The sequence below is a fragment of the Harpia harpyja genome, chromosome 5, assembly GCF_026419915.1.
Source record: "Harpia harpyja isolate bHarHar1 chromosome 5, bHarHar1 primary haplotype, whole genome shotgun sequence".
Taxonomy (NCBI): Eukaryota; Metazoa; Chordata; class Aves; order Accipitriformes; family Accipitridae; genus Harpia; species Harpia harpyja.
In genome coordinates, this window is record NC_068944.1 from 30,739,187 (window position 1) to 30,811,275 (window position 72,089).

The 72,089-nt window shown below is 39.9% G+C and overlaps 1 protein-coding gene across 2 annotated transcripts; it reads right to left on the reverse strand.

Annotated features, from left to right (window-relative positions):
• Nucleotides 1-30,531: 30,531 nt before the first annotated feature.
• Nucleotides 30,532-57,534, reverse strand: LOC128141730 (desmocollin-2-like). Of its 2 annotated transcripts, XM_052786807.1 has the most exons (17): nt 57,304-57,534; nt 54,608-54,692; nt 51,809-52,011; nt 51,211-51,336; nt 49,795-49,950; nt 48,715-48,859; nt 47,307-47,473; nt 45,506-45,640; nt 44,061-44,246; nt 42,350-42,609; nt 41,988-42,130; nt 40,014-40,229; nt 38,127-38,360; nt 35,966-36,087; nt 34,426-34,662; nt 33,750-33,795; nt 30,532-33,665 (listed from the first exon to the last, which is right to left on the reverse strand). In XM_052786807.1, the coding sequence occupies exons 1-16, from the start codon at nt 57,340-57,342 to the stop codon at nt 33,760-33,762; spliced, it is 2,490 nt and encodes an 829-aa protein (XP_052642767.1). In that variant the 5' UTR covers nt 57,343-57,534; the 3' UTR covers nt 30,532-33,665; nt 33,750-33,759. The 2 variants fall into 2 exon arrangements, with proteins under 2 accessions (XP_052642767.1, XP_052642766.1); XM_052786806.1 differs by lacking the exon at nt 33,750-33,795 and having other exon boundaries at nt 30,537-33,665; nt 57,304-57,527.
• Between the last annotated feature and the right edge of the window lie 14,555 nt (nt 57,535-72,089).

The following is a 72,089-nucleotide window of genomic DNA, read 5'->3' on the forward strand; positions in this document are numbered from 1 at the left end:
TCTAAATTCCATCAATATAATGAACATTCTCTGGGTTTGTTTTTTTAAAACTATAAATGCTCTTACAATGGATACCAGTAAAGAAGTACTCCAGAAATTCTATTTTTCCAGGAAGTATTTCTTCAAGTAACCCATAAGTCCAATCCTGATGAGGTGCTGTAAGACAACTGTAAAATTCTATTGAAAAGTAGAACATGGCCAAGCATTTTGTTCTCCTGTGTTTGAGAGGGTGGAAGGAAGAGGCTAGCCATAAAAAAAAAATCACATATTTCAACTGCTTTTTGAGAAAAGGCATGATTATTTTCTAGTGCTGTTATTGCTGCTGTTTAACTCCACCAGCAGCAGTGGGACAGGAGCTGCAAAACAGGGAGGCACAGAGAATCCTATGCATTTTGTGTCAGGTAGGTAACTGAGGGATGAATATGTGCTGGTGTGCTCCAAGTGATGTACTTTCTCAGTTATGCAGCAAAATGCAGAGTTTTTGAGTGACTCAACAGATTTCTATATTCCCACTGAGCTAAAAGCTGAAAAACAGGATTATCCTTCAGTGTGGTTTACTTTGCTCTATGAAGAGCAACAAGTTCAAGTAAAGTCCTAGTAGTAAATGGGAGTACCATAGTGGGTTTGCCACAGTTGAAACACTTGTCACCACCAAAACAGGTTCAGTGATTCACCACAGCTTGAGTCTGGATGCTGACTCTAGTCAGTAAATGCAGTGCAGGAGACTTCAGACTTCCTGCTGATTAGCACTTGTTTCCACCTGTACCTTGTTCTTTAATTAAGCCAATCTTCTTAAATGTAATGTTAGCAATGGTATATTTTCAAATGGAGTGGATGGAGAGAAGTCCAGGTGGCCATTTGTTTAATGGGAATGGAAACTCTGAAAGGGAGTGTGCTACAGGATTCAGTGTTAATAGCATGTGATAAGAGGGAGAAGTATCCTGAAATACGACACTAACACTTTTATTGGAATCACAGAAAAAGTTAGGTTGCAAGGGACCTTCAGTCAAAGCAGAGGCAACTTTTAAGTTACATCAGGCTGCTCATTCCAAACACAATTCAAAGTACATCCTGGCAAGACAGTGAAGAACATTCGCACAAGGATGGGGTTTTTTTGTTTCTTCCATGCCCTGAGGAATCAGTCTGTTGCATTCACAAACTCCTTGAGGGTTTTGATCAACTGCTGCTTTAAAATACAGGAGTAAAATACAAGACACAGCTGCAAAATGTTTACATGCTGTTTCTGCTCTCACTCTTCCCTAGGTCTTCTTTCCTTGGTGTGCTTCTGCATAGCACAGGGTAGGTCACAAGAAAAGGTAGCAGTATGCACACAGGGAAACTACAGGTATCTGAAGTTAAACTGAGCTCTTATGTTCTCCATGAAGAGAGAGGCTTATGCAGAGCACCAGAGTTGAAATCCTGCCCTGAGTTGTCCTCTGGAACTCTGTGTCTCTACTGAGTAGAAGATTAATTTCCAAATCTAGGCCACTGTCAAAAGTGTGAATGCCTCCCAGGGTAGAAGCTGGTGTCAAATCTTAACCCCAAAAGGCCTCGGCAGCCTTACCATTCAGGAGGTCACATATTCATAGCCAACTCTTTGCATGTTGTCAGTATCTAACTGTTTACTTGTGTCTTACCTGGGTAATGTAAAGATTATTCAGGTGAATATAACCAATCTGGCCTAGTACTATAAAGACAAGTGGAAATATAAGTGGAAATATCTGATTAACAAATCTTTCTTAGTTGTATTTTCCTCGTTTTAGGAAAGCATTCTCTTACTCAATTTTGAAACACATATTGCAGCTCCTGATATGATTTGGTTCTTGTATAAACTTGTCCCTCATGTAAGAAGTGATGTCCAAACTGGCTGCAAACTGAGAGCTTCACATCTAGGGGGAATGGCAAACATTGCTTTGGAAAGACTGAGACCTTATTGTGTGATCCCCTCTGTGCTTTTGCAACCTCTCTAAAAGGAGGTTCCCAAAGTAATTGCTCTTTGATGCAATGATACAAGGAAACTTCTTTTGTTTACTTATACTTCCTCAACACTTCCTATTCTTCATTTGGCTTGGATCCCCACACACACACACTATGAAGGAATAGTAACTACTTTGAATTCAAATTATATTTTCCTCATTGTTCTTAGACATTTTCATGATGACTCAGCTCTTCCCTGGACCTGCATTGACTTGCTGAGATTGAGATTAACTGTTTCTTATTCACGTAGCTTCGTGGACTGTTGGTTTGGGAAGCAAGCAAGAAGCCTGGTTTCTTTGTTCTCTACTCCGAGCATTGCTTTCATAAGCATACAAATAGTCATCTTTCCCATCCTTATAGTTGCAATGCAAATCTGTGTATAGATTTAAATTCCATTCATTTATTGCTTTTTTTCCTGTACCGTTACCTTCACGTAAAGGGAGATTTTTCTAGCTATCAGTAAATTCTGTAAAGAGTTTTGAGTAAAGCTCTTCTTGCAGTTTGAATAGCAAGTGATCACTTGTCAGATTTGATGCACATTGGCAATGGATAAAGCTAGGAATTATACTCACTGCCTTACAAATTTGATCTACTCTTCCCACTCTTGCAGCAACAGTAGAGTAACACGAGTGACTAACTACTGTTTCTTTCCAGTGTAATAAGGATCTGAATGTCTCTGTTCACAGTTTCAAACACAACACCTTTCCACAATACTAATTACTCTTCCACTAGGATTAGAGAACTACAGTCATGCAATTTAACAAAAAAGGTGCTTAAATATCTAGATCTGTTGTTTACGAACAGGGAAGGATTGGTGGGAGGTGTGATGGTCGGAGGCTGTCTTGGGCTTAGAGACCATGAAATGATAGGATTTTCAATTCTTGGTGAGGCAAAGAAGGTGGTCAGCAAAACCAGCACTATGGACTTCCGGAGGGCTAACTTTGGCCTCTTCAAGGCACTGGTTGAGAGATTCCCTTGGGAGACGGTCCTGAAGGGCAAAGGGGTCCAGGAGGGATGGACATTCTTTAAGAAGGAAATCTTAATGGCTCAGGACCAGGCTATTCCCATGTGCCGCAAGTCGAACTGCCAAGGAAAACAACCGGCCTGGCTGAATGGGGAGCTTTTGCTAGGACTTAAGAAAAAAAGGAGAGTTTATCATCTCTGGAGGAAAGGGCAGGCAACTTGGGAGGAGTACAGGGATCTTGTTAGATCATACAGAGAGAAAATTAGAAAGGCGAAAGCTCAGCTAGAACTAAATCTGGCCACTATCATAAGGGACAACAAAAAATGTTTTTACAAATATGTTAACAGTAAAAAGAATCCCAAGGAGAATATCTTTCCTTTAATGGATACAGAAGGGAACGTAGCAACCAGTGATGAGGAAAAGGCCGAGGTACTTAATGCCTTCTTTGCCTCAGTCTTTAATAGTGAGTCCAGTCATCCTCAGGGTACTCCACCCCATGAGCTGGAAGGTAAGGATGGGGAGCATAACATACCCCCCTTAATCCAGGAGGAATTAGTTAGGGACCTGCTACGCCATCTGGACACTCACAAATCTATGGGACCTGATGGGATCCATCCAAGAGTACTGAGGGAACTGGCAGAGGTCCTTGCCAAGCCACTCTTTATCATCTATCAGCGTTCCTGGTCAACAGGGGAGGTCCCAGAGGACTGGAGGCTTGCCAATGTGACTCCCATTTATAAGAAGGGTCGGAGGGAGGATCCGGGGAACTACAGGTCTGTCAGCCTGACCTCGGTACCAGGGAAGATTATGGAACGGTTTGGCTTGAGAGCACTCACATGGCAACTCCAGGAAAAGAGGGGGATCAGGCCCAGTCAGCATGGGTTTACGAAAGGCAGGTCCTGCTTGACCAACCTGATCTCCTTCTATGACCAGGTGACCCGCCTAGTGGATGAGGGAAAGGCTGTCAATGTTATTTTCCTAGACTTCAGCAAGGCCTTTGACACTGTCTCTCATGGCATACTCCTTGAGAAGCTGGCGTCTCGTGGCCTGGATAAGTGCACTATTCACTGGGTGAAAAACTGGCTGGATGGCCGAGCCCAGAGGGTTGTGGTGAATGGGGTGAAATCCAGCTGGTGGCAGGTCACAAGTGTTGTTCCCCAGGGCTCAGTGTTGGGCCCTGTTCTGTTTAATATCTTTATTGATGATTTGGATGAGGGGATTGAGTGCACCCTCAGCAAGTTTGCAGACGATACCAAGTTGGGAGGCAGGGTCAATCTGCTTGAGGGTAGGGAGGCTCTACAGAGAGATCTGGACAGGCTGGATCGATGGGCTGAGGCCAATCGTATGAAGTTCAACAAGGCCAAGTGCTGGGTCCTGCACTTCAGTCACGGCAATCCCATGCAGTGCTACAGGCTTGGGGAAGAGTGGCTGGAAAGCTGCCCAGCAGAGAAAGACCTGGGGGTGCTGGTTGACAGCCGGCTGAATATGAGCCAGCAGTGTGCCCAGGTGGCCAAGAAGGCCAACGGCATCCTAGCCTGTATCAGAAACAGTGTGGCCAGCAGGAACAGGGAGGTTGTTGTTCCCCTGTACTCGGCACTGGTGAGGCCGCACCTCGAGTACTGTGTTCAGTTTCAGGCCCCTCACTACAGGAAAGACATTGAGGTGCTGGAGCGTGTTCAGAGGAGAGCAACCAAGTTGGTGAGGGGCCTGGAGCACAAGTCTTATGAGGAGCGGCTGAGGGATCTGGGGTTGTTCAGTCTAGAGAAGAGGAGGCTGAGGGGAGACCTTATCGCTCTCTACAACTACCTGAAAGGGGGTTGTAGTGAGGTGGGTGTTGGTCTCTTCTGTCAGGTGGCTGGAGATAGGACAAGAGGAAATGGCCTCAAGTTGAGGCAAGGGAGATTTAGGTTAGATATTAGGAAAAATTTTTTTACTGAGAGGGTTGTCAAACATTGGAATGGGCTGCCCAGGGAAGTGGTTGAGTCACCATCCCTGGAGATATTCAAAAAGCGAGTGGACAGGGTACTCCAGGGCATGGTTTAGGGGGCATGGTTAATGGTTGGACTCAATGATCTTGAAGGTCTTTTCCAACCGAAATGATTCTATGATTCTATAATTCTACGATTCTAGAGAACTACAGTCATGCAATTTAACAAAAAAGGTGCTTAAATATGGCATCTTTTGACTTCTATCTGATCACGAGTGAAAGAAATGTCCACAAAAGGTCCTTGACACAGGCAAAAAAGAAAAGGAAATATGTTCAGCTTACTCTAGGGCTGGCTGGAAGTGGGCAAACTGTAGACATTGAAAGGGACCCTGCCTACAGGTTTAGTAATGGAGTTCCTGCTGTCAGATGAAGGGAATTCAAACCGCTTTATTTCTCAAGGGGCTGCTTTCCCACCTAAGGGCAAGAAAGGAATCCAGTTTGAACACAGAAACTACACTTAAGTGTTATATGCTAGCATACAGGACTGACCTGGGGGAGAAACGTTTTTGTTTGAACTTAAACTAATTTTGCATGTGGTGAGATTTATAATCTCTTTGTGCATTGTATTTCATCCAAAGCTTTTGTTAATGCTTGAATGTATTCCAGAGATGGATCAGCAGGAGCAATGGAGGTTTTTCTCTAGTTTTGCACTGACAGGTTTGCCAGACCCTGGGCAGTGTAGACTGCCTTGAAAATCCACTGAAGTTTATGGGCCTTTGTTGGTCAGTCTCTATCTCCAAAAGGAAGAAATTCAAGTTTCGGATTATGGCACTGGTTCACTTCATTATGATCACTGTCTATTAATCATCCACAAACATATGCCAAAGGATATTTTAATAGAAAACCTAATTTTCCCTATCACTGTTTATCATTAGAACTAACTTTAAACTGTGATATAACTATTACCAATGGATACTATAGGATAATATCTGGCATTTATAGTCACATTTATACAACAGTAAATGCAATAATATTATTTGATTAGGTCAAACTATGTGAAGTAACTGAAAAAAAGCTTATTAACATACAGCTTGGTTTAAGGTAAAATCACTTAAGGGATCTTAAATTATAAACCGTTTTCTTCATATTAACTTTTTAATAGCATACAATGCTGAAACATGGTTTTAGAACATTAAGCAAATTCAGGAAAAAGGGATGTTATTTATAGTGTTCTTCAGTGCAGCTATTTCTGTTCTCAGGGTTTTTTTAATTTTCTCATTTGCCAGTCTGCAGTAAATCTGTAAAGCACTGCTGTATATAATCGTTTTCTCCCTTCCAAGACATAGATACAATCAATTGTTTAGGTTCTGCTCACAACACCAGGGAAAAGAAATTTGATGCTTTATCCTTCTGAGTGCCATAAAATAAATAGCATCAGATGGTGAAAAAGAGAACACCAATATTTTCGGACATAGAAAAGAATTGAGAAAGCATATGCTATTACTTTCATTTTTACCATGTTCACTATCCTTTCCCTTTAACCTGATTATGCCTGGGATTGTTATAGGAAGCTAAGTATCTGACTATGTTTGGTTCTCGCTGATAGCCAATAGTCTCTGTAAAAGCCTGCAAACAGTAACAGTACTCTGAAGCACTGCAGCAATTCTGAAACAGGAATTTCTCTTCCTGTCTTCATACATATTCCAAAGAATTGTGCAGGGTCTCTTCAAAAGCTGTTTTAAGAGATGTCTGCAAAGACCTTTGTCACAGCTTTCCAGAACAGTCCAATATAGCCAGTGAAGGAATGCTATACTGCATTAACAGTATAATATTTTACTCTCACATACTATTTGACAATAGTTGTGATTAACATTTTTTGGTTAATTCCTTTGAGATTTATTATCATATTTCTTACCAATAAGGACAGGATGAAGTCAGAAACAGTTTTAGTTAGAGAAGATCTTTTTTAAAAGGAAAAGCACACATGCAATTTTTTCTACTCAATTATTTATCAAGTATGCTTGCGTGGTTTTGTAAGTAAACATACCTGCAGTACAGTGAACCATCTAACAAAGTATACTGGAAATCTTTTTACAGAACCAGCATGACTGTGACAAGCTTGTTCAAATGATGTTTGATAGGAACATAAACTTTCTTTAAAACTAAGTTTTAGAGGTGTGACTGAAGACCTCAGATAGACTCCTATTAGGAATTTTGGTCACAAGAACATGTAGAGAAAGTCTGTGATTATTTTTTTTTTCCCTCAGTTGTCATTATGAGGATGTCCATAAGTCAAAAATGTAGTATGACTACTTTTGAGAAGATTTTTTGTCTTTTTTCAGAGATGTCTTACAATGTCATATTTCTCTTTATTTATAGGTGTCTCTTTGGTACCTTAAGTCTAAGGTACCTCAGAAGAGGTAATGATGCAAAGTTCAGATACGTCTATGCTTTTGCCAACTTCTAGTCTGTAGAGTTGTCAAAATAGCTTATTTTTAACAAAGACATGCCTACAGTATCAATATTATCAGTTCCACCTTGTTTATATTAGATTACTGGTGGATACATATTTGTTTAAACAACTTTTATAATCCCAGAGTAATTAGGTTGGAAGGGATTGCTGAAGGCCATCAATTCCAACCCCAGTCAAATCAGGTAAGGTTGCTTAGGGTGGTGTCCAGTTGCACCTTAAACATCTCTAAGATTCCCAACCTCTCTGGGCACCCTCATGTTTGACCACCCTCATGAGTTGGGGGGGGAGGGCGTTGTATGTTTTTAATAATAATAATAAAAAATAATCAGAATTTCCTGTTTTGCAATTTGTGTCCGTGTATTGGGTTTGCATGGCAAGGTTTTGGTAGTGGGGGGGGTACAGGGGTGGCTTCTGTAAGAAGCTGCTGGAAGCTTCCCCCATGACCGATAGAGCCAATGCCAGCCAGCTCCAAGACGTACCCGTCGGTGGCCAAGGCCGAGCCCATCAGCGACAGAGGTAGTGCCTCTGGGATAACAGACTTAAAAAGAGGAAAAAAGTTACTGCGCAACAGCAATTGCAGCCGGAGAGAGGAGTGAGAATATGTGAGAGCAACAGCCCTGCAGACACCAAGGTCAGTGAAGAAGGAGGGGGAGGAGGTGCTCCAGGCACTGGAGCAGAGATTCCCCTGCAGCCCGTGGGGAAGACCATGGTGAGGCAGGCTGTCCCCCTGCAGCCCATGGAGGTCCACGGTGGAGCAGATATCCACCTGCAGCCCATGGAGGACCCCATGCCAGAGCAGGTGGATGCCCCAAGGAGGCTGTGACCCCCAGGGAACCCACACTGGAGGAGTCTGTGCCTGCAGGACTGCAGCCTGTGGGAAGGACGCACGTTGGAGAAGTTCATGGAGGACTGTCTCCCATGGGAGGGACCCTACACTGGAGCAGGGGAAGAGTGTGATGAGTCCTGCCCCTGAGGAGGATGAAGCGGCAGAAATAACGTGTGATGAACTGACCGTAAACCCCATTCTCCATCCCCCTGCGCCGCTGTGGGGGGTAGGTAGAGAATCCAGGAGTGAAGTTGTGCCTGGGAAGGAGGGAGGAATTGGGGGAAGGTGTTTTAAGATTTGGTTTTATTTCTCATTATCCTACTCTGGTTTGATTGCTAATAAATTAAATTAATTTTCCCCAAGTCAAGTCTGTTTTGCCCACGATGGTAATTGGTGAGTGATCTCTCCCTGTCCTTATCTCAACCCATGAGCTTTTTCATTATATTTTCTCTCCCCTGTCCAGCTGAGGAGGGGAGTGAGAGATTGGCTTTGGTGGGCACCTGGCGTCCAGCCAGGGTCAACCCACCACAGTCCATTACATCTTGTTTTATTACTCTGCACCTCCAATAAAAGTCTGAAAGCATCTTCTCTGTATCCTCTGATCAGGTAATTATAATATCACTCCTTAGAACCCCATGAAGAAAGCCATTCATGAAAATTGCCAGTAATAATAATATGCACTGGTCATTGTTGATCAATTTTTAAATGAATTGGTCATCCCTGAAAACAATACTGTGTAGGCAAAAATATAAAGGCTGCATAAGTTCCAGTTATTTCATCAGCTGATTTATTCACTCTCTGCTACTTTGTGAGAAAAAAAAAAAAAAAAAGAAAGAAATCAGCTAGAATTCATAAAGCTTTCAAAGCTTTATGAAATCTAAATTCATTAGATGATTTCTTCCTAGGAAATAATTTAGCCACTATGACTTATAATGGAGCTTGAAGTGGGGACAGTATCCTTCTACCAAAAATCAGACAGATTCATTTCTAATTACAACGTTATACATTCCAGAGCCATGTAGTCTTTTGGGTTTTGTCTGTATTTTTCTCTGAGAAGAGACATCCATATAAAACAGCTGCAGCTCCAAAAGGACTTTCAGTGGTAAATTGATTTGATTGATTCAAATTTGATTACATACTGGAAACACATTTAGTTCAAGTTAAGCACATTAGCACACATCAGCTAGAATAAAATTCCAATTGCTTCTTTGTTATTCATTAATGGAACTTAATGACTCCAACAAAACATTAATGAAGAAAAAATATTGGCTTGCATAATTCATTTGGAAAAATTAATTAATTGTTGTATTAAGGGCAGCTTAGTCCATATAGTAATTACTGAAGCTTTGGTGGGGAATTACTTCATGATATTTATTTTGCAAGCTGTTGTTTACTCCTTTCATTTCACATTGATTTTGTTATGCAGATAGTACGTTTTTCTTGCAGAAGGAAATTAAACACACTTTGAAATGATGATCGTAGCTAAGTATTTACAGTTGATAGGGTGACTCCATTTTTACACTTAAGCTGTTAACATGATGTTTACTACATTCGGCATCTATTTGAAAGATGAGAAAATTTGTCTAGACATGATATATGAAGTCAGGAAAGACCTTTGCAAGAGCTAATTTACCAATTCCAGTGGACAACAGAAATAGTCACTTCGGCTCAGCTGTACCTTTCTAACAAGTAGAAAATAACTTCTGGGGCTATATTTTCTTCTTGCTAAGTTCCATTAAGAAATGTGTGAGAACTTCCCATAAGATCTTAATATTAAGACAATGAAGGCATCTTCTAGAAACAATTTTTTTTTGCTTTTGTTCACATACTACTTGACAGGTACAAACAGAAATTTTCTATCAACAGACCTAAAACTTTAGGTAGAGCTAGACCTAAATTATGACAGAAGCCCCTGCAAGAGTCATGTAGTAAGAGCTGTAGTCCAACCCCCTTTCCCTCACACATGTTTTAATCCTGTGGATTTGTTGGGTCTGATGGAAAACTAAATCCAATGCAGGCATTTACAGGTGAGGCATTGCAGTGCTTATTTTTTTTGGCTCCTAGCATCCAGAACTAGGGACCAATTAAGGTCTTGGTGTGCCACTTACCCAGATCAGGATTTGGTCAAAAAGTACTCTGCAGCTCTCACATGTCATAGGTCAAAGTTTCCTTAGCATGGAAATCAGATCATCATGGAAAGAAAGAGAAGGAGGAGACTGGTGTGTCCAGGGGACTGGGGCTTGCCCTAAACCCCAGAAGAGGGAAGTGTTGTGAGGTTCCCATATCCATCTATGGATGGTTCCAGCATCCATCCCAACCATTGTTGTATGTAAACAAAACACCCCATAAGGGGGTCCAAAAATGCAAGCTAGACCAAGCCAACAAAAACGCTACACAGAAATTTTTTTTCTCTCCTTTTTGTTCTAGGCTCATGGTTAGGCATGCTGCTCCTTTTATTTTATGTTCATGGCAGATCAGTTTCAATGGAAGGAAAGCATGAGCCAAGAAACCATTCAGTAGGGCACTTGTCAGTGGAAGATGTGCACTGAACTGATGAGGGCACTCTTGCTCCCCAGGTGGGCATTCTGTGCTATTTCTTCATGCAACAACAAGGGGGTTTTGGAGTGGTAGACACTTACGCAGGGAGCATACATGCTTGTCTCAGGATCCTGGCCCTATACTGTAAATAAGGCAAATAGAAGCTCAGTATGTAATTCCTACTTTTAAAGGAGTCTTAGTTCTTTGCTGAACCTAACCCTTAGCTGATAAAATTAATTTTAATTGAAATCTGACATGAAAGTGATTTTAGGTTAAATAGCTGCTGGTGTCATTCAGTAGTCTTGTTGACAGCAAAAACAAAGTTTGTCTGGAGGGATACAGTTGACTGGAGCCAAGTGTCACTTACCTAATAATGGACAGCCAAGAAGAAAAAAAAATAAAAAATAGCAACACAACACTTCCTTTAAGTGTTTCCCCAAGGGCAGTAGGATTTTTGTTGATTTCTAACCAGACTCCCAGAAGAGCAAGTTCATTGAGCACTTGGAAGACTCTGCCGGCTCTAGATGTAAAGCGGAACCATATGTCATCATATTGATAAAACTGTACAAAATAAGTCAGTTTTGTTTTATAGTTAGCTTTTCATTGCTGCTTAGAAATTTGGGGGTTTTAATGACCAGTGCTTGGCTATTTAATTATTGCTTTAATAGAAAAGCAAAAGCTGCTTATATGACTTTAGGCATTTCGATCACAGCCCATGCACCATGTATGGTTTGGGTTTTCTTTTTTTCCACTTAAGAAATTAATTTTAGCAACTCCTGTTGTCTAACCAGCAAAGAAACTCCCTGACCACAGGAGATATGATCCAAAACTTACTGTGATTTATGTGATCTTCTCACTGCATTTAGTAGGATTTGCATTAAATTTTGTACTTAGCAATATGCATGAAATATATTAGGATAGAAAACAAATACTGGAGATGGGTTAGTTTAGTTAGTCACAGTTGGAATGAATTGCTAAAAATCCTCTAAAAATGGTTTTCTCAGGTGGTTATTTTTCTACAAATATGAAGTCCTCATTTTACTACAGAGGCATGAGACAAAACACTGTAGACAATTCTCTTTTGCGGTTTGGGGGGGGGAAGAGAGGACTTCTTTCCAATTTCTCCTATGATAAAAGTGAAAAGGACATACTGTTTATGTAAACTGACATAGGAAGTGAAACTATGCTATGAAATAAAGACAGAAGTTTCCTTCATCATAGGTGAAAAAAGGGTGATTAGTAGAAGACTTAAGCTTTCTTTTCATTACCTTTTGGTCACTAGTATGTAAGGCTTTCCAGTGAAGCTGAGAACGACTCAATATCAAAGGCTCAGAAGCTTCTGTGGCTTTTACCAGTTAGCAAGCATTGACTGGCATGACAGGCTGGATTTTCTGCTGATTTTGCAAGCAAAGGACAGAACCAGGAAAGAATCTGAAGAAAACTCCAAGGCACTACAGGGATTCAAGGCGCTACAGACTCTCTCCTGACAGGCAGTGCTGAGCCAGCAGCAAATGGAAGGGGAAGAAAGAAATGGTGGAAAACACATGATTTTTTTTTTTTTTTTTTTTTCATGACTGAACACCTAACAAGCCACATGATGGCAGCACAGGCTGCAAAATGCAAAGGAATTGCTGTACACAGTAACCGGGACAAACAGAGAAGATAAACTAATGTTGACTCTCCTGCCTTGCAAATGCTTCGGAGGGATAGGGTATGGCTGAACGCAACCGGCTGCAAAGTGCAAACTTGAGCTTTTCCTCTACACTGCTCACATCTATGGAGAGTCCTTTTCCAGTAAAGACCCTCTTCTTAAGATCGTATAGGTAGTTCTGCTCAGAATTATAAGGAGTTACCATCTCCAGTGACCTTCTTTTACTTTCCCACTGCCCCAGATTTTCTGTGCTTTCTTTAAACAGTGATTTCTTCAACTCAAGATGCACTTGCTGCACTCTGGGACCTGCTCCAGCCACACAAGCCTAAGGTTACAGCTTAGCAGGGCATGGCATGCTTGAAGGCAGAGACTGGTTCTAGCAGAAATCTTTGCTTTCCACGTACAGCTGTGTCTGGCACCATTTCAAAAATTTCAGGTTTCAAAAGGAAAAGCAGAATGGGCCACAAGAAGGAAAATAGGCTGTAATTTTGCTACCTGATTGAAGGCAGGCTTGGGAGCTGTGATGGATAAGGGATGAGTTTCAAAGCTGAGCAAGGTGCCCTTGTCTGCTGTCTTTTTAACCTCCCTTTTCTTTTTTTGGCTTCCTTTCTGTCCAAGGTTAATCCTGACCAACTGACTCTGTGCTCCTTTTTCATCTGCCAACGATTAAGTATATAGTAGACAAACATGCAATAAATGAAACTATGAAAACCAGAACACTTAGAAACTGAAATAGCGGTCTAGAAACAAAAATGGATAAATCACTTTATCTGGATATGGTAGTGCCTTTTAATTCTATTTCATCCTAAAAGGATTTGTGGAAGATTTTTGTAGTTTAAGAGTTACTGCAGTGTTTAGTCTGCATTTTACTTGTTTGCAGTAGCCCAGGATGCAGTTTTGGGTTGGAACAGGTATTTTAAACTCTCTTTACTGCCATCGTATGGTGCCATCCTGAGGCCAACTCTTGCAGCGCATATCAAACCGTGCAAACCACGGGCTGGCTGTGCCGGACTGCACATACTCTGTGCTTCACTGCTTAGTGAAATATAACTCCAGATCACCATTTGAGTCTATTTAAAATCATTGCGATTTCAGAGGTAGCTCAAGATAATTTTTTATTTTCATTCCAAGCAGGCAAATTAAATTTCATTTTTAATAAGCACATGAGCTTCTATTGTACTTTTGGTTTGTATTTTTGGTTTGAAACCATGCTAATTACTATTTTTATGATTGAAGCCTCATTTGATGTTCTCCTTCACTAGATGCATATAATTCTGCCTGACACAATTATTCTTTGCCTTTTGTGACTCAGAGATTATCTGTCTGCAAGTGGTGTATAACTTATAACCTGTTATATTTGAGTCCTGAATGCTGTCCTAGAATTTGAGGGATAAGTATGTTATCTTCATAGCTGCATGCTATTTCTAATGTATGTTTTGGTCATAAGAAAAAAGCCCTGAAATGAAACTTAATATTAAAGTTAACCAATGAAATATGGAAGGAGGGAAACCGGAAAGATATATTTTTATGATTACTCAAAAAGCTTAAATAGTTAATGGAACTAGTAAGAACCTTTATAGGTTCTTTCCTTTGTGAATCCACATGCAATATCTTCCTCATCTCCTCTCATCCATGTCATTTCAGTCATGGAGAGTGCTGAACCTATTTTATTACATAATTTTCCTGGAAATGGTGATCTAGGTAGTAATTCTTGCACCTGTTCTCCTTCCGGTTTTTTTTCCCCTGTTTCTCAAGGAAGGCAATTAAGAATGTCTCTGGGTACAGTCCGAGTCCCACAAGTTTCTATTACAACTCACCATGGCAGAATCAGTGAAAGATTGGGTGTAAGGTGAGATTTACTCCTCTGTTCAACCATGGACTCCTGTGTGGCAGCAAGATCCTCTGCTTTGGCCCTATAGGCAGAATCGGAGTCAAAATGTTAACTGAGTCATGTTATAGACTGGACTAGTAGTTAATGTAGTCCTGTATTGTGTTTCTAAAATCGACTGCAAACATTTTAAAAGATGAAGCATAAAACTCATTATTATTAGCAATGAAATTGCTTGTTTTCAACTAGTGTTGGTCTTATAGTTTGAAACATGATAGCTTTAACTGTTGTCTCTGCCATCCTCCCTAATGTAACTGCAGTGTTTTCTTCTTTGTGTAAAACATTAAATGCTTTAGAACTAATTGCATAAGGGAGAGCCTGTCTTCATGTGGCCTACTACAATATTTAAGAACAGCGGATACGTTCAGGATGGAGCTCTACTGACAAGAGGCACAGGATGGAGCTTCAGGACATGCACTTTCTGCAGGAGGACTCAAGTTTTCCAGGCTCTCTCAATGATTCTGAAATAGCTGCTGTTAGGATCTTCAAGAAATACTGAAAAAGCTCAGCTAAACTTCTTCCCAGGGGTTTGACAGCTGGGGAGAGGGAAATGTAGGAGTAGAAAGTTGTGGGGCAGGAGAAAGAAAACTTCCAAGCTCTCCATACTTACTGTTGTGGAGTACATTGAGCTGTAAGACTAATTCAGTATCTTTATGCTGTGATTTTAAGTTAGGCCAAGAATACATACAGCCTGTAGCTAGATACCCTTTTTAGCGCTTCTATAAACACAAATGCATTAAATATGGAATTCTAATGGTTTTCTGCAGGGTTTTGGGGGAGAAAACTTGAAGGGCTAGATCCAGTGGAAGTCAGTTCTGGAAATACTACATACTCTTTAAGCATTAATTCATATGAGTTTTTTTATGCCTGTAAGTATATGCAGCTAGATTTGCATTAATTATTTTTTTTTTTCTTTAAAGCAAATTTGTGATTTAATCCAGTTCTTACCTATAGAAGATTTCTTAGGTAATCAATTGAGAAGTGAGCTTGGAGAAAAACAACTTGCAACAGATTTGTGAGAATATTATAATTAAAATATTAATGGTTTGTTGAAACTTGTATAATTATGAAAATCAATGCAGTAAAGACACTCAGTTATCACATATGAATATTAGGAAAAGAGGAGAAGTACAGATGAACTCAGCTGAAATACAGAAAAATTCCATCCCTTTACAGTAACATGAAACAAATTAAAAGAAACATGAAGTTTGTGAATGTGTTTTACAAAAACTATAATTATCATTCTGAGAAAAAAAGTCATGCTTTCCATTGTAAGATGAATGCAAATATTTATACTTTTATGAGTACACAAGAGAAACAGCATAAAAAATAGCATCATATGATAAAAGTCAGGTGGAATACTGCGGTGCTATTACATCTGTTGACTGGAGAAGCAGCCAACTGTGTTAGGCAGTGTTGTACATCTGATAATGCTGTCCTTCACTGTCCTAGTTTCAGCTGGGATAGAGTTAACTGTCTTCCTAGTAGCTGGTACAGTGCTATGTTTTGAGTTCAGTATGCGAAGAATGTTGACAACACTGATGTTTTCAGTTGTTGCTCAGTAGTGTTTAGGCTAAAGTCAAGGATTTTTCAGCTTCTCATGCCCAGCCAGCGAGAAAGCTGGAGAGGTACAAGAAGTTGGCACAGGACACAGCCAGGGCACCTGACCCAAACTGGCCAACGGTGTATTCCATACCATGTGACGTCACATCTAGTATAGGAACTGGGGAGTGGGGGCAGGGAATCACTGCTTGGGGACTAGCTGGGTGTCAGTCGGCGGGTGGTGAGCAATTGCACTGCGCATCATTTGTACATTCCAATCCTTTCATTATTGCTGTTGTCATTTTATTAGTGTTATCATTATCATTATTAGTTTCTTCTTTTCTGTTCTATTAAACCGTTCTTATCTCAACCCACGGGTTTTGCTTCTTTTCCCGATTTTCTCCCCCATCCCACTGGGTGCGGGGGAAGTGAGTGAGCAGCTGCGTGGTGCTTAGTTGCTGGCTGGGGTTAAACCACAACATTCACCTTCCAATCAAACGCTTCTTTGGTTCACTTCTGTCATGGTTTAACCCCAGTAGGCAGCTAACACAGCTGCTCACTCACTCCTGCAGCAGGATGGGGGAAGAGAATCAGAAGGGTAGAAGTGCAAAAACTCATGAGTTGAGATAAGGGCAGTTTAACAGGGAAAGCAAAAGCTGCATGTACAAGCAAAGCAAAACAAGGACTTCATTCACTGCTTCCCATCAGCAGGCAGTTCAGCCATCTCCAGGAAAGCAGGGCTCCATCACACCTAACAGTTACTTGGGAAGACAAACACCATCACTCCAAACGTCCCCCCTTCCTTTTTCTTCCCCCAGCTTTATGTGCTGAGCATGAGGTCATACGGTCTGGAATATCCCTCTGGTTAGTTGGGGTCAGCTGTCCCAGCTGTGTCCCCTCCCAGCTTCTTGTGCACCCCCAGCCTCCTCACTGGTGGGGTGGGATGAGAAGGAGAAAAGGCCCTGACGCTGTGTAAGCACTGCTCAGCAATAACTAAAACACCCAAGTTGCCAACACTGTTTTCATCACAAATACTAACCATAGCACCATACAAGCTACTATGAAGAAAATTAACTCTACCCCAGCCAAAACCAGTACAACTTCTTTAGAATATACACTTTGTAGTATAGGCTCTTCTCATTTGGTATCTGCTTGTATTGGTCAGGCACAGTGAACATCTGACCTATGACTCTTACTGTTAACTGGAGCAACTTAAGACACTGAAGTCTTTGGCTACAAGGCTGGTACCAGCCCTTTTACAGGAATAAAAGATTGAGGTAAAAAAAAACATCTGCTGCAATCTAAAGAGCACAAACACTGTTTCTCCAGCATGTAGCACCATTATACTTTTTTACTCCAACCTTCATTTCAGTGGTGTCAGTTCCTTTCCTAATGTTTTTCATGCAACTAGAATAGTTTAGACTAGCACCTTGGCAAAAGACTTCTCAGCCAGAAAAAAATAATAAAACCAGTTATTGAATAGACTGTAGAAAAGTTACTCTATGTTAAAATGGGGAATTGGACAAAGGTCTCCTTCTGTCTGTATTAAAGTACTTCACTGTGTTATCAGCCACATATTTAACTAAAGGTGAGCAACCTAGGTGGCTGAAGGAATATATAAAGAAATTAGTATTTGTTGCCAGCTAAGCAAATGGGTTTAAAAGTAGGGAGCAGGATGTAAGAGTCACCTAAATTATTATAAGAAATGAACTCCAAAATCCCAAACCACCAAGGAGAACAATCTGTCCAGAGGTACGACTGATTATACTAGGGTGACTATGACAGTGTTTCTCCAATGTAAGCCCCTGGGTTTCTCTCCATCTAAGTTCTCTGCCTTGACAGAAAAGCTACCAACTGGTTTATCCCTGAGAATGAAATGAGAATTTGAATATTGAGGGTATCAATGCAGACTGGGGGATTTCAAGAGAACTTGATACGTCTTGCAGAGTGCAACTCTCTCAGTAAGACCTGTGTAGTATGTGTATATTTCGCATTACAATAGTAGCACTCCTACTTATAACACTAATTCTGTTTTATATAGAGACAGTCAGTGCATTGGACTGAAATGACAACCAATACAAAGCTGCCTTTGGCTTTAGCTAAAATCTTGCCCCCTTTGCACAGTGTAAATGTTTTTCGTGCCTTTGCAAAGTGTTTCCATTTCTTCCTTTCAGAAGGTTTAACTGTTTGTACCCCCAAAAAATCTGCTCCTGAGACACTGCTGTTTAAGATGGGCATGTGTCTCTGAAAAGGTGACTGGCCACTGTAAAACTCAACATTGCTTACCATTAAATCCGTGAAGCAGGTGACATTCCAGCAATTTTAGGACAAAACAGCCCATGTTGTTTTGTCCCTGCAAAAAGCTCTTCACCCACAGCCAAGAGCAGAACTGACACCTGCCTGGTCTGTGACAGAATATGTGCTCCGCACCCAGCAAAGTAGCTCCTGGTACTTTACCCTGCTATTCTTACTGATGTAGATTCATTGGGAATCATCCCAAGAGATGAATGCTGCAAGTCTGAAAGGGCACAAAACTTAAAGAAGTGCAAGAAGTGCTGCCAATTTGCTCTTCCCTGTGTTTATATCTTAGATAGCAGTGAAGTCTATGCACTCTATCCTGGTTCAGTTTTCCTGTGAACCTCAAGGGTTACTACTTATCCCCAGGAAGCATTTTTGCCACTGTTTCTTTTGCTTCTAGTCTGCATTTCCTCTGATAGCTACTATACTACAATATTATTATTTTACATATAAATATCATAAAGTATTTGGGAAAGCACTTGATTATGACCAAAATAAGTGGGGAAAATAAGTAACATCACAGTAGTTCCAACTACATAGCAGAGTGCAGACAAATAGGAACAGATCTGTAGAGCAAACTAACTGATGTTGAGAAGCAGCGTCCACACTGCATGTGTTTCAGGGGAATTGTGATGGGTTAACCCTGGCTGGACGCCAGGTGCCCACCAAAGCCATTCTATCACTCCCCCTCCTCAGCTGGACAGGGGAGAGAAAATATAACAAAGAGCTTGTGGGTCGAGATAAGGACAGGAGAGATCACTCACCAATTACCGTCACAGGCAAAACAGACTCAGTTTGGGGAAAATTAACTCAATTTGTTACAAATCAACCAGAGTAGGGTAATGAGAAATAAAACCAAATCTCAGAACACCTTCCCTCCACCCCTCCCTTCTTCCCGGACACAACTTCACTCCCGGATTCTCTACCAACCCCCCAGCGGCACAGGGGGACGGGGATGGGGTTTACGGTCAGTTCATCACATGTTATTTTCTGCCGCTTCATCCTCCTCAGGGGGAGGACTCATCACACTCTTCCCCTCCTCCAGCGTGGGGTCCCACCCACGGGAGACAGTCCTCCACGAACTTCTCCAACATGGGTCCTTCCCACGGGCTGCAGTTCTTCACGAACTGCTCCAGCATGGGTCCTTTCCATGGTGTGCAGTCCTTCAGGCACAGACTGCTCCAGCGTGGGCCCCCCACGGGGTCACAAGTCCTGCCAGAAAACCTGCTCCGTGGGCTCCTCTCTCCACAGATCCGCAGGTCCTGCCAGGAGCCTGCTCCAGTGCGGGGTTCCCACGGGGTCACAGCCTCCTTCGGGAGCCCACCTGCTCCGGCGTGGGGTCCTCCATGGGCTGCAGGTGGATATCTGCTCCACCGTGGACCTCCATGGGCTGCAGGGGGACAGCCTGCCTCACCATGGTCTTCCCCACGGGCTGCAGGGGAATCTCTGCTCTGGCACCTGGAGCATCTCCTCCCCCTCCTTCTTCACTGACCTTGGTGTCTGCAGGGTTGTTTCTCTTACATGTTCTCACTCCTCTCTCCGGCTGCCGTTTTCCCCTGTCCCAACTTTTTTCCTTCTTAAAAATGTTATCACAGAGGCGTTACCACTGTTGCTGATTGGCTCGGCCTTGGCCGGCAGCGGGTCCATCTTAGAGCCGGCTGGTATGGGCTCTCTCGAACACAGGGGAAGCTTCCATCAGCTTCTTACAGAAGCCACCCCTGTACCCCCCCTCGCTACCAAAACCTTGCCACACAAAGCCAATACAGGAATTTATATATATATCCTATTGGTTGTGTGTTGCTGTGTGTTTCACTCTTCAAGGTGAGGACCAAAAACAGGACAATGAAAAAGATACAATGGAAGAACAAAGAACTTTCACAAGCAAGAAATAGAGGTTATATTGATGATGTGTACCTAAGCAAGCTAAAATAAAGATCCACCCCCCCAACTTCTGAACTTCTGCTTCCAGGGTTCACTGACCATGTCTGTAGTTTGGTGTTCTGTAATAGATTAATCACTTTGACAAGTTTAATTTTCCTTATAGTTTAAAATTCATCTCAAATATGATTTTCTGATGATTGTGTTGGCCCAGTTGCCTCACAGGGCATTGTATTTTAATGTTACTTTCCAGGAGAGTAAACTAAAGAGTCATATGACTTTTGGCAAAATTAGCTTTACTGAGTGTCTCATGTGGCGGGAGTCAGCTTTAGTTGCTCAATATCTCTCTTCTTCTATTGCATTTATGTTTGATCTTGTCCATGACTGAGTAATTGTTGTGGGAAATTTTGCAATCATTGTTCTTTGAGAATTTTTATTATCATAGTAATTTTGTTGAGAGCCAATTAAATCATCTTGGTAAGACATGTTCGGACAATAAGAGGAGACTGCCTTGTAGCAGCAGAGCAATACTCAGTAACAGTGTCAAATTACATCTAAGTAGCAAACCTCATGAACAGATGTATGAATTTCAGCTTGCTTTTTAAAACTGGTTGCATGACCAAAATAGAGACTAAGAAACAAGTTGATGTAAATGGGATATTTGTACATCTGCTGATGGATGCATAGGTGGAAGCAATACTTCTAAATATATTTGTCTCTTCTTTCTTGTCTCTCTTCTCTCTTCAGAAATTTTATTCATTGAGCAACCAGGAATTTTAGCATTTTGAAGGGCTTGCTGGAATATATGTTGTCTCTGCTCATTTCCTCTCATAGCCTTTCTCTTTCCTGTGTTTGCCTGGAAGGGAAAGGAGTATTTATTTGATGCAAATCTCAAAGACAAACAAATCAGAAATACCATTTTGACAAATGGAAAGTGTTCATTTCAGAACACCGGGAGATGAAGATGGTATTCCTTCTGTAAAGGTGAAGAATTACTTTCTCAGTGCATTAAAATTGTAACAATTTTTATATAAGCCCAAGAACGTAGTTGGTGCAATGCTTCAGTTTTTTTTTTTTTGAAACTTGGCTTGAAAATTGTTTTGAACAACTCATATTCACACAGCCATTATCTACATTTAAGCTAACTAGTTTTGATATGTGCCTTCTGCCTTGATCTTAACTACTTTTAATATTCTCTTCATTCTTAGTATGATGCTATCAGTTGTCCCAGATTCTGCACCTACTATGTCATCAAAGGTTTTCTGTGCTTCACTAGCAAGATGTTCACCGGTTCCTGCACAGCTATAGACTTACTAGTTGCTCCAGACAAACAAATCCTGTTTTCCTTGTGCATTTCAGTTTCACACCCTGGGGTGCATATGACCTTGACTTAAATGATATCAACAAATTTGTCACTTGATGTTTTTATAATATGAAACCTGTCTCCCTTCTTCTTTTATTGCAATGAGCCTGTCTTTCCATGTGAAGTGCCACAGTTAAATATGGTAGCTGTTGCTGAAGGCAACTAGAAAAATATATCCCCATGTATCTTTAAATTTAGTGAAATTTGATAAGAAGTCCATGAAGAACCTCATGTAATATTAATTTAGGGATGGTTTCTTACTGTGTCAGACAGAAGAGAGGTTTATAGCAGATCCCAGATCTCACATTCCTTTGACAAGCTGCTGGGTCATAAAATCCCTGCATTGGGCAAGAGTGCTCCAGTCATCGGAGCAGTGTCTATGTTGGCATTTTGCTTTAGAGCATTTTGAAGTGAATGTCCCAGTCATCCCCACTTACTGCATGCCTGGGCAGTTCTCAGACCAGCTTTGGTACCAGCAAACTGGATTCGTTTAGGAGGAAACTCAGTCAAAAGCTCTGTTCATCAAACACACTCATAACCCCTAACAAAGACACAGAGCTTCGGCCAGTGAACAGCTCTTTGAATGGCCTCTAATCACAGGAAGGGGACATTCAGGTCAGGCAACCAGGCTATATCTTGACTGAGGCCAACTGAAATTGCCCTAACCATCTTTGGTGTATAAGCAGAGGCCTTAGCACCAAGTGCTTTAACCTACCGATCCAGTGTTGGTGTGCCAGATTGTTTGCTAATGTAAAAGTAGCCCAAGACTCCTACGGCCCCTGCAGGATTAGCCTTTGGGGCTTTGGTCACCCTTTCGCGGAGTGTCCAGGGAGATTCTGGAAAACCCACCTCATGCTAGCAATTTCCAGCACTATCTTGCTATGGCCCAACTCCTGGATTTTAAATAATGTTTTAAAAGGGAGTGATTGCTCCCTTGTAACCAAACAGATCTATGCAGACAACACACCATTTCCAAACTCGTTTTCTACTCCACTTTAGTCTTGTCTTGCAGTAATTACCTTATTCCAAATTTTACTTGTGCAAAAATGTTTCAGTTTACTTTCAGTAAAAGATTAAACCATAGTTTCAAAGTTAGGTCTGTTCTCATGATATGTATTGATCAATGTTCTCTCTAACTCATTCTCTCTAAAACAGATTGTATGTAGAACCTTATTAAGGAAGGCATAAATGTTGAATGATTCACCTATTTTTTGTTGCAATGTCCATCACATCATGGGCCATAGAGAGGAAATGCATACTCTACGTAGCCTGGGATGGATGTGCTGACTATTGATCTGTTATTCTAATGTCGAAAAGAGTCAATTATTACTTCCATTTTTTATCTGAATTTACATGCATTATAGGCCATTTATACTCTATCATTATACCAATAGCTAAATGATGTTCTGTTCCCGTTCTTGTTGACTGCCTTTTGCAGTTTCTGTTTCTACCCTACTCGTGTTCCTATCATTAATGAAACCAGCTTTCAGTTGTAGCCGTGGTCCTTGTTAACGGTAACAATGCAGCATTAATAGATTCATGCACAAATGACAGGGAAGGGAGTATTCTGTCAGTCAGCTCTGTCAGTCTCTGTACTCAGACCTTTATGTACTTAAATGTGTACGAAACTGATAGCCACTGCCTCACACTTTGCTACAAGTATGCAGTTGAAAACATAACTGCTGCTTCCAGGATCAGCTGATTACACAGGCTATCTCCTGCTTAAATCAAACCATGCTTTTCAGTTGCAATAACAACTAATCAAACTGTAGCTTATTTTATTACAAAACCTACCTTGCTTTGACTGATTAAACTGTCTCTTATTGTTCAAGCAGAAGTAACTGCCTTGGAACTCTTTAACTGTCAGACAGCTTGCAAGGTTCATCTTCCCTGTTAAAATTGTATCAAACAGAGTCTTCATCCCATCTACATATTTTCCTTTTCTTTTACATACATATTATCATGTGCATGCATATCTCCCCAAAAAAGATGGAAAGTGTTTAAAGGTCTAGAAAATTAGTTCCAAAATTTGTATTTGTCAGAAGGGCATCACTGGAGTTTACTCCAGCAAACTGTCACAGGAGACATTAGTGTCAAATGATATTCAGGAGTCAGTTCCAGCCTTTCTGTAAGTGTACCAAATTTCAGAAAATTTATAGTGCTGCATTTCTGGCAGGCATGTGTTGCATCACTGGCTGGACTCGGCCCTTCCCTGCAAACCCACTTCCAGAAAAACGACGCAGAGCAGAGCAGGCCTGGCATGTTCTCCAGGGCTTGGCACCTCCCGCGACACCTGCCCGTGGCTCAGCAGCAAGGGTGGCCTCGCCAGGGCACAGAGCTGAGAGTGGTGTAGAGACGTGCACCCTTGCTACAGGAAAGGATGCAAGAAATGAGGCAGATATTGCTGCCAGAAACTCTCATTCCTGACGGCAGGTCATACTTGAGTAAGAGTTTCAGTTGGCCCATCCTCTGACACGCTTCCTATTTGAATGAGTGAATACTATAAAAGGAGTACAAAGAGCAGAAGTCACTTTTTTTAAGCATTCTCTGGGGTACTTCAAAAGAAATGCATATTCCTCCAAAAGCGGTGGCTCAGAGATCTTTCACGTTGTGTATTATACCTTACTCTGACACATGAAAATGCAGTACCAAAAGAGGGTGTCAATGCAAACATCCAGCAGAATTCAGAACAGACTTTGGCGAAATGAAATAATTTTAATAATAATGGTGAGGGAGAGAGACTTTCATCAGTCAGTGTTTACAGCTGTCTTCATTCAAAGATAAGTGAGCCTTATAGTGAATGAAGAGGACACAACTATTTCTAACGTCTTCCTGTCACTGTTTTTCTGGTAAGAGTGAACCAGGCTTTCTTTTTTCCTGATAATCATGTTACAGACCAGTGTGATTCATGCTATACTGTCACCAGTACACAAACAAATGAGACAGCTGTCCTAGGAAACAATCTTGTTATACAAAACACCACTAGTTAGAGAAAAAGTTTTGGTTTTTTTGTCCTGAATCTATACCGCACACTAGGCTTAATATTTTATCGAACTTTTTTTTTTCTCCCATACAATTTGTGTAAGATGATAGATAAAAACTAATAAAGCTAAATACCGCAGAGGTTATGATTGTCTGTAGAGCCACCTCACATAATGATATGATCTTTGAATTTTCATTTTGATACTGTTATTTCCTTCACCATTTTTAAGTGTAAAAGATTTTATGTTGTGTAAATGCTTGCTGGCTCTTAAAAGTACTGTGACTCTGGAGTTCTAGCTATCATTTGGTTAATTCAAGTTGTGAGGAAACAACTAAAAGTTTACTCTCAGTAACATATACAGCCATTGATGGTCAGTGAAGGCTCTTTTGTGTTACTACAGAATTCAGCAGTAGTGTGAGAAAATCATGTATCCTTTGATTATTATCTAAAGGTTTCCTGTATTTGCTTTATGTTAGTGTTACACATTTAACTTCTTCCCTTTAGTTTTGTTACTGATGTAGTGACTGCTTGAGCTGTGTACAAAACAAAACCCAAGTTATAAGGTGAGCTTAAAACCATGTGTTAGGGTGGCAAGGAAAAGGTGCCAACTGCTTTTGTGTTCTGGAGCACAGGTGGAGCATAAAACCTCATCATATACTCTTTGATCTTGTCAAATTATAGCCTCCTTATAGTGGGAGGAAAGAGATGGGTCTTTATGGACCTATTTGATCTGTTTAAACATTTATGTGATAAGTTTGTAGTGGTTTGGTTGTAGTTATGGGATGGCTTAATTATAGGTTGATGTGGCAAAGCTACCTGTATTTAAAGAGTTGCATAACGCTTCCTTGTTTGCCCAAGACTACTTTCAGTCACTCATAATGATTTCAACAGTTGAAGATCATTTGCATTGAAAATCTAAGTTGTTTGGGATCAGGCAGAGGCTGATTTTTTTCTCAACAACATATTTACCTTTAGCTCAAAAACACAATGCTTTCTTAGAAAGTGAAAAAAATAAAATAAAAACCATCACATACACATACACAACCTACCTGTTCAAAAGTTTCAGTGTCTCTAGCTTTTTAAATAAAAGTTTGACTATTTCCCAAGGATTACTCTACTGTCAGGCATATGTGTATTGGTATCATGCCTGTCACACTTTATCAAATCATAAGTCTGATTTGCACTTTGCAAATAACTGATTAGTGTCTGTTGGCTCATATGTAAAGAATGACCTTTCTGAAGCATGTTTCGTCTAAGAATCTTTGAGGCTGATCAAGGCTTTCCTTTCAGTTGTCACTGTAACCATAGGCTTCATAACTGAAATTAGGTACACAAGTGAGATTCGTTTGACCAAAGAGAGACCTTTATCTTCAGATTAAATGAATCATGATCCAAAACTCCATTGTCTAAATCTCTGCTAACTATAAATTCCCTGCAGGATGATTACCTCATTTGTAGATGTCTACATTTTTAGATGCTTACGTGAAGTTATTTGCTTTTTTCTCATATACCCTGTACCACCTCTCCCAGTATGCAGACAGCCCACTCTGACGCAGATGACACAGGAGCTGAACTGGAAGAAGAGAGGGTAAATTGCAACAAAGATGTTTGACATACGAAAAAAAAAATACAGAGACCTTTTGGGAGGTAAGAGATGATACCAGTATTTACACAGAGACATGTCCTGGGGCCAGGGCTGAGAACAAAGCAAGCAAAGGGGAAGAGACAACTAGGGTAAGAGAGGAATCTGGAGGCTAGAGCTAAAGAGGACAAGACCTGAAATTGTATGAGGAAGGAGCCTGGGCTCAGAGAACAAAACAAATCACTTTGTGAGTTACTTGAACATAAATAACGTTGGTTCTCCAAAACATACAAAGCTAGTACTTTGGGGTTGCAGCTTTCTTCAAGGTACTTCCTGATGGAAAGCATTGCATACAGAGTTTTCAATGTGCTCCAGCCAAAACAAGACTCTAGATGTTTGAAAACTGTGCAAAACAATGTATCACTTCTGTAGATCTCCTTGCTTAGGTTTGCTGATCATCAGTATTACCTGGGCAACTTTTAATCTAGCAAATCTGATTTTTCTACGTAACCTTTTTTTTAATGTCACAGATTTATCTGAAGATATTACAGAGGTTTGAATGAATATTCCTGTTGTTCCACTTGAAATGGATATATACTGAAGGGTAATAATCAATGAATATTTGGGCGGAAATCAACAATGTTCATGGGAAAACATACACTGTCCTCTAAGAAAAATAAATCTACTAATGTCGTAAGGCCTAAACAAAAACCATGGCAAACAACAACAGATTTCATGGTAGTCTATTTTCAGTATAAGTAACTCTATTAGAAAAGTTGGTGCCTTTCTCATCTCAGGTGCACTTCTGTTCTAATAACACAGTCCTTTTAATCTGAAAAGCTTGCCTTAGATGCATTCAGAAGGCTCTAAGTGGGACTAAAAAAGCAAGAACAGCACCTTGTGTAATAGCCTTCTGATAAAAGAATACTTTGCCCCCTTACCCTCCCTCCAGGAAAATACTTAAAACCAGGAAAAAAAGCAAGATCAGTGGGAGGCTTCAAATCGCTTTTTCATCATGGTGCTTAGTTATAGCCTCAACTTGAGGTTGACTGAGGTTGAGGTGAGGTGACTCAACTCAGTTTCAGGCCTTTTTTCTCTCCCCTCCTGCCAGTTTCTTCCCAGCTCAGTTGCCCCAGCACTCAGCACTGTGGCTGTAACAACCCTCCGTCTCATGAGTATGGCCAGCACACAAATGCTGAGCTCAGCCCTCTGACACCTGCTGCTCGACGAGGCAGCCTGGAGTGCCAGGACACACGGACCCCCTCCACGCTGCCTGTGTGCCCACACTCCTCCTCCCCTTACAGGCCCCACAGCATCAGATAATGCAGAGCTGGAAGGAGTGGAACCCTCTATATGAGCTATAGCTGAAACGCGTCTGTTGCCTGAATATGGACGGCAGGTGAATACTGAGGCAGGTTTGCTGCCCTCAAAGCTGAGGAGGAATCAGGTGTGCTGTCAAGAGAAGCATCTGGGCTGACTGACCCTGAGCCATGCAGAAGCACCCAGAGGAAGCAGCGAGTGACAGCAGTGGGAGACTCCCTGCTGCAAGGGACGGACACACCCACACCTGCCAACCCGACCTGTTGTCTAGAGAAGTTTGCTGCTTGCCAGCTGAGAGCTTATGAGTCAGGATTACAGAGCAGACTGGTATGGGTGACAAGGTAGTGGGTGTCTGCTACGGGACCCCTGAGCAGGAAGAACAAGTGGGTGAGGCCTTCTATGGACAGCTAGAAGCAGCCTCTCGTTTACGGGCCCTGGTCCTCATGGGGCACTTTAATCACCCTGATATCTGCTGGAGGGGCAACAGAGAAGGTCATAAGCAATCCAGGAGGTTCCTGGGGAGCATCGATGACACAAGTGATAGAGGAGCGAGGGAGGTATTCTGCTGGACTTCATACTCACCAACAAGGAGGGTCTTATCATGGATGTGAAGGTCGACAGCAGCCTTGGCTGCAGTGACCATAAAACGGTGGAGCTCAGGATCCTGAGTGGACAGAGCAGGGCAAAAAGCTGGACTTCGGGACAGCGGACTTTGGTCTCTTCAAATATCTGCTTGGAAGAGTCCCACAGGATAAGGACCTTGAAGGAAGAGGGGGGCAAGAAAGCTGGATAATATTCAAGGATCACCTGCTTCAAGCTCAAGAGAGCTCCATCCCAATGAATATGAAGTCAAGCAAAAATGCCAGGAGGCCTACATGGATGAACAAGGACCTCCTGGAAAAAAGTCAAACACAAAAAGCATACAGAAGGTAGAAGCAAGTACAGGTAACGTGGGAAGAGTACAGAAACAACATCCTAGCATCCAGGGATGCAGTTAGGACAGCTAAAGCCCAAATGGAAATGAATCTGGCCAGGGATGTCAACGACAACAAGAAGTTCTGTAAGTACATAGGTCACAAAAAGAAGACTAGGGAAAGTGTGGACCCATTCCTCAACAGGACAAGGGGACCTGGTTACACAGGACATGGAAAGGCTGCAGTATTGAATGCCACCTTTGCCTCAGTCTTTACTAGTAAGACTGTCCTTCAGGAATCCCAGGTCACAGAGACCGACGGGAAAGGCTGAAGGAAGATGTACCCTTGGTGGAAGATGATCAGGTCAGGGAATACTTAAGCAAACCGGGCATACCTAAGTCCATAGGCCCTGATGGGATACACCCACAAGTGCCAAGGGAGCTGGCAGATGTCATTGCAAGGCCACTTGCAATGACAATCTTTGATTGATCATGGCGACTGGGAGAAGTGCCCAAAGACTGGAGGAAAGCAAATGTCACTCCTATCTTCAAGAAGGGCAAGGAGGACGACCCAGGGAACTACAGGCTGGTCAGCCTCACCTCAATCCCCGGGAAGGTGATGGAGCAGCTCATCCTGGAAACCATTCTTCAGGTACATGAACAACAAGAAAGTCATCAGGAGTAGTCAGCATGTCTTCACCAAGGGGAAGTCATGCTTGGCCAACTTGATAAACTTCTGTGATGAAATTACTGGCCTGGTAGATAAGGAGAGAGTGGTGGACATTGTCTACCAGGACTTCAGTAAGGCCTTTCACACTGTATCACATAAGATCCTCATAGAGAAGCTGTTGATGTATGGGCTGGATGAGCAAACAGTGAGATGGATTGAAAATGGGCTGAAAGGCCAGGCCCAGGGGGCAGTGATCAGCAGCACGAAGTCTAGTTGGAGGCCAGTGACTAGCAGTGTACCCCAGGGGTCAATATTGGGTCCAGTCCTGTTTAACATCTTCATTAATCATCTGGATGATGGGGCAGTGTACCCAGCAAGTCTGCTGATGACACAAGACTGGGATAAGTAGCTGATATGTCAGAGGGTCATGCTGCCATTCAGAGGGACCTTGACAGGCTGGAGAAATGGGCTAACAGGAAGCCCATGAAGTTCAAGGGAAATGCAAAGTCCTGCACCTGGGGAAGAACAACCCCATGCAACAATACATGCTGGGAGCCACCCAGCTGGAAAGCAGCTTGGCAGAAAAGGACTTGGGGGTCCTGGTGGACACCGGGTTGAACACGAGCCAGCAATGTGCCTTTGTCACAAAGGAGGCTAATGGCAACCTGGACTGCATTAGGAGGAGTTGAGGGAGGTGATCCTTCCCTTCTACTTAGCACTAGTGAGGCCACACCTGGAGTACTGTGCACAGTACTAGGCTCCTCAGTACAAGAGAGAGATGGACATACTGGAGGGAGTCCAATGAAGGGCCATGAAAATGTTGAAGGGACTGGAGCATCTCATCTATGAGGAAAGGCTGAGGTATGTGGGACTGTTTAGACTGGAGAAGAGAAGGTTCAGGGGGGATCTTATTATGTATATAAATACCTGAAGGGAGGGTGCATAGAGGACAGAGCCAGGCTCTTTTCAGTGCTGCCTAGTGACAGGACAAAAGGCAATGGGCACAAACTGAAACACAGGACACTCCATCTGAAGACCAGGAAACACGTTTTTACTGTGAAGGTGACTGAGCATCGGAACAGGTTTCCCAGAGACGTTATAGAGTCTCCATCCTTGGAGATACTCAAAAGCCATCTGGTCCTGGACAACCAGCTGTAGGTGGACCTGCTTGAGCAGGGAGGTTGGACCAGATGACCTCCAGAGGTCCCTTCCGACCTCCACCATTCTGTGCATTTACCTCTTCCCTTGAAGCCAGATAATCAAAGCCGATATTCCACTGGTCCCTCAATCATAGTATCATAGGGATCATACAGTCCCTGCCATACTAATATATCCTGCAGCTTTATGACTGCCAAACACATGGAAGTTTGGGTTATCTGCTGCCATTGGGTTTCCTTAGGAGGTTTTGAAAATAGGCACTGTGTATTTTTTACAACTTATCAGGGAGATGACAGAGTAACACTTCGTACTTTTAAGATCTTGAATTCACCAAGTGTTCTGTGATCATTTCAGAAGCACTAAGAAAGCCCCACAGAAAACTGGCCAGCTTGTGCTATAAAACTTCAGCTAGAACTCACCACTGCTCGTGCTGCAAGGACAAGTACTCCTAGTGTTATGGCAGTGTAACATTGCAAAAACACTTCAATTAAAATTTAAAAATCCAGGTCCCTTCAGAAATAGGCATGCTTATCTTTATAAACTAGTTCATGTACAAGAAACAGTTTTTGTAGAAGTTCCTTTTATTTTGCAAAAAATTTATTACTCACTGTTGTACAAAATATACCTAAAACATGTTAAGATAATGTTGACACAACTAGATAGTCTGCAAGTTAACTAGTTGAAGAGAACAAATCTTCACAATTTTTAAGGTGATTCAAGACAGTAACAACGAGTGAATTACACATTCTAAAACATTTCATTTGTAACGCTTTACACAAATGTTATTTGGTACTTAGTATTTGTAAACCTTAACGCTTTACACAGTTTTCATTCACATGATTGGAAGATACAATGAAAATAATGTTTTACAGTTCATTTTTTTAAAGCATCTCAATTACCTTTCTACTCTTGGTTTTACAGAAATAGCTGGTTCAGTTCAGAACTTTAATTTTTAAATGAGACAAACAAGTAGAAGTGATTCCAAATTCGTGCTTTGTTTAAAAATGGACAAAAAATGCAAGTAAATAATTATCTATGTTTGTTGAAATGTAAAAGAAAAAAATGAAAACATTTTTAAGGTGAATTAGACTAGAAAACATTATTTTGATTTCAATAAGTTATTATTTTAACTCCAGAGTGGAAAGTTGGTGACCATCTACTTAAAATAGCCAACGCCAATTCAATTCAAGTTCATACAAATTTGGTCTATTCTTTTAGAACAGTACTACTATTACATTTCATGAGAAAAGACACCATATTTCCAGAGGCTTCTCTACGCCACCCCCCAAGTAATTTTTAAAAGAGTGCATTCTGTTATTTATCCTAGGTCCTTCTGAACTAAAGGATTTTTATATAATTTAAAAAAAAAAAAAACAACAAACCCACCAAACATTAAAAGGCGGGGGGTGGGGGGAGACATTAACATTACCTTAAAAAGCGTATAGCCAATAAGTAAAGATGCAAGGCACAAAGAAGCAAGGAAATCACTAGGGGACAGCTCTTCACCTGGCATAAAGTCAGCATAGCTCCACTGGCATCAGCAGGAGTATCCTGACTTACATCAGCCACAGATCTGCCTACCCATGTACAGCAAAACTAATTTATGTTAGTGATAAAGAAGAGTAGTGTTCAGAAGTGTAGTGTTAGCATGCATTATTTAAATAAAGTTAGTTAGTAACACCTTGGTTCTCATCCAGTATTTTGCTGCTGGTGACTGTCACTCTTACCATGGGCAGTGTACCTAGTTCAGGATGAATTCATCACCACTTTCAAACGATAGACTAGAATACATTTAACATTGGTCTATGAAGTTATTAACCACAGCTACTTATCAGAAAGATTCTGAAGCCCATTTACAGTGTGAAACAGAAGGCTTTAAAAGTACTATTTTATAACTTTGGTAAGTTTTTATAATATTATGGGGTTTTCACTGACTGTAATTTGTGTGGAATGAAGTGCAACCACTGGAAGTCAGCAGCAGCTGTGCACTGAAATTTAGAGCAGCATGACTCTTTGTTGTTACTAATAATTCCTTTTACAGATCATTAGCTATAGTAAATTTTTAAAAATATCTCCCTAAGGCATGTGTTTACAGAGCAAAACCTAAAAGCAGAATTATAGCAACAGAAATAAGTAATTGCACAAGTTTCTCATAGGCAGGAAGAGTTCTTTTAAGGCACAAAAGAATTCCCAGAGTGCAGAGGACAGATTACTTAACCAGGAGTGCAAATATTAAAAATATATAAAACCTGGGAAGCAGAGGCTGAATTCCAGAAATAGGTTATGGCAGCATTCAGGTCTCACTACTCTCATCTGCCAAAGGTATTTTAGAGTTTTGTGTATATATATATATATATAGTGTATATGTATGCTTAATCTAGTAAAATAATAAATGGGATTCAGATGATTTCTGCCAGGGATCTGTGCAAATGCTTACCTCTACAACCACCACATAATACGCTCATAACAGACAGTTTATCCCAGTGTAATTTTGCATCCCAAATAAAGCTATCTTTAAAACACATTATTAATGCAGTGTATGCTAAATCCATTTGAGCTGTATCTTCTGTCAAGTTCTACTTACAGAAACAGTTTAATGAAGTCTGTAACAAGGCAAGTAAAAAAGGTTGTGGTAGCTACACTGGACAAAACTCTTAGCAGTGTTCATCATTTCTGCAATGATAACTATGTTAAAACTCACAAGAAACTGAGGTACAAACTTATGTCAAGTAAACATGAGATTTGTCTTGCATTCATTTGAAGTATGACAGTTACCCCTATTTCCTGATTTTTTTTTTTTAAATCTTTTGTTTCCTTAAAAGAAAAATATATACTCGCATACAATGCTGATATCCTATGTGGTGATGCCATAAATCCCTTAGGATAGCAAGTTTGATGGGTGGTAACCCATTAGGAGAAAAATATATTTTTGAATATTATTTTACATATATACAATATATATATTTAATTTTCAATCAAAATATAAAGTTTTCTAATGTATTCATCAGTATTTTTTATGTGAAAAATGAAAAAGAGTTCTGTATCTCAGTTCATATAAGTTAAAAATTAACAAGGTATTTGATATCCACCAGTAATGGCTTTTTTTTTATTTCTACAGAATTAAAAGAAAACAAAGAAACAGTGAGTTAAAAAGCTTTCCTTCTCCAAAGCCAAATACAACAAAATTTTGAAGCTGAATAATTAATTAAAAGGACAATACCAAGTTTTGCCTTTTAAGGAATCACAAAGAATAGGAAATGTAATCTAAGTAGAAACTAGCATTACTATATTAACATAGTCTAAAGAAAAAGTATTTTTAATCCCTTATTTTTGATGGACTGTGTCTAGCAGAGATTAAAAAAATTTGTTGTAAATTTAAAGTAAGTTACTTACACTCTCACCAGTCTATATTCATTTTGACAAGCCTCTGCCCCCCCTCAATTCCAAAATACCTAATATCACAAAAGTATGACAGCCACTTATTTACAGGTTTTTTCAGCACTGTGAAAGGCACATTTATCTTTTTACACATGTTTCTGCTAATGTCCTAAACTTGGGTTCCAGCTGATCTAAGAAGTCAAGCGCCTCTTCTTCATGCTGATCACTGCAGCAGCCTACAGAGCCAGCCAAGGATCCTTTTCCTTCATAGTTATATGAAAGGAGATAATCTTCAGAGTGCTTCTGTTCTTCATCTTGTCTGCATAGGTGCACCTTCTGCATAGGAAGAGAACACACCTTATTATTTTCTTAAATTGTTATCCTAAACATATTGCATAAAAATAATTTCTTTTGATTTACCTTTCATTGATTAATTTTTAATCAGAGTGTGTCCTCTAATGGATTCCTACATACAAAAAATGCACATGATTGGTCTATATCATTAAGACTACAAAATATAACTATTTAATAAAGAAATCATTTCTACTAATCATGTATGTAACAATAAAAGAGGAAGAACCTGTTTAAATAACCTGTCAAGCAACTAAAATCCACTCGAAATTAAAAGACTGATTTACACATAACTAGTTAGGCAAGTAGTGAGAGTTTTTGATCTCCAAAGCATGGAGTAACTACATTTCTAATGCTGTACATTCATTCTTGCACCATTGCTAAGATAAATACCAGGTTTAAATTAGTACAAAGCAAGCAGTTAGAATAAAAGCAAATAGACATTCTCAGAAAAACTCACAAAAGTAATTATTCTAAATGAAAAATAGCATACTGCCTACAGTTTAAGCCAGGAGAAGAAAGTCATTCACACCTAGGTCTAAAATATGTAAAGGATGACTTTTTGAAAGGGCAATATTCCAAAGGGGATGCAGGGGGGGGATGCAGGGGAGCAAAGGAGAGGAAAAACGAAACAAAACCAAAACCAGAAAGCCACCTTTCTAGCACAAATACATATCTTCCTTGAAAAGTCTGCATATATTGACCGTAACCTACACTCCAGAAAAAAAAGTTTCAGAATACTTACTTCACCTAAACGAGGATGTGTGAAATTATGCCATTCTGAGTACGAGTATCTACATGTATCCATCATAGCCTGTCCTCCTCCTTCTTTAACTGATCCCAGAGTCTGATGTCCACCTCCCTTGACTGATTCCAAGGTATGCCCTCTTCCTTTTACCATTTCAAATGTTTGTTGATCTCCTGTTTTTATTCCATATCCTCCTTGATCACTTGTATTTTGTAGAGGAATTATATTGTGATCCTGAAAAAAGATGGAGTAGTGGGAATACTTTTACTTTTTTTTTTTTTACTTTTTTTTTTTACTTTTTTTTAGTGTTGGGGTTTTTTTTTAATTTTTCATTCAAAAGATGAAACAGCATTCGAGAACTGTCAATACTGAAAATTGAAAAGTCTCCAGCTTTGCACTGTGATATTTTGAACAAATGTTATCCTTAGTACCTAGTGTATAAAGGTCAATAAGTGTTCTTTGGAAAGGATACTACAACAAGGGAGGGGGAGGGGAGAATAAATCTGCATTTAAACATGATATGAGATCCAAAAACTGAATCCTTAGCCCAGTGAAAGCTGTACTATAATCCACATGCTAGCTTCTTAAATTATCATGTGAAAATAATGTTTGGTTTTCAGTCAACAACCTGTAACCCATTAAGCCAGATATATAGTCATATGGATAAATTTCATTCTGTTTCTTCACACATTAATCTGTACACTGAGTGAAATATGGAAAAACTAGTATGGGATCATACTAACTACATTAAAAACTACATTATCAGTTTATAATGGCACCCCATTATGCTTCACAGGCAACAAGAAATTTGACATTTGTCACCATTAGGATTTCTTGGTTTTCAACATGAAGTAAACTCAACGGTTTTTAAACTAATCTCCTTTTCTTGGGGAGGACAAAGTCAGGGCATGGGGGACAGAGGAGAAGGGGAAGAGTCTGAAGAGCTAAGTCCTTCTATATGAACGCAGTCCTGATCTGGACTATGTTCATGGTAGACTGAATCTTAAAAAAGTTTGGATGCCAAAAGCAAGAACGTATTTTACTAACATGGACTGTTCAATTACCACTGGCTCAAAAATCAACTGTATTTGGGGTCATTTTTCAGGGGAGGGCAGAAATTGTACCTGTAATTTACAATGACTATCTGCTAAATTTAAAAATCCTTCTCCAAGGAAAAGCAATAAGGTTTTGCCATAAGCACACTTTCAACATAGGCAAAATAGTAAATTTCTATCTAATCTCATTGTTGAAAATACCTCAAGTGATTAAAATGTTCACCTCAAAGTTCCAACCAAATTATAATTATAAGCAGCCAGGCTAACAGCTACAGGATATATTTAAATATATATGGTACTACCAACTCTGCCTAAAGGAAGAATTTTCAAATTCTTGTTGAATAGCAAAACACATCTAATGATCCCTGCGTTTATTGCTTATTTCCTTTACTAAATCACTTGCAGGTACTCCTGTTCTCAAACTGAAATGCTATGGACATCTTAATTGCGTGTTTCTACATTGAAGCAAATAGACAACATACCATCACTTCCTCTCCTGGAGCTTCTGTATTTGAAATGATTAAATTGTGATTGGCGCAATCATCAGTCACATGTCTGTGCATTACCCCAGAGCCACAGCAGCCACAAATTGTGATCAGGATTACTATGGAAAAGAAATAAGTGAGGAAGATACTATGAACTTTACTTCATAATGGTATCTACTTCTGTCTGATAATGAATTTTGTTGTATTAGCCTTTTTAAATGCCTAAGCATCAAGTATGGTTTAAAAAAACTAATTTATTTCCAAAAAATGCCCACACTCAAAACTGTATATATATGTATACACTTTTTTTCAAATATTGTATGGAGTTTTCACTACACTGTTGAACTATTTCATTCTTCTAAAACGCATCTTGGTTTCCCTGAAAGAAATGCAAGCATCCCTTATGAAAACACTGTGACTGCAAAATTTCACAGTAATAAAAAACCCAGACCAAATCCAGGGAAATAATCATGTCTTATGCCTACAACAAGGTTGTACGTAAGACATTTTTCATGTATGAATACACAGATGTCAAATTATATCATAAGGAACTAACATGCAAGCTAAAGGTCCCAATACCAGAAACTTCTGCTTCACAGAAAAGGTCAACAGAACCCTGGAGGACTTCAAATATTATGTTGCAGAACAATCTTATTTAATTCCTTGTATTCAGCTTATTCCTCCTATAATGCTGCTTTGTGTTGTCATGGAGACTCAGCCAGAAATGACTTTGTGTGAAAGAATCATGAGCAACTAATACCTCTCCTAAACAAAGGACTGAACATTTCATTCAGAGAACCACTCTTTCCTTCTCTTTTCAAGTTGATAGCTTAAGAATAAGGAAGCCCACGAGGAATAGAACACTTCTGCCTAACTGCCCACTGAGCAATCTGATCTCTGAACATAGAAACTTGTGTGGAAATTGGCCAAGAGCCACTTTCAAGCTCATTTAGCTTCTGCAGCTATCAGCCGTCAGCAAGATCTGCATCAGTGGTTACAGCAGATCACCTACTGATGCTGACAGATGGGAAGACAACATCCATGACAGCACTGAGCAGAGGATACACAGGGTAACACCTAGCCCCAATAAAATAATGGGTCTATCTGGGAGGAAGGCAGTCAAGGGGTAGTGACAGAAACCTAGTTGACGTTTCACACAGTCCCCCTACTGAGCATCCCCACATCTGGAAGTTCCACCTCTGGGCTATAACACAAATTTGGGTACCTGCCCTGTTTAGATAAAACATGGATCCATCTAATCTTCAAAACATGTGCAGGTCCCAGTGTTCTATCTACCTGAGTAAGAACAGCTAGCTGAGACTGAACACAGGCAAGACAGGTTGATCATTAACAGAAAAAATGGAAAAGAAGAAAAAAAGAAGAAAAAAAAAAAAACAAACTCTGAAGTATTTGTTACTGCAGCATGTCCTCTGGTGGTTTTTAAAGATGTTGTTAGTCAGACTATGTCTGATTCCAATTAAAAAAAAAAGACCTGACTTTGCTATTTTATATCACTGTCACAGCCTCACTGGTTAACAGCAATATTAACCTGCTGAGAATCTGTTAATCTTTGGGCAACTGCAGTAACACAACATGTATGCAAGGGTTTGGTCTGTTGTGGAAGTATCAAACCTGTCCTTCAACACAGGCCTTCACTGGCTTTTGTAAAATCCCTTGTGAAATTCAATGTCTCAGATACTCCATGTTTTAATCCATGACACAAGAAAGGTCACAAAAAGCTCTAGGAAACTGATTTCAGCATTCCTACAAACAGAAATGTGCATCCCAAAACCAGCACTAAACTCACAAACTTCACCATGCTTGCCTCAAGACAAGATCTGATAAGCACTACAAATCTCATCCTCTTTCAGTTCATGCAGGTTTTTTGGCCTTGCTAACATGAATACACAGAACATCTTACATAAAATGTACTTAAAAGAAAAAAACAAAAAATCCCCACGCAGTAACTACAGCCAAGATGCGAGCAAAAAGCCTGTGATATCGACACAAACAGAGCAGGTACATTAAGTAGTGATGAGGGCTATACAACTGCCTAAATAAAAAAAGAAATGTTTGAATCAAGTTGGCATCAGGTTCTCTCAGCTAATTTTAAAATTAAGTGTTTTGCACTTCATGTTAAAAAACTAAGCATACTTACGCAGCAATAATAGTGATCCTAAGATCATTGCAAGGATGGCCCATACACCAAGAGTAACGTTTCCACCAGGAAGTACACGGATCTGGCTACTGCATTCGCTTGGAGTAACGCAGTCACAGAGGTTAACTGTAACCTGGTTCTCTCCTACCTTTCCTCCATTATCAATCACACTTATAGGAATACTGTATGTTCCAAATGGAATATCACCCTTTGGTGAAAGATACACAGAATTATCTGTTAAAAAAAAAGACAAAACCAGATCTAATGTTAACAATACCTGAAACTCTGTTGTCACAAAAGTGACCGTAATCACGAACTTCCCTTCTCTTACACCTATACTGCTACCAGTTCCACATTAGCTAGTTTAAAGCTAGCTTAAGTGTGTTGACACAAAACTACATCTTGGAAGGATTTATACTTTCAGCACCTTCTAAATGTTAGAACTGAAAAAGCAAATCTTATATAGCCTTCTGAAAAAGCAAATCTTATATAGCCTTCTGACAACATATGAGTTGAAACTCTGAAGCTGATTCAGTTCATTACAGTAAATGACACTATTTGGGCTTACTAGTAAAGACCATCAACTAAACCAACATTTATTAAGAGGACTTCTGGTAGTGTGATTGGAATAATTAATCATAAGCTTAATTTATACCTCTTCCACTCTTTAGCTCAATTGCTATATTCAGTGGGAATGGCTATATCCAGTGGGAAGTAAAATCCATTTAATCTGTTGCCCTGCTTAGTGGCAATGATTAGTGACCACGTGTTTTAAAGGGTGAAAGAAATAATTTGTAAAAAATACGCACAAGACAGGCACTGATGTACATAATGGTTGCTTTATGATGAGGTATATGAAGCAACATGTACCATCTAAAATGTTTTTTCAATTTGCCTAATATAAACCTTGAAACTCTTGGATGTCTTTGCTCTCAGATTTTGGTCTCTTTCGCCTTTCATTAGTGAATGTTTGTCTGAACACTTCAGAATCAGATGCTTTTCAGGCTAATTCATGACAACATAGTAGCAAATGTATGTGCTGCTCTTGTTGCCATCATCTAGCACCCACCAGGAAACCACCATTGGCTATAACTTTTTATACCAGCAAATTTTAGGAAACAGTGATTCCTTTGGTAATAAATTCTTTATCTACTTCTATCAAAATTATAAAAATTAATATAAATATATTAAGGGAGAGATAGTAATGCTCTCTTTCACCCAGCTCAGCTTCACCAAAAATGTGCTGGCTGACAGCAGTACTAAGGAAAAAAACTGCCAGGATTTTTTTAGTAAGCCTCTAATCAATTTTAGGTAAAGTTTCAGTTTTCCAGTTCTCCACCATAATAGCAGCCTAAGAAAAGTTGTATTCTTCTTTGGAGTATTAGCCATTTCATTCTTAAATTCCTTCTGAATTACGAATGTATACTTCCTTCTCCAGAGGTGTTGATGCAATGCATTACATCGGCTTTTGTTCTCCTGCATCTTTTTACATCGTAATTTCAGACAGCAGCTGATTGCTGACCCAAGGACGCTGGGGACAGATTCTTGTTTACACTTTAAGAGGCAGAATACAATATCCTTCTCCTTGCCTTTGTGATACCAACATTCCCACCTTCTTAATTTCTGCAAACTGTTTCAAACCCAGGACAGTCAGGATAAAGAATACTTTAGCTGTTCCCCCTTATTTCTGGCATACTCTTGATCTGTAAGGCAAAGGAAACTGAGGAACCACTAGAGACCATCAGAGCTACCTTGTTAGCCCCACTGACTACACCAATTCCAAACATAAATTCATCCAATCTATTCTTACAGCCCACCCAAGGGAGAAGTAGCAAAGTCTCCTCTGGCAACCTACAGCTAAGTGTGGAGGGGCAAGTCTTAACATACCATTGTGTCGAGTTATCTTCCACATGGAAGCCAAGCTACGGTCAGTTATGCGATATACAAAGGGCGTGCTGTAAGGAGACTCATCACCATCCTGTGCAGTAAGGCAGATTGGTTTTCTGTCTCTGCACATTATATAGTCAGTTTTAGTGATTCGTGGGAAATTCTTGTTACCAGGCTGGATGAAAACTTGAATTGTTCCAGTGCCTGTTTTTCCATCTAGGAGATAAAAATAACTACTTTTAGCACTTACTTCTAACATTCACATATTTATTTCTAGTCCAAACTTTCACAATGAAATATCATCAACTGTAATATCCAAGTTTAGAAGTAGGGTGGAGAGCAGCTGCTGATTCAGCCAAAAAGAGAGAGGGACTTCTCACAGCTCGCTCGGCTGTTTCTCTTTGCTTGGCTGGTTGTAGAATGGATCAACAGCTCCCAAAGCCCCATATTCTGCATGTGCAGACAATGTATTTTGTTCAGTGTGTGTATCTGTGTGGGGACAGATACTGTTCTAACAGGAGGATGAGAGGAGAAAGAGCCCATAAATTAGGGATAAAGGATGCTAAGCCAAACTGGGAGTCAAAAGCAGAAAGTGAAGGTCTCCAGCCTTTTTACTTCTGGAAGAAGAAAACAAATTACACTTTCCCTACCCTCACTTCCCTTGGGAACATGAACACTTTCAGAAACAGTGGCCTTCTTTCTGTCCTCTTCCCTCTGAGTCACCATGGTAGCAGGATTCAGCAGTGACACATACTATGTCACCAAAGTCTACATGCAAGCAGTGAATGAATTCTCCCTCCTAATTACATTTTTTCCAATACAGGAATGGTCAATGCTTGTATATGCATTCCAGTGAAACTCCATCAAGTCTACTTTTTAAAACTTTCTCTTGAAATACCTGATTGCAGATGCATATATCATATTTACTTTACATGCAACAGAAGTTCTAAGCATTTTATATTCATATTATTTACATTTCATTTTAATATCCAAGCTTTGGACAGTCAGAATTTCTATCTGTAAAGCAACCTCCCAAAGTCTGCTCTTTACTTCCGCTGATGTTTAAGCACGTAAGGGTTCAAACTAAATCCTGCCATTGGATTTATAAAGGCAGTCCATTTTTCCTTTTTAATGTAAGATACATATTTCAGAATTAGAAGTGTGACCTATAAGCCTGACATTCTTCTTTGATAATCCATTTGCTACATTTAGCATTTGGGAAGTGAAAGGTGTATTTAATCTTCTTGGCTAGATGATGTTGAGGTAAAACTATGTCTTTTCCTACAATTAATGCATATACCCAAATTAATCAGAAAGAATAGATGATTACTCACATTAAATCAGAAGAAAAACGTGTTTTAGAATGAGAATCTGAATGTACAACCCTTCTTTTACTATCACAGTAATTGTAAGAGCTCATCACCTGAGCCACACATAGGGTGAACACTGTTACAGAACCTAGATGACTGAGAATAAGAGCGCAATAACATACAGCAATGCATACAGCTATTCCTAAGAGGTCCTTTTAAATTAAAGGTTTCCAAAACAAGACACCAAGAAGTCAAACAGAGGAGGAAACAGTAAGAGTTGCAAGGTCAACAACTTTTTTCTAAAAAAGTTCTCTCTCCATACTTCTCTGTTGCCAATTTCACAGCTGCCAGGCGCTACCACTTAAAAAAAATCGTCAGGAAATAAAAGCAATACAGTCCGCAGGAAAATCTCTCAATTTAAAACTTAACAAAGGATTTTAAGTGGGAGCAGATAACTTTTGAAAACACTGAGAATTTATCCTGATCTCTTAAATGCTTTCCCTGCTGTGTAATATTCCCTAAGCACTTGATAGAACTATCCCAAAGACAAGACAATGGACTAGGTGTGCCTCTGGTCTGAACCAGTATAGCTGTCCCCACACTAAATTTGCACATAAACATCTGTTACAGACCACAAAGAATACTGACAACATTCAGTACTCACTTCTGTCTACTGCGAGGACTGTGATATTGCATTGACCTCGTCTCATTTCTCCTACATCTCGGTCCAAGACTTTAATGGTTCTGACTTCACCTGTTCTTTCATCTATGCTGATCCAATTACATTGGCCAGGTGGTATCCGGTAGCTGTCAAGAATAATTTGTTTGTTTAGTTAAAGACCTCAAATACACACACACACATGTATATGTACAGGTACATATATAGATACATGTATTCAGATACACTTGACGTGTGTGCACGCACGCACACACATATATATATACAGCATCAACAACTATTTCCCCTTTCTGATATCCTGCCCATGCTGTACCCCAAATAAACTAGTAGATAACATTGTTTCATACCTTATGCCTTCACTATTTCCAGTTTCTGGATCTTCTGCTAGGTATCTCCCGATACTTGTCCCAATCTCCTCACATTCTTTAACGTCTAGGCGTAACTGGCAGGGTTTAAACACCGGCCCCTCATCCAAATCCTGAACATGCACTGTAACAGAGCTGGTGCTCTGGGAAAGTTGTTGTGAATGTGGTGCCAGCATGTAGGGTGCCTCGTTGTTGACTGCAATCACGAGGATCCTTTGCTTGGCGCTTTCATAGTCCAGTCCCTGTAACAAAGGTGGGGTGTTGTTTTTTTTCCTTCAAACCAATACAAAACTTCGTACTGGTTTCACTGCCCAATTATTAAATAGATAAAACTGTACCACATTTATGTACAAATGAAGTCAGCTATCCTTCTGGAATATCCAGGTTGAGACATAGTAAAGGGACATGATTTAAAAAAAAAAAAAAAAAGTTAAGTTCTATGTTAGTCAAAGAAAAGAACCTGAGGAACTATCCCTAATAAGGTAAGCAACACCACTGTAGAATTTTAGATGACTACTCTGATAGTCAATTACTAATAGAACTGAGATAAGAATTAAATGTGGTGGGGGCTTTTCTCCTCCCATATCTAGTTGGCCATTATTTTAGGTTACATATATTTCCTTTCCAGCACAAGTCAGTTATGCTCCTTGCTAGCACCTACATTTATTTCCTAGTAAGACTTCACCCATTGCAAATACATCTGAACTTGTGGGGTTGATCAGAAAGTATCTACCATTTATTCTTCAGACAACTTCTCCAAGGTCATGGTATGCCTTTAATAGAGCTATTTATATCCTGAAGTCATAATACTCTCTAGTCTATTACAGCATTATACTAAATGTAAGAAATTTCAACTGGGTTTGTATACCAGGGACATAGCTTTAGAAAAAGCTCTAATGACTACCAGCAACAAAAAACATAATAAATAAACCCCCCAAATTTACCTGGCATCTCTACCCTTACAATTTACAACTTCAAATTTTAATATCAATCTTCTCTGCTCCTTACAAGTCACCTGTTATTGCAGTTTTAACAGATAATGAAAAAGAGGCATGAAGAGTCAAAGGGACATGCTGGAGCACAGGTACAGTGGTCCTTTTACCTCACACCTGTAAAGTACCGGGTGTAACAAGTAACTGAACTAACACAGTCTTGTGTGTATGCGGACTCCCTCACATCCCAGAAAAGCAAACCTAAAGTCACTACCCTGCAAAATAAAACCTGGAGAGTTTTATGCTGAGTTAGTAAGTTTAAACAACTCCCAGAGAGAACAAGACTGGAGGAGGTGCTCATCCCTCAACTCCTTTGCCATACTCCCATTTCTGTTAAAAACCCAGCCATGAAGCATTCCTCAGTTACATGCCGAAGTCTAAACAATTCCCAACTGCGGAACCAGGCAAAAGCACCAAGCTCTTCTGAAATGACAAACCAAAGGTAATTCCTTGAAATCTGTGCACACAAAACTGAGGAGTAGTCTGGAAGATGAGTTTTTGTAGGGTACGTACCACACACAAGCCTCACTTGCAGTGCATTATGCAATCTGCTCTAGGAAACAGTTCAGGTCAGGAAGAAAGCATGATTTGTGTGATGGCCACAGATATTCTTTGAATAAAAATGAGTTCTAGACTATTGGTTTTAAAAGCAACACCTGAAGACACATAAATTTTCCTCTAGCAATTCCATTTTTACTTACCTTAACAACACACAGTACTCCTTCATTTGTGCTTTTGTCTGTTGTAATTTCAAAGGACCGATCATCATTTCCTCTTATAATTTCATACACTGCCCCTGAGCCAGGCGAACCAGGTTCATCAAGGTCAACAACAGAGACCCTTAATATTTCTACATTCACTCTGTTTTCCTCCACTCGTGTTTCATACTTGGAGTATCCAAAAAAAAAAAACATCAATTTAAATCAGAGAATATTGTTCCACGATGCAGGACTGAAGAACACTGTATTTAAGTAAGACTACTTAAACCTAAGGGGTCAATTTACCAAGCTGCTGTAATGATTTATTTTGTTTTCACACACTAGCATACTTCCTCCACTCCTCCCTTACACCCTAAGTGAAACAGTAAACCTTTCCTGCCAGCACAGTTGAAATCTCAGCTCCTTCATATACTCAAACTATGACTGACATAATTAAGTCCAGAATTCTCCTTCCAGGAAAGGTAAATTAGCACAGTTCCCTTCAGTTATATGAGCTATAGATGCTAATTTGTGTACAACATGATCAAGCCGAGCATTAGAAAAGGCATTGGGGTAAATTAAAAATATATATATAAACAAACCACATGAACTTGAAGAAAAGCCAAGACAGGTGAAATATATCTCTACTTGGATGGCAACGGATGAAAGGATTTTTTCTTATTTTTGAATCTTTTTAAAGAGCTGTGTTATTCTGTACAAACTCAAGAAGCACAGATAAGAGTGATTCTGAATTAATATTACTGATTATATTCTACAGTAGTGAGGGGAAAGGATAAGGTACATGTATTCCTCATGGATAACGAATTATTCATAAATTTTGTACTACAAAATCTCCTGTGGTATTTGAGGAGTATACATGGTTATTGAGAAATACTCTCTGTCCTGAACAATACAGATAGCTGCAATAAGCAAAGACTTAAGGCTGAGTTATAGCTATTGGTGAACAAGAAGGGTTTAAATAACACTTCTGTAGAAGAAAAAGGTGGAAAAGTATAAAAATCTCGGTGAAAATCCTTGCATCTACTTCACTGACACTAATATTTTCATTTGCAACACAGAATTAGCCAAAAGCTGGTCAAATGGTAACGAGGTCATGACAAATGCTTAGGAATGAATCTGTCCCCTCCCCAACAATGGTTAAATTATGGGATTTCTAAGACTATGCATTGCAGCACAAGTGAATGAATCAGTCAAGCTTTCTCCCAATGGACATAAGGCAAATGACTCAAAACAACTAATATACCAATAGCTCAAATTACCAAACAGCACAACAAACAACAGGGCATTCTCAAACGTCTATATTGGCATTAACTGTCTCAGGGCATTAGGCTTCATATTTGAGGGACAGCCCATCAAGAAATTAGAAAGGGGATAGTCTTTTTTTTTTTTTTAACCTTTTTACAGACATTTCATTTATAAAGACTTACTTGTAACTGTTTAAAGGATGGTGCGTTGTCATTTGTATCTTCAATTTTAATGACAGCTGTTCCTGTAGTGCACAAACCAAAAGGCTGACCTGCCATATCTCTCACTTCAACTAACAAAGTGTAACTGGGTACCAGCTGAAAAGATGAATAAAAGCATACAGAAGTTTGACATACTCATTTTTTTAATCACATAGTTACACACAAGAGTAGAACTAAATATTTTACTCCTGTTCCCCAACTCTGCTCTAAATTCAGTGCTCTCCTAGAAAATGGGGCAATTGGCTTTGGGGCTTTTCCCCTATAGTTCCAAAAGGAAAACAAGTAAAATATTTTTCAGTGGCTAAGCAGCACCAAGTTTAGCATCTGTTAGTAATGTCTATGCTATATCCTGTATCCAGTAAAGCTTCTCACAATGTCAGCATTATTTTCCAGTACCTGAAGTTTTGGAAGATACAAACAATGCACTTCCATCTGCTATCTATATCTCCCTTTGGAGCAGCAGAGTATTCCCTTAGGCTTCCAGCTGGTAAAGTGTTTCAGTGCATGTGTCTTATTTTAGTGAGGATGACCAGAAATGGTGCTGCAATCAGCCTTTGTTTGGGCTATACGTGACAAGGCAACATCTGCTATTTGGCAGGGTCTGGCACAAAGGAGTCAGTGCCCTTATCAGTTCCAAGGAGATCACTGATAAGCAGCCCACTTAAATCCCTGACTTGAGTCACAACAGCTGAACGCTTTTTTTAGCCTGATTAATACCTGAACAACCTAGGGAAGGGGGACCCAGGATGGGACTGGACACAAAACGCACGAGTTTGTAAATCAAGCCAGTAACTCCAGTTCCAAATGCCTGAAAGTAGCATTAGGTTTCTCAGGTGAAGGAAAGAAATCTCCTGTTCCACTTCATATGTTCATCCTTAAAAGACAGGCAGTGGACTCATTTTTCAAGCTTTCCTTCCCTTAGTAGTCACTGTGATTGCTTCCTTAGAAGTCATGGTGATACTCACAGTCACTGCATTTTTCTCTTGTTAAAAAAAGTTGAGCAGCGTATCTGCAAGTGCACAACTTTGCAACACACTGCTAATGTGGATTTTCAGCCATGAAGCAACACAAGTATGCCAGAATATGACTCTTGTTATCCTCAAAAACAGATGCACCCATAGCAGTGCTTTTTTCTAGAATGACTGTCTTATGCTAGAAATACTATTTTGCATTACACATGCCTGTCAATTTTTCTACTGTAAACAATCTCCCACATTTTATCCCCCTCCAAAAAAAAAACCCCAAATAAAATAAAAACGAAAACCTCCTGTGTCTTATTTACTTGCAAGTTAGCTGATAAGAACAAATGGTTTGCACTTTAATTTTAGGAATTAAAATTACTGTTCAGGTTTCAGATACTGGAGATATTTCTGTTAAGTATAGGATGACTACTTCCAGAAAAGTTGGTTCATCTTCCCTGTAAAGAAGCAAGAAGCACCTCAAATGGAGCTTGATTAGGAGGAAACAGTGGCTCATGGGATTCATGAACAGAGGAAGAATAAAAATCCATAGGATTTTTGATCCATAGGTCAAATAGGAGAGCAGCAGGAGGTCTCCTGCCAAGATTAGCTAGAATATGACAATCTATGCAGAAACTCTTTGGACCAATTACAGGTCTCTGGAAAGCTTTGGAAGCTCCTTAGAGAAGCAAACAAAAAAAGGGTGACAGAAAGATTTATCTGGTGATTCCCATGCCAGCAATTCAGAGTTAAGCTATCTGTGTGTGCTAGATGACAGCTAAAGATACTTCAGGAAAGATCACCTCTCTGTCCAGCTGAGGTGATAATACAGCAAGGACACCTGTGTCACCATGTAAAGAAAATGCTGGGGTTACTGGTGGGTTTTGTGACACAATGCGGTATTTCAACGTAGTATGCAGAGTATAAGGCTCATCTCTGTCCTCTGCAGTCACTTTTCCAACAACTACACCTGTGAACATAATACAGCAATTTTTAGTTCCAGAAAAATCTGTAAATAATAAAAAATTATTTGAACAGGTATTTCTATTTTAGATACATGAAAATAGCTGTTTGGTCATTTAGCTCTAAATGAAAATAATATTAAGAACACAGTAAATAGTAAAAATACAATAATAGTGCAAAATTGCCTACTTTAATCCTCTGGCTATTTTTTTTCCTTCTTAGACCAAGTTGTAATTATTGCAGCTGTCAGGAAGAATAATCGAAAGAAATACTAAAAGGTTGGATTTCAGTTAGTGTTTTTGACAGTGACTTCTAATTGAGCATCCCAAACACAGCTGAAGAGGAGTGGCCGGCAGGGGCTGGAGGGGGAGGTTTGCTGCTTTCTGACATGGTTCAAACTGCAGTACTGCCTCACAGGGAGTGCTGCTGTACCTCATCCTTACAGCCCAAGTGGTTTTGGAACTTCACATTAAATCAGTAACTCACCCACTAAGAAGTAGAGCAGCTCAGAGAATAAAATGCAACTGGTGTTTTGGGGTGAAGGGGAAGACATTTTACTTCCTTTTTTGTGAAGCAAGTTAGACTTTCCTCACTCTATACCCCTAGCCTAGGAGATGAGCAAGGAATGGCAAACCATGGCTTTTGCATTCCTTATTCTCTGGGGTCCACCTTTCTCCCTGCTTTTGTCCTCTGTTACACAGACACGTGAAGTCAGTAAGAGGCAAATCCCTGCCTTTTACAGGTATGGGCAGAAGCAAGACTTTCTCCTCCTGCTGCCCTCTCCCAGGAAAAGTCCTACCTTAGTTCATCAGCTCAGACAAGTACTGTAAGTTTAATCAAAGGCATTTTACAACTTAGAACACCACCGATTTATTTGTTTAGGAAACTAATCTGTTAAAAACTGCTGTTCCATCAATCAAAACATTTTATGGAAACAGGTGATTTTGGATGAAATGAAAAGAATAATGTTCTGAAGTTCTTACACCGTTTTAGGAACATTGAATCATCTGGGTTTAAAAACCTCTTTTTTAAACAATACTTTTCACTATGATTGAGATGGCATTTTCGAATTTCTAACCATTAAGAAATCTTGAGCTGCTCTTTGCAAATTCAGCTTTTGCTGTAAGAAAATACTCCTTAGGAAATCCCACTGAAATTGATTAAAAGGCAGGATTACACCTAGTCATACTGGTACATAACTGAGCTGAGCAGTGGTAACTATGTTCCCTGATTTAAAACAATTCTTACCAGGCTTGGAATTTTCAGGGACAGAAAACTCAAAAGCGTCCTGTGTAAAATATGGAGCATTATCATTATCATCCTCTATCCTGATTGTATGCACAAGTGGTACCTCTGGTGAATAACCATCTGGAGTGGTTGCAAAGCAAATGATCTGTAAGACATAAATTCCGTAATTTGCTTCATGCTTAAGCAACATGAAGTATTATTACACTTTTATTTCAATGGAGGAGTCAATAAAATGAAATACAGCGTGCCAAGCATACCCTTCTCAAGACCAGGCTCTTCAGCCACATGGAAGGGGAAGTGACTGATACCTTATGATGACAGCAACACAAAACCTTTAAATGCATTCCAATCTTTCCCCTTTCCATTCCTCACACTATAAGTATTTGAATCATTTTCTTTTTTTTCCCTAACTCTATCAAACGCTTTTGCCAAGTCTCTTGAACACACTTTTTTTCCAGGTATCTATGAGGCATCCTCAGCCTTACCAAAAATTCAGATTTAAATATGGCAAATTAGAACAAAATCAAGAGCAACAGCAAAACTATTTGCCCATTACAACATAATTTAATAAAGTGCAGTAATAGGTACTGCAAATTACCTATTTAGAAGCTGTTTGTTTCTACTAACTGCCTTCTTACACTTCTCAGCCAGCAGAGAGAGCAGTGTACCTTGTTAACAAAATACTAAACCTGAACAGCTTGAGAAAGAGAGGCTCAAAAAACCACAGCCGTCTAGAGTTTCTCATGATTTTGTTTTTATGCAGACCTTTCCAACCTTCCCTGAAAAACTCTGGGATAACTTCAAACTCCTCCCAAAAGTGATACAAATCCAATACCTCACTACATTTATGATGTAATTAGAGTCTAAGTGAAAAGCAAAACTACTCTCAAGATCGAGATGGCCAGCTATTTCTTTATTTGTCACTGATCTCATCTCTACAACACCAAAGATATTACTCAGAACAGAGAGCTGATTCCAGATCTTGTCTGTTCCCAGTTTCCCCTGTAACCCAGCTTTCAAACATATGCATGACAGAAAAAAAGAAAGATTTAATTGTGTTTACACAATTTAGGTCTGTACCTGAAAGCTTGGATATTGTTCACGGTCTACGGCACGAGTAGCAAAGATATTTCCAGTTTCTCTTTCTATGTAAAACAAACCCTTTGGATCTTGATCGATTCCTGGTCCACTTGCAGAATAATAAATGGTGTAGTTCTGAGCAGTGTCTGACTGGACCTATAAAGAACACATTTTTAAGCCCAAGGAAAAATAGCAGCATCATTCTAATATAGTCTTCGCCTTTTCATGATCATATTTAGCACAAGCAGAAACTCTTCAAAAAAACAAAAACAAAACTTGATTTAATTCTACTTCTTTAGCAGCTTAAACTTCACAGAATAGGAGAACAGCTTGCTATGTAACTGCCTTCCTTTATAATGCATGCACATGAGAAGGAGTAGTTAATTCAAACTCAGAAATGTTTAGGACTATCGAACAATTAAAGAAATGACAGTGTGCATAAAAAAAATTATTTTGAAATCTAACCTCTCTAGAATACTGCACATACAAGGCACATTCAGATACAGATGGCTTATTATTTCTGTTCCCGTTCAAGAGATTTTGGTTTTAGTGCACTCATCGAGAATGTGATTTGCAACTAGAGAAGAAAAAGCAAAAGAAGGGGAGGGAAAGAGAGGGAAGGGAAAGAGAGGGAAGGGAAAGAAGACCACCTAGAGTATAGTCCGGAGATATGCCAATTCAGGTAGCCTCTCTGCATCTCATTACAAGCACCAAGGAGGTAACATTAGCAGTTATCTATTTACAAACACTCTCCTCCCCAAATACTTTCCTTACCTACTGAATGCCAGAAGCTAGGAAGGTAAGATTAGTAGAAAAATGATTGCTCTGCACAGACTCTGTTATTACACTTGTCTCTACACATCTGCTACCAGCCACTCTGTAATCTAGTGAAGGCTAGATGGACCTATGATAACTTTAGTTCTTGCATTTCTCTTTCACGCCTACTTGCTTTCTTACAGTAAGTACTTTTCTTAATAATATAGGCCATACTCAGTCTTCAATGCTACAGGTATACACCTGGAGCTCCAGAAAGGATGCAGACATGCAGGTAAGACTTCCCCCACTCTGTGTCTACAAAACCTTTTTCTAGGCAATGTTTGAGGGGGGGTGTTGTTTGTTGGTTTTTTTAATTACACACTTCGCTGATTTCCAGGCCAAATAGCTCTCTTCTGATAGCATGCCTCCCTCCTTTTTACAACTTTTGCACACTTCCCGTTCACCCCAACAACTATGATCACAAGTTATTTCAGCTACAAGATCACAAGATACACAATGAACAGGACAGAACAAGACAGAGGAATAACAGCAGAAATGGCATCAGTAGTATCAGAGAGCTCACTTTTGTTCTTCTTTTATGATAAAAGTCACATGCAAAACTAGCTTGTGTCATAAAATTAGGATACATATAAAATATACCTGCTGTATTTGTAGTGGAAAAGGTCCCAGGGAGTTCTCTATCATAACAGATGGAATAGGGCCCCACCTTCTTTTGGTTCGCTTGAGAACTGTATCTCTAGCATGCCTAGTCTTCTGTGTCTGGGTCTATAAGACAAAAAGACAGGTAAGAATATATACATATATTCTTAACTGTGTATATTTTTGCTTAACTACTGTCCTGTGTTTCCAACTTTTTTCCCTCCATTCCGGTTTTCCCACTGACCATTTGTTTTTCCAAGGTCTTCACTTCTGATTATAACTGTGATAGTATTCCAAGAGTTTTTCCATTCATTGTAATACTTTGCACGAATAAAATCTGCTTTAATTCCTCAAACACGGGTTTTAAGATTCTTGGCACTCCTGATTAAGCTCCTTGCTAGCATCTCCCATTTCAGAAAGGAAGTCTGCTGACTTAAGTGACACAGTAATCAACAACTGCTAAATAAAAATACACTCTACACCAGAGTGCTTTGCCTGATTATTTGAATTCCAAAATTCAACTCAGTTACCCAGCATGAAGCTGTACTTTGTGAAACAGTATTTCAAATAAGTAAGGTATCTTAAATGAGAAGCTCACCTTTTTTTCATCTTCCACCAAGCTAACATGTATTTTCTCTTCTACTTGTTCTTGAATGTCTTTAAGTATTATGGTAAAAGTTTTTTTCTCAGCAGACAAAGAAACAGCAGATGTTGTGTACACAGAACCATCCTCTAGAATTTTGAAGTTCCCATCACTGGAACTGATAAACTCTGCAGACTGAAGGCATTCTTTCAAATCAACTGTAAGAAAAAATATTCAGACAACTCAAACAGCGAAACAATAACATCCCTCACAAAACAAAAAAAATTCCCTAAGTAAAAATTATATCTACTGACACACGGAGTCTTCAAAAATTTGGTCATTCAGTATTTAAGCATCACAAATATAGATTCTAGAACCCATTTATGCACTCAAATTTGACCAAGTTTACATGAATTTCCGCTCTTGTGTTCGTGTTTCCTAAAGGCTGTGGGTGCTTCATGGATATCTTTTGACAAGACACTATTACACTGGTAAAATTATTACACTGGTAAAATTATTGAAGCATCAGAGATGAACTAATACATTTAAATGCAAAAAACATTACTGACACACTCATGATTGGATCAGTAGCTATTACATTTGCCTTGTGCTCCATGCCCCACAAAATCAGTGAAGATGATTAATTAATGCAAATGCCCAATGGAGATACTACAACTCAGAAGTTTTGCCCTCAGGAGGAAAGCACTGACTGGTACTATGTGATTTAATAGTCTTGGGAGGACAAAGGCCTTTAAATTATGAGGCAGACAGATGAGAAAGATAAAGACTAACTCTAGAAGAAACATGATAGAATCCCATGCACTTTATAGGAAGTACCAGGTAAGTTCAGCATACTTCTCAGGTATTTTTACTGCATTTGCTATCACTTGTGGCTGAAATACACTTTAATGCACTTCAGTAAACTTGGTTCATCAGCGAGTAATTCAGCACTAAAGCTGGAGAAAAAGCAAAATCAGAATAATCATAATGAACTGCAGTAGGACCACGGCATTAAGCAAGAACGATTTGGCACCTGAAAAAGATGAAGGCCAGAGACCTAAACTCTAAACTAATGATCCTTGCAGAGTACAAGAGGTGTCAGTGTCATGTTCTCAAAATCAAAACTTTTCAATACTTGTTCAATGATATCATAGTGGATGGGACCATGCTCTGTGAAAGCTGATATTGCAAAATTCCCAGAGTAGATTCAGAATTTCACCCCATATATGTAGATGATATTTTCAATAAACTAAATTTCATTTCCCTTTCAAGAATGCAAGAACAGATGGGAAGCATAATTATAAATATGATGTGATTTCTTCCTTCCTCTTCTTAAGGCTTCCTTTTAACTGTTCAATTAAATATTTCCTAGGCTTTCTATAGGAGTGCAGCAGTGACTCCTCTCCCTTGTCAATCTGTACAATGAAAATTTAGTATTGAAGAGAATATCACTGCCTCACTTAAAGGTGTCTCATACTGCTGCATATTACAGCACTGCATTTCCAAAAATACCAAACTGGAGATTTTGTTTCTGATGGTTATGCGAGTCAACATTATGCTCAGTTAGCCATAGCTTCGTGGGACCTTTTTTCTTTACAGACTCTCATATACATCGTGTAAGTCAGAAATATAAAAAAATCTTACAACAACCAGAAAAATCCTGACTCATTTTATTGTCAAGCTATGGCTCTTGTATCAATGCAAAATATATTATGCTTTCTCAATAAATTTTTAATTAATGTCATTCAAACTATAAAGGTTTTGGTTTTTTGGAAAAAAAAGTTTAAGTTCAATGTTATGCAATTTCTTTCACAGCACTGTAATAACATGAAGCCTTGTTTTTATATAAATCAGGTTTATTTACACAGAGAAATGCTAAAGTTTCTGAGAACATGTTAAAAAAACAACTGCAACAACCTTCCATTTTAAAATTTCATGGTAAGGTCAATGAACTTTCATTTTTAAGGCTAGATTTTCCGAGCATTTGTACTATGATGAACTACCAATCCACTTTACTTGTTCCTTCTGTAGGAATGTGGATTAGGATCGCAGATTTGGAGCATATTGCTCTGTTGTCCTAGGACTCTCACAGGGCACCTCTGAATTCTCAAATTCAGTCTCAGGCAGTACAGAACCCTGGAGCAGCTCCTATGCCACATCTTGAAAAGCTGCCTTTCAAAGGCTGGTCTGAAAAAAAGAACTGGGCTGTTTTCTGGTCTCCCCTATTCCTCCCAGTCACCTGCACATTGCCCTAATCCGAGACAGACTATCCAGTCGGACAGGACCACCCTCCCAACCGAACGCGCATTTGCAACACGTCCCCTTGCGGGCCCTGAATGCCCCAGCACCGCTGAGCAGTCACATCCGTGCTTCACAGATCAGCAGCTTCTGGGTGGTTGGTTGTATGGTGTTGTCTTCTTTTTTTTTCTTTTCCATTATCCAAATGACTTACTGCCTTCTTCATATGGGTCTGTGGGTTACGGGTGCACTTTGGAATATCAAGAGACTTAATTAAACACTAAGCCCTAAACTCCAAATTTTGAAAACACTAAACTGCCATTCTAGTTTTAAAATAAATACTGTAACCTGACAATAGCTGTTTACGCAAAAGTCAAATGGATGCACGGAGCCAGTGTTCAAATCCATAACAAACACAGGGCGTATCCTTCATAAAAAAGGCTGATCCAGCTGTTTAACTGGCTGTCCAGTCATCCATTCATTCCATTAAAAAAAAAAGTCTCCTTCGCTGTTAACAGCATCTCCAGCAAAGGTGTAAAGGTGTATTGTTAAGACAGGCATCTCGCAGTTTCTCACCTCTGCCAACTAATGTGTCAGCCTCTAGTTCAGAAGGAACGTGAAAAATTACTTTCTTGCAAGCTTCACAGCACAAACTCAGTACCTAGAAAACAAATTAAGAAATCAGGAAAAAAAAATAATAATAATTACACGGTATTTTGAATAATAACTACAGACACTGAAGCTGCCTTTGGTTGGTTTGTTTTTTTAAGACAAGCCAGTGAAATGGCACGGAAAGCACTCTTCAGCTAAAAATTCAGGTACTGTGCAGCATAGCATTTAAAGTTTCAAACTGGAAACAAGATCTGACTACTGCTCCTGGATCTGTCCATGGCTTGTGGGTTGTTTTTTTTCTAAAATCACGGCAGCATTGAGATTAACAGCAAGAGTTTCCTTTGACTAGAAGATATCAACTACACTATTACTTTAGTAGTGGAAAGGTAAAATACAGCTTTGCCGTGCACTCTCTCCAATAGCATTCTTGGCCAATTTAGATCCAGCGTCTCTAAGTATTAAGGTTCAATCCATCAACACTCAGTTTGCTAGAACTGTGGTGATGCTTAACATTAAAGGGAAAAGTGTCTTATGAAAACCCCATGACGACACTTGCACTTCCATATCACTTTGCATCTTCAAAGTACATTCTCAACAAACTAATTAAATCTAGCTTCACCAATTAGATATGACATAAATAAAACGTTGTGTATCACAGCAGTCCACTCCCATATAACCAGTTACAAAATGGGGTCCTCTCCAAAATTCAAATGAGTAGTAGATAACCAGACATTTTTATAAAAAGAATCATATGGAGGTACAAAGATTTTCCTCAGCACAGAGCAATTGAGCCCTGACCTCAGATTATTTATATATATATGTATGTGTGTATATATATATATCTTGCCTAGTTTCTATCCAGATGTTTAAAATTGTAATCCAAAAATCACACAGCCAATTAAACAAAGAAATAGAGAAATGTAAATAAATGTAGTCACCCTTTTAAGTACATTTACTCTTTCAGGATGAAAGTCTAGCAAAAAGGAAAGTAATTTTTATTTTGCACATACCTTTAGGATTAAAGGTATAAAAAAGTAAACAGCTAATGGAAATTCTGAAAATGACTTGTGATTCTTATTAAGAAAATATTTAAATAAAAATACTTGAAAATCTTTAGGACATTAGGAACCTTTAGAAAAACTATGACCAGCTAAAAAAATAAAGTTGAAATGTGGAATTTAATCATTGCATTAAAGCAATTTAAATGCTGGGTCTACATCATAAAAGCTCTTCATACTGTTCGTTATTTATATACACAGATACAAAAATATGTATGTATAAAACAATTTAAACATCCCTGCTTATGTATTAGACAGACACTCTCTCCTGATAGATGTTGTATTAGTTTTTAAGTTATTAAAATCACAACATCTTATTACATTGTTCTAAGATATTTTAAGAATCAATGACATCTAATTTTGAAATAGTAATGCCAAGCTAGTCTGATGTCAGCGCGAAGAACTACTGAGGAGTTAAACAAGTGTAAATGGTAGTTATTTGTGGATATCAAGATATAAGGAAACACCAGGTAAAAATAAGCTGTGATGTCCTTTCACTTTATACAGAAAAGACACTTCAGCAGTTTTTGGGGTTTGGGTGTTGTTTTTTTCCTACTTGACAGGGGAATTTCTTTCACTTTTTTTTTTTTTTTAATTACATATATGAATAAACTCGCTTGGGTTTCTTTGGGTTTTATTATTAATATCCTAGCAAAGGCAGGCATGCATAGTGTCTGGAATAGTAACACCTTCATTAAAATGTGCATATATAACCAATACAAAAATAATAAATTCAGTGCTTCAACACTGCCGAGTATTTTTCTTTCCGGCTCAAACGATCACCTGCCCTTTTTTCGTGAGCGCAATGATAATAGGGAAGAAAGGGGGTAAGAAACGAAAACCAAATCACTCACTCATCCACTAAAAAAAAAAAAAAAGAAAAAAAAAGAGAGAACTCCCCTGCTCTCCCCGACGATGGCCTTTCCGTAGCTGATAATTACGTACAAACACGGTAAATTCAAAGTAAAGGAAATCCCTGAAATTGTTCAATGCACAGCTAACTCTTCCAGAGGAGCTTAACACACTCCACACCATACGCACAACCCTTCCCATGGAAAAGGGACAACCGTCGCGGGGGGAAGCAGAGGAGGAAGATTTAACTAAAATGAACTGCGGTTTAGTTTTTTCTATGAATGACCAGAAGCAGCACGAACGACCGGAGCATGTGTCCACCGCGTAACCTCACGACACACGCCAAGAGCCGCCCGACCATCACTCCCAGAGTTAACCCAACAACCTACCGGTCTTCTCCCTCCGCCGAGGCCCCCCGCCCCCGTCCCCGTCCCCCCCCCCGGCTGCAGCACCCCGAGGTGCGCCCCGGGGCCGCGCAGCCGCCGCGCAGCCACCGCGCTCCCCCGCGCGGGGCGCGGGCTGCCGGCTGCTCCTGCGCCCGAGCGCGGACCCCGCCGAGGGGAAAGCTTCCTGGGGACAGAGAGCCAGAGATCAACCCCGCGAAAGTTCCTCCTCGGCGCTGCGCACCCGCGGTGAAGCAAGTCACCGCGCGGAGGGAAAGCGCCGCGGGCTGCGCGGCCGCGCACCGCCGCCGGCCCGCTCCGCTCCCCCCGGCGCCCACCCTCTCGCCCCACTCACTCGCTCACTCACCAGGAGGCCGAGGACGAGGCGGGGGGCTGCGGAGGCCATGGTGCGCGGCGGTGCGCAAGGGGGTGCGCAAGGCGGGAGCCGCCGCCGTCGGTACTGCCGCGGCGAGCGAGCGAGTGCGCGGTGGCGGTGCCGGAGGAGGCGGAGGTGGCGTGTCTCCGCGGTGGGCCGTCTCCCTCTGTCCCCTCCCGTCTGCCAGAAGAGCCGGCCGGTGGGGAGGGTGGGACCGCGCGCAGCGGCGGCGACTTTAATTACTTCTTTTTTTTTTTTTCCACCCCCCCCTCCCCTCCACCTTTTGGGTAATGCCTGTCCCGGGCACGGCGCTGGGTCGCCCTGCCCGCCCACCGCCGCGGCGAGGCGCTGGCCCTTCCCTCCCCTCCCCGCCCCGCCCCGCTGCGGCGCCGGCTGTGCGCGGAGATGCACCCGGGGAGGCTCATCTCCGCCCGTCCCGTCCCCGTCCCGACCCCGTCCCCCCGCCCGCGGTCCGCGGCCCGCGGCCGGCCTGCCCCGGTGTGCAGCTCCCGGGCGCGGCCCCCGCCCCGCCGTCCCGCGCTGCGCGGGGAGCAACGCGCCGCAACGCGCGCAGCGACCGCGGCCGCGGGTCCCGTCGCGGCGGGGCGGTGTCAGCCCGCGGCCGCCATCACGCACGGAGGCCCGGCCGGGTCGGGAGGCCGGTTGGAGGAGTGCGGGGGTGTTACCGCGGGCGAACCCTTCGGGTTTTTTCGGCCGGATTTCTTTTTTTTTTTTTTGGGGGGGGGGGGGGATATTCTGCTTTGTTCCAGGGAGGGTGTGCTCACCTGCGTCTCCTCGGTTTCGGAGCGGCTTTAGATGAATAAAAGCAAAAATAAACGGAGAAACGTGGTTGCACACACTGGAGGTGGGCTTTCCAAGGAAACGCCCTGCAGTTGGAAGACCTTTCAGCCTGAGCGGGGAATGGTGTTTCTATTGCAAGCTAGTAGGTACAGGGATTTGTATTTCACGCTTTGCTTCAGAAACGGTTACCACTGATTTGTAACCTTTTTTATCTGCCGATCACAAAGCACGTCTAAAAGGAGATCAAGTGGATTGGTAGATACAGGTCAATATTAGTTTACGTTTAAATGCACAATTAAGAAGGAAAAATCCAAAAAAACCTTTCCCGTTTCTCACTATTTCAAGCTAATAAGGGGCATCAATGACCTTGTTGCATCTGAAGGCGTGAGACATTCACTTCCTGAGGTCACCAATACTGTAGGCGGCAAGGAGGTAGGGAGAGGTGTAACCATCAGGCAGTTGCGGTGGGACGCTTGCACGTTTGTGCGGGCACAAGAAACGCTGGAATGGCCGAAACTACGGCCATGCCCCCCACCATCTAGAGGTGTGTGCCCTATGGATTGGTTACAAACGAGTGCATCCTGGGCCCAGTGTGCTGGGAAAGCGAGAGGTGCATTGGAAGAGTTCCTTGGGCATAGGGCAGTGTGATAACCTGTGATAACATTCGCAGCTGTGTGCTGCAGCACCCCATGGCATGTTGGTGTTGCAGGCTGGCTTTGCTGATCGTCGCACCGTAAACGCACAACATTGCAGCAAAGTCCATTGTACAGTCTTGGTGGCAGCAGAGGGAAAACGGCTGCAATGTTTAATTTTTTCGTTTGAACTGGTAAAGCCTGATTTGTCTCAAGAAGCAACCTCGTACCCCTGGCCTTCAGTTAGCTTAACCTGGCGTGTCCCACCTCAGGTGTTCACGTAAGCACCCTGCGAGAGCCCGCAGCCCCCGGCAGTCCCCTGCAGCCGTACCCAACCCTTCACTTTGCCGTAGTGGGTTTCACAGCTAGGTGGGAAGCACGGGGCCTAATTTCTAAATATTTTAATTCATTATGCTCCGTTGCAGTAATTGTGGACATGGAAAGGGAATGAATTTGTCTGAACCTGCAATAACTTCCAAACGTAATAACCCAGAATACTAACCTTGTGGTCAGAACTTCATTTTTTGAGCTTTTTAATTCTTTGTTTAGTGTCAGTGTGGGACAAACCCGCATCTGTCAGAATAGGTGCCTAGAGTCGGTTGACCCAGACTGTCTATTCCAAAGCCCTAATTAACAATCTTAAAACTCTGGCCTGGCTTTGTACCACTTGTGTTTTCCTCCTCCTACATGCCGTTCAGTGCTTGCAGTAACACACTGGACCCCTGCGGCGAACATGAATCTCCTTCTGTGGTTGCGAGAAGTCTGCAGGAGTTCAAGGGGAGACTGGGCAAATACTGGCAGGAGAGATCCAGGCAGGAATAGCAACGGGATGGGGTCACGGTATCCTCAGCCCAGGGCTGCTGGAAGCGTCATAGCTGGCAGCCTTGTTCTTACTTTTCCTGGGCATTGGCTTACGGCCACAGCTGGAGAAGGCACGCTGGGCTGGGTAGGCCGTTGGGTCTGACACGACATGGTTGGTCGCTCATGTGCTCCTGTGCTTCCGTGAGCTTCTCCCAGAAAATCTGGAGCCTTCCGTAGTGTCGGTAGCATCAAACTTGCTCTGCTGTTCAAAAATCCAGTTGGAAATTCCACCCGAGTGAGTAAATGCCTTTCCATCACAGCACTTTTTAGAGTCATTCACGCCTTCTTCATCACCAGGAAGCATTTGTGCAGCAGAGAGGTATTTGAAAATGGGCTGGCCTGCCCATCGGAAGAGTTCTGTTGTGTAACTGCAGTAAATCCCTGCCCTATTTGCTATGTATCCGTGAGCTTATGGACACATTTCAAGGCTTTTGTTTGAACGTGAGGAATCTCTCATAGCTGGAGCTCTGAATTAACTTTCTTCCTTTGCAGTGCTTTTGACCACTGGTGTGCATGGATATGCTTATATTTAAAGTTCCTGTGAGTGCATTCTTAGGGCTAGAGTCAAGGAACAAGAATGTGAGGGGAGAAGCAATCCTTCATTTCATGCTACTTTAGGCTCAGAGACCCTACAAATGTTCACAACAGAGTGACATGATTGCAGAGTGAATCTTCCAACAGTGTTAAGTCAAACTTTGATATCATTATGCATCATAGACCTGGAAAAAAAAAATTTAAAAAAAAAGTTACTTGCAATTTGGTTAGCTTGGACCACACTTAGTATATGGGATTATTAAAGTATAGGCTCAGTGAGCACATGAATACATATGAAATATTGGAGAAGAATTAGTGTGGCTACTGTAGAGGAAAGTTATGTCTCCCAACTCAACTGCAGTGTAATGCTGGACTCAATAAACGTGTTGCTAAGTTTCACCTTATCAGTGCGGGAGACTTTTTGAAAAGTTTGATAAAGCCCATCACCAGAAAAATCCTAGTGACAATTGCAATAGGAGGAGAGGTATTACTGTGATCATAGGTGGTTTAAAAAGGGGAAAAGATGACTTAGGGAAGTTCTGCTGTAGGGGAGGTTGACATCTGGAACCTGTCCATATACTCATAAAAGATGTGGGAAAGGAGATTGATAGTAACACAGTAACAGTTGAGGATTAGTCATATTCATGACAGCCAAAATCTTAAGTCTGACTACCCAAAGTTGCACAAGAATATTACCATATTGAGTGAACAGGTGATAAATTGGTAACTGAAATTTTAAATTAATGTAATAATGGAAAGATTAAGTACAGCGGTAAGAACAGAATGACAGGGTCTAGCCTTGCCATTGCCGCTGAGAATAGATTTGGGATAGTTCTCTGGGAATATATATCATGAGCTCAGTGACCAATGTCACTCAAAGAGAAATACAACAGCAGTAATTATTTGGAAAGAAACAACACAAACCTCTTTTATTTTATATATTCTTTGTAACCACAGGTACCTTCATATATTAAAAACAGTTTGCAATTCTATTAACCCATTTCATAAAAGGAATAGTAGAAGCAGAAACGGTACAAAAAAGCAACAAGAAAACATTGTGGTTAGGAAGACTAAGTGGAGCAGGATTCTTGAGCTTGGAAAAAAGTAGTGGTATGATAGAGGTCTATACAGCTGGTAATGATACAGAGAAGATGAGTTGGGAAGGACTGCTTACTGTTTTTCATAATCCAAGTACCAGGATAATTAGGCCATGGATGTTAAAAGCAGTGCCACATTTGGTTCAGAAAGTTATAAAATCCTTATTGTTGGAAGCTGGCAGGGTATATGATAGGAAGGAACATTCAATGTTTTCTGATTTCTACTCCTTTCCTCTAAAAATCAGCTACTTTCTGCTGCTGAGGGCAGCAGACAATCGAGCTAGAAGAGCAAACCAGTTCTTACTGCTTCCTTAGGTAGTTCAGAGCATTTTCCTGGCTGGCTGTGCTCAACTCCTCACAACACATGGAGCAATAGAACACCAACAAAGGATTGGGAAAACATGGAGGCCACTTTTCCCTGTGCAGCAGGATGGTGCAACCTATGCTAGTCAAGTAACTGAGATCCTCCAGCCAGATGTTTATGTTGGAAGCATGCTTGGATGTGAAATTTGCTTCCTTGGGAGGCCACCTCAGAAGACAGAGGCCCAGCACATATTTTGTTCAGGGGTTTCTGTTACTGTGCATTGTTAATAAAATGTGCTAGATGTTCTTCATTTAGGTCAGGCATACTAATTACCTTAAGGGTGCCTGAACAATAAACAACAATGACCCTAACTGAGAAACTAATTAGCTTTGAAAATTTGGCTTTCTTAATCATCAAAGAAGATGGGATAAAGGTCATCTTTAATTTAGAGAATAATTATTATCAGTGGTCTGAAGCTTTACACATTACTCATTCCCATACCAGGGTTGGGTTGAATAAGACTCTGGAGCCTATAGCCTCATCCTTTTGCACTTCTCTTTTTCTCATAATAAAATGCAAGCATACTCTGAAATTTAAGATGAAATCTCCAATTCTAAAATTGCTTTCATTTAAATGTTTGTCTAAACATTAAGTTTTACATCACAGAATAATAAAATGCACCTTCTGTACTTAAGCTAGCTTTTCTTGTTTGTGCTTAGTAATTCTCGTTATTATTCTTATATGAAAACCACTATTTGCCTAGCAGAAGGTGCGCTTTTCATTATTTCAGTGTACCTATTGTCACAGCAGATCTTGATTTTCTTTTTTGGAAGTGGGAAATAATCAGATATTTCATTCTGCTATTTCAAACAAATGCTAGATAATTTCTTTCCTTGCCATTTAAATATATATACCTCCAGATCTTTATATAAAAAGATCTTTCTAGAAATTGATACATTTTATTAAATGTTTTTGGTTTAATAACATCAGTTTAAATATAGATAATTAATGTTTAAATTAAATTAAAAAAAAATTAATATTGCATGGGCATATTTAACACTTGGATAAAAAAATGTCTCTTCAGGTGAAACGCCAGGAAAATAGTGGCTGCCATGTCAGTTTATTTGGCCAGTTTATTTGGAAGCGAGGAACCAGAATATTCTGCCTCTGAGTGACAATAAAGGAAATATTAAAGTTTTTCTTGTCATGTTCAGGCCAAAACCAAGAACAAAAGGAAGAAAAGAGCTCACGTTAAAAGTAGCTTCTTCAAAATTAGATCAAAAACTTGGTCCAAAACAAAAGAATTTAAAAGGAGGTGGTTGGTGACAAAGTGACATAAACTAACCTAATGCAGAAAATTCAGCAGTAGGAGTCAAAATACACCTTGTAAATAAGAAATTCAGTGGAGCTTTTTTGTGTGTTTAACAAGTTCCTCTAAATGCTGCTTCTTCCTCTTTTCTTTTGATATGGGAAATGACAGAGAAAGATCTACCATAGGTGATATGATCTAGACAGTTAAGTGGTAGGTATGATAAGAACTAATGGTACTTATAACTAATCTTCACCATTACCAAAGTGTAAGTATTTGTTTTCTAGAAGTGTACACACTCGGTCCTGAATTAGAAGAAAAAGCATAAACAGCTTTCAGTGCAGAAACCCCTCACAGTAAAGATTAGTGTTGTTTCTCAGAAAATCTTAAGTCATGACTCGGGCATTTGAAAAGCAAGTGGAATCTTAAAAACTATTAGGAATTGAAGAGAGGATGCAAAATGGAAAACACAGTCATGCCACTATGTAAATCCACGGATTTACACTTTGAATACTGCATGCTGGTCCAGTCATCTCAGAAAACACCTACAGGAGGTAGAGAAGCTGTCAAGAATGGAAATAAAAATGAGTGGTTTTCATATATGAAAGTAAAGGTAGTATCAGCAATGGAAGACAGTGGGTGGAAGGTCAGATGTGTGAGGAAAAGGACTATAACAGAGATTTGCAATGTAAGAAGTGACATATAGAGAAAAATAGAGAATGTTTAGTCACAGTTTCTTGCAAGCAGAGAATTTAGAAGGTATCAAAGGAAATTATCAGCCACTAGAGATAAATAAAAGCAGGCAATTATTTCTACAGTAAATAATCAAATGGTGCCACTCACTGCTGTCATATTATGGAGGACAGAAGCATAAATATGTCAGAAAAAGGATAAGAAAAAAGTAACAGAAGATGTGCTCAGCAGTGGTTGCTAGAGACACAGGTCTGAACCCTTGACTGTAGAAGTCCCTAAATACTGATTGGCAGAGTTGAAGAGTATACAGGGAAAAGACCGTACCACACATGCTTTGCTTCTTATAATTTCCCCCTAAACATCAGTTAACTATCTGCTGTGAGAGACAGGATGAATTTAATGGACCTTCAATAGGATGTGGTAAAGCAGTTTAATTTTATTCTCTTCTCATAAAGACTGTCTGTTGAATTTTCCTAGAGGTCTAGCAGAGGTGAGGGTGTTAAGTGATATGAGACAAATGTGATTTCTTGCTTTTTAAAAAGTTCATAGGGCACATTTAAAGTCTGGATTTAGTTCTGTATCATGCTTTCTTCTCTATTTTCCTAGTTAGATATTAAGAAAATTATTTAAGAAAGTAAAGTAGTATATCTAAATGGAAAAAAATTATAGCAGAATGAAATAGCTTGTTGAATATTTTTAAACAGGAAGTATTTGTTATGCACAGCTTTATTTTGTCTTGCATCAATGATGCATAATAAAATTGCATAGGAAGGGCTGATATGGGAGTTGCTTGAGTATTATTCATCAAATATTTTTTTCATGTACTATCTTTACTAATCCTATGACTCCTTTCTACTCACATCAGGTATCAAAACTGAAACTTCCTATATCCATATATACTTATGTGTAAGAGAACAATGAGATAGAAATCACTCGAACAAGAGGTTATTTTAAAAAAGAACAAGAGCGCTCCCCTAACACATTGGAGAGCTTTTATAATCTGCAAAACAGAGTTGGATACAGGTTAGAAAACTCTTTGAAACTATGACAAAAATACATAGTAGACTGAGTTAAATTTTAGATTTCCTAGACACACTTTTGACAAAAAAATGCTAAGAGGTTACAGTAGTAATTAATCATACCATGATAGCACCTCAAATATTCTTGGAGACAATACCAGACAGATTTCTTTACTAAGTAAAAGAATGTAACTGCCATGTTAGATTTACTTTGAAAGCCATGAATCTTAATTTAAGAGCAGGAACTGAGCAGTGAGGAAAGTTGCTTGAGAAAGTAATCTTGGAATGAGTGAGCACAGAGATTCAAAACTGCCACAGTATGGACCTGCTGTGTGGGGTAGACAAACAGGTTGGTAATAATTAAAGCTTCAGGTTTCAGGAGACCAAATTTTGAAGCTGCAAAGCAACCAAGAGGCACCCATGGACTGAAATTTGAGAAAGACATAGAATCACATGAAGATAAAATTTCAATAGTCTGGGCTTGAGTTTTAAGCAGAAGAAGTATGTAGATAGGGAATAACTATGGACCTGCCTGGACCACTAAACACCTAACACAGGACATTGCAGGTAATCAGAGAATTTACTGAAATGAGAAGGTTATCAAGCTATAGGTCGGAAAGTACAAAGATACAGTGAGAATGGCAAAATGTCTGAGCTAGATCCTTCAAAGAAACTGAAGGAAATTATAAGAAGCTTTCTAACCACAGTACTATAGAGAACCTGGAGTTTTGGGAGTGGTACTTTATTTAGTCCCATTAGAGAATAGTAAGTGTGATAGATGTATCCAAAAGAATTCTTCATTTATCTGTAATACAATATGCTATAGCAGATTTTGAAAGGAATAGTAACCAAGAATGTGGAGTAAATTCAATGATTTTGGCAAAAGTAGATTGTGTCGTTTTACACTATATCTTTCTTTGATATCCTTTAGGTGGGATCAGTGCAGTCAATTTAATAATCTAAAGTAGAACATTGATTCAAAGGAATTAAAATGAATATCAAAGGAAATGAAATGAAAGTGGGAAGTAAAACAAGGACTATGGAATGATTAACATGACAGCTGAAGGGAAGACTACGATGAGATACATAGATAAGAGAGTTGTCCAGATAGATAGAGGCTAGAAATTATATTTTCCAAGAACCAGGCTTGGAACAAGTTCTGCTTAATATCGTTATTCATGATACTGCTTTAAAAGATTTAGATTAATGTTTGCATTAATAATCCATGGTATGGATGATGCAACACTTGAAAAATCCTTCTAGTGTTGATAGGAACAGGTGGCTCACACATTGTGAACTGGTACTACAGAAGTAGGATAAAATAGCATAGTAGAAAGTAATGCACATAGGGACTAAATCCAGAATTTTTACTCTAAATTGAAGGCTTATCAACTGGACTTGGCACTTCAAGAGAGGGAACTGGATTTACTGACAGATCACAGGAGGACTATCCTGTTTAGAATGACAGGGACTCATTTTAAGATCACAAAAAAAATTTCCAGTAAAGACTTGTCGTCGTTTAACCCCAGTCAGCAACCAAGCACCATGCAGCCACTCACTCACTACCCCCCCACACCCAGTGGGATGGGGGAGAAAATCAGGAAAAGAAGTGAAACTTGTGGGTTGAGATAAGAATGGTTTAATAGAACAGAAAGGAAGAAACTAATAATGATAATGATAACACTAATAAAATGACAATAGTAATAATAAAAGGATTGGAATATACAAGTGATGCACAGTGCAATTGCTCAACACCTGACAACTGATGCCCACTTAGTTCCTGAGCAGCGATCCCCCCAGCCCCACTCCCTCCAGTTCCTATACTAGATGTGACATCACATGGTATGGAATACCCCATTGGCCAGTTTGGGTCAGCTGTCCTGGCTGTGTCCCCTCCCAACTCCTTGTGCCCCTCAGCCTTCTCACTGGCTGGGCATGAGAAGCTGAAAAATCCTTGACTTTAGAGTAAACATTACTTAGCAACAACTGAAAACATCAGTGTTATCAACATTCTTCTCATACTGAACTCAAAAACATAGCACTGTACCAGCTACTAGGAAGGCAATTAACTCTATCCCAGCCAAAAGCAGGACAAGACCATGGAATTTTAGCATTACAGTGCATAGTATTAGCAAGATGTTCTTTAAAATGTCACTTCAAGGATTTATCATCCATGCTTATAAAATAATATAAATTTGAATAGAGATATAATAATAGGAGAAGGTAGTTTAGAAAGCTAAAATCTATTTAAGCTATCAAAGTAGAAGTTTTAGAGAGATATGATTATTCTTTAAAATTTGTCTGGATGATCATCAGAGCTGGAGAGATTTTCAGTCATAATATTCTTACAAAAGACATTGGACGTATAAGGTCTGTAACTATTTAAAGAGTGAAACTGTAGGTGCTTTTCAAATGAAGTAAAATAGACAAGAAACCTTAATTGCTTAAATATGATGCTTGTGAAGTTTATAAAGTGTTTTACAGACTCATACTTGCTTTTAATATGCTGGCAATATTTGTTGCAGTGTCCTTTATTGAATTCATTTTATCCCATGAATCATGGATTCACTTAATTTGTACATGAGGCAGGAAGGAATTTTTACAAGTCTTGATGCACAGCTTAGACTCCAGGGGAATTTTTATTCTTTTACTTCGAAGTTTGGAAGGTATCAAAGACTGGCAACAGTCAGGGATAAGATATCATCAATCATTAGACTTCGGATCAGAAAGTAATTTTCCCTCAGATCCTAGTATCATAAGCCCTTGTTTTGGAATTCCTCCTTTATTTTTGCATTTTTTTCTAGAATGCCTCATATGTTATTTCTTTGGATCAGATCATTTAAGAATATTTCATGCTCTGAGGCCAAAGCAACACTTCTTCTCTCTCCAAGTAGAGAGAACATGCCCTGAGATATAGCTTTTTACTAAAAACCTAAACTTTTTGTAACAAATGTCAGGAAGTGTCTGTGATGTCCTCCAGTGGATGTGCAAGGAAGGGTAGATGAACTACAGTTTCTAATGGATTCTTCTGGAGTTAACATTGATTACAGACTGTAATACCATTCTCCACTGTGATGCTGGAGAGCTAGCTAGAATTTACAACACAAATGAGTCTCTGCAATGCTTTACTGCAACCTCACCAATAATACTGTTTTTAAAAGTCCTGTTAACTTTAGCAGAAGCAATTTTGGGATGCCCAGACACTTGCTAAGCAATTTTTGCTGTGGTGGTGTCTAAGAACATGTAGTTACATTTTCATTCATAATTAACACCCCCCCCCCCCGATTTCCTCTTTGATAACTGAACAAAGAATAAAATAAATGTGCTGCAACTTTCAAACAAAGCCAAGCAAGAAAGAAACCAATGCATCTGGGCAGAGAAAAAAACAGCAAACAGTAAATGTTGACCTTGCTGGTTTCTGTTACTGAAATTTTTGAGCATGTGAGAACAGTGATGGCAAGGAAAGCCACCTTGCTATTAAAGGACTTCATTGACACCAACTGCTTCTCTCGGTCATGAAGAAGCAAGTGAATAATGTTGGAAGGGTTACACACGAGAACAAAACAACTTTGAAGAATATACAGCTTTTCTTTGGACACCAAAGAGACATTTTGCATAATTTTTATTACTTCATATTGAGTTGACCAAGTATGTATTCTATATATCAGATAATTGTAACAATATTTTATCCATATAACATCTGATACTGATATTTTTCCACTTTAGTGTGTAGATACCTGTTTCTTTTTATTGTTGAAGTTTCAGGTTCTTGGAAACGTCATTGTCCACACAGAGGATAAGTAGCTGATATGCCAGAGGGTCGTGCCGGCATCCAGCGGGATCTTGACAGGCTGGAGAACTGGGCTGACAGGAACCTCATGAAATTCAACAAGGGGAAGTGCAAAGTCGTACACCTGGGGAAGAACAACCTCTTGCAACAATACATGCTGGGGGCAACCCAGCTGGAAAGCAGCTTGGCAGAAAATGACTTGTGGGACCAGGTGGACACCAGGTTGAACATGGGCCAGCAATGTGCCCTTGCTGCAAAGAAGGTGAATGGTATCCTGGGTTGCATTAGGAGGAGCATTGCCAGCAGGTTGAAGGAAGTGATCCTTCCCTTCTATTCAGCACTGGTAAGGCCACACCTGGAGTACTGGGTCCAGCTCTGGGCTCCCCAGTACAAGAGAGACATGGACTTACTGGAGAGAGTTCAACAAAGGACCACAAGGATGATTTAGGGACTGGAGTAACTCACATATGAGGAAAGACTGGGAGAGCTGGTACTGCTCAGCCTGGAGAAGAGAAGGCTCAGGGGCGACCTCATCAATGTATATAAACACCTAAAGGGAAGGTGCAAAGAGGATGGAGCCAGGCTCTTTCAGTGGTGCCCAGTGACACAAGGTGAAGGGATGTCTCCCTAGGCTCTTTGCACTTTGAAGTCCAGCTGTGCAGGTCTCGATGGTTAGGACTCTGCATAGCTTCAGGTCTGAAAACCTGTCCCTGCTGAAGTCATTGGCAAAAATCCCAGGATTTCACTTCCAGACTTTAACTGTAACATTCGTTTGGTAAAACACAGTGATATGATGGAGGAACTCTGAGATTTTCCTTAGCTCCCAAAGCCACAGAAAGTCAAGCTCTAACAGGACAGATTTAGAAGACAACAGAAACAGGGGACTGGAACAGTGTGAATGTAATACTATTGCTGTGATAGAAGTATTATGCTATTCTGTGAAATGATACTGCTGATTGTCCTTAACAAATATTCTATACTGACTAAGTCTTACTCCTGCCTTCTGTTCTTTCTTTCCCTCTGACTCACTCCCCTTCCCTTTTGCCTTCATATTCTTGCTGATTTGTTGATGGTACCACATCAGGCAGTGTATTCTCTCAACTCACTAATAAACTATGATTTGGTATTTGTCTTGTCTTCATGGCACTATATGTATTCTGGACTTTACTTCAAACTTTATTAAATTCCCCAGAATAAAAAATAAGGACTGTATTCTTCTGTCATTTAGCCTGATGCAATTTCCTAGACCTTAATTTTTGCACTGGTGAAAACTCAGGAACTTTGAGAACAGAATCTGACATAAGCTTTCTTTAGTTCTCTGCTCTGCAAAAATGAAGTTGAGAATACTTTTTAGGACTTAATCTATATGCACACCTGCATATGAATGTTAAAAATTTCCTTTAAGTTTAGCAAATATTGGGCAAAAATTTACACATAGAATATATAATTAACAGTATGTTACTGAGGATGCTTTTAGAATGTGGATTACCATAGAATAATTTCCAGTTGAAGCATAACACTAAATATTAGGGCATCATTTTTAACAGAAGACATTGATTCACTAAAAAACTTTTTTTATAACGCTTTTGCTTTGATTATATTCTATGTAGGAATGTAGTAATTGACACAGTAACAATAAAAGGAAGATAATAGAATAGCAATATTGTGATGTGGACAGGGTAGAACAAAGACTAAGAGGATTTACTATCAAGGACCTAAATCTAAACATCTATTTTAATGATACAGAGTTCTCATCAGAATATGCAAGACAACTATCATAAAAGTAATGAAAGAACGTTGCTGGAACACAGCAAAAGGCAAAAGTAGCAGTCTGACATTGAAAGCTTGCCAGAACAACTACTGTATAACTCCAGTTAATGAATCAAACATAATTTGTTCAGACAAATGAGGGACTCTAGTTCAAAGTTGCATGTTATTATTTTTCTGGTAAAAGACTTGGCTAAGTTTTTAATACATTAGTCTATCATTCAGACTGATTTCTGTTGAAGACAGAGCTATAATCTATGTGCATGTCATTGAACTGTAGGCATGTTTACCTGTTCTCTTTCCTACAGCATCAGATGAAAACTTTTTTTGGAAGGTAAACCTTCCTGGAAGGGGAAGTCTCTAAGAGAAATTTCAGTATTTTTATATACGTCAGTAATATCATGAAAAACTCAGCAATTGCCAATGAGAACAAAAGCAGAATGAAAATGAGTCACAACCTTTTGGGATTCTATGTGCAAACACAGGATTGTCCAAGAATGTTTTTCTCTCCTTTCTTTTTCTGTGTAAATTGATTATTTATGTCATCTGATTATTTAAACAAAATCACGGAGTTAATTTAACAAATGGAATTATGATTTTAACAAATGCAAGTATGTCTTTAAGCCTTTATTTTCTTATAATCAAGAAAAACTATTTAATGCTGTAGGGAAAATAGTCATTTGGCAGCATTTATATACTGTGGCATGTCAGAAAAATAAAACAGTATTACAGGCACAAGGAAGAAAGTAGAATGACTAAACAGGTTTTGAAAATATTGCTACATCTAGTACTAGTTTTGTAGCTGTATTGTTTTGTAATTCTATTACTACATCTTGTACTGCTACATCTAGTACTGCTACATCTAGTCTGTTTCCTTGCTCTGCTGATACAAATATCCTAGGGAAGGGTATCTATAGATGTGTTAGAGAGAGGTATGCAAATAGCGTAAAGAAAATGAAAAATGTGTTACAGAAGTGGAATGCTTCAGCTAATGAATGACATGCATTAAACTAGCCTTGAGAATCTAAAAATAGTCATTTGCATTGTAACCAAAAACGGCCCTGCCTTTGGCAGCTGTGCATAGACATTTTCATTCTATTTTCATTCTACTTCATTCATTGTTGAGTCTTGCTTTCTCATCTATAGGTGAAGGTAGCAAATAGAGATGTTGGCAGTGAATTGTTTTACAGCGTTTCATCTTCTGTTAGAAGAAAAGAAGTCCCAAGGTTCCTGTGGCTTCTCTTGACTGGTACTTGGAAATCTGTACAAGTCTAACATAGTTCTTCATTTTCGTCTCACATAAATGTTTGCATTTAAAACAGTTTCCTAGGACATGTCTCCAAAGTGTCCTCCTATTGGGAACAACATAAACCCCAAAAGCTTACTTCTTTTTTTTTCCCTAAAGAGTAGTAAAATATGCGGATACGAAGGATTTCTGAAAAGTACAACATTTGGAAAGGTCTCTGTGCAGGGGATTGGGAATTGTGAAAGGGCAGTAGTATTTCTTGTGACTGAGGAAAAAGATAACTGTTGAGCTCAAGGAGAAGAAAAAGGAGGGAACAGAAAATTTTGAAACCCAAATTCCGGTGTTGTGATACTGAAATCCAAAATAAAGTTGTAGATATAACTTTCATTTCACAAGTACAGTTTTGACATATTACAAAATGTTCCTTGCTTTCTAACCATTTTTTCTTTTAGCTCGTATGAACTTCCATAAATGTGTTAGTGTTGCTGTCATTAGGCCAATTCAGTTAGTGTAAATAGGAACGTAGGGGAAATGCCGATGGCCAATTTGTTTTAATCAAATGGCAACTGGAGCTTCTGTGAGTACAATTAAATGGCACGATGGTACCAATGCAGGTGGCAGCTTGAGGTACTGCCAATACTTTGGCTGTCTTACTATTACTATTCTGTATGCATCTAGAACTGCTACCAAAAAAAATTGGAAAAGGTTTGCAAAAGAGCCACTG

Coding starts and splice junctions, on each gene's coding strand:
- LOC128141730 (XM_052786806.1), bottom strand. CDS start 57,342: ATGGCCTCCGCAGCCCCCCGCCTCGTCCTCGGCCTCCTG. Junction 42,131..42,349: donor GGAAATAGTGAAGGCATAAG/GTATGAAACAAT, acceptor TATTCTTGACAG/CTACCGGATACCACCTGGCC. Junction 36,088..38,126: donor AGGATCACTATTATTGCTGC/GTAAGTATGCTT, acceptor TCTTTTCCATAG/TAATCCTGATCACAATTTGT.